Source organism: Arachis hypogaea, chromosome 20, assembly GCF_003086295.3.
Source record: "Arachis hypogaea cultivar Tifrunner chromosome 20, arahy.Tifrunner.gnm2.J5K5, whole genome shotgun sequence".
In the NCBI taxonomy this organism is placed as follows: Eukaryota; Viridiplantae; Streptophyta; class Magnoliopsida; order Fabales; family Fabaceae; genus Arachis; species Arachis hypogaea.
Window position 1 is genome coordinate 45,315,426 of NC_092055.1, and position 72,089 is coordinate 45,387,514.

The 72,089-nt window shown below is 40.1% G+C and overlaps 1 protein-coding gene, 2 non-coding genes and 1 pseudogene across 3 annotated transcripts; 1 reads left to right on the top strand and 3 right to left on the bottom strand.

The window, feature by feature from the left end:
• Nucleotides 1–7,084: 7,084 nt before the first annotated feature.
• LOC112785833 (uncharacterized) lies at nt 7,085–8,778 on the bottom strand. The gene is made up of 5 exons (XM_025829253.1): nt 8,180–8,778; nt 7,853–8,019; nt 7,573–7,748; nt 7,336–7,453; nt 7,085–7,239 (listed from the first exon to the last, which is right to left on the bottom strand). Exons 1-5 carry the CDS (start codon nt 8,776–8,778, stop codon nt 7,085–7,087), a joined length of 1,215 nt encoding a protein of 404 aa, XP_025685038.1.
• Nucleotides 8,779–22,802: 14,024 nt separating this feature from the next.
• LOC112787251 (small nucleolar RNA R71) lies at nt 22,803–22,910 on the bottom strand. The gene has a single exon (XR_003194673.1). It is a non-coding gene; the product is annotated as a small nucleolar RNA R71 (small nucleolar RNA).
• Nucleotides 22,911–26,031: 3,121 nt separating this feature from the next.
• LOC140183060 (uncharacterized) lies at nt 26,032–27,195 on the top strand (annotated as a pseudogene).
• A 14,844-nt stretch (nt 27,196–42,039) lies between these two features.
• On the bottom strand, nt 42,040–42,147 carry LOC112787360 (small nucleolar RNA R71). Its single transcript, XR_003194778.1, has one exon. It is a non-coding gene; the product is annotated as a small nucleolar RNA R71 (small nucleolar RNA).
• Nucleotides 42,148–72,089: the final 29,942 nt, after the last annotated feature.

Below are 72,089 nucleotides of genomic sequence, written 5' to 3' on the forward strand. Positions count from 1 at the left end.
GTGGGGGTGGTCTAAGGATCTGCCTGCCGTAGAGGGGGTGCTGACTGAATAGGGATCTCTGGGTCTGCAGCCTGAATCTGAGGCAGGGCCTCCTGCTGTGATGCAGCCTGCTCTGTGCTTGCCTGCGCAGCCTCTTTCTGTGGATGGGTCTTCGCCTCGTGATCAGCCGCCTCCTCCTCAGATGGCTCTGATGGTGTGTCAGGCTCGGAGGGGATGTCGCTGCCAGAACGGATCATCAGCTTCAGGTGCTCATAGCGTCGCTTGCTGCGATGCTCAGATCTCTCATATCGGCGCCGGTTGCGGCGCTCCATCTGGTCTAGCTGCTGAAACAGGCAGTGTACTAGGTGATAAACTGGCTCTGAGATAGGTGGAGGTGCAGTGGTGGTAGCAGGGGTAGCTGTAGAAGAAGAGGGGCCAGCAGATAGTGTGGCTGTCTCACCAGGAGATGTGAGGAATGGAGGTCTGTAGCCCAAAGCCAGAAAGTTCCTACTGTGAGGGGTAATCTTCTTGCATTCTGCAGCAGGTGGCTTCTCATCAGCATCCTCCCAAGGCACGTCAGCTCGACGGCCTAGCTGTGTAATCAGATATGAAAAGGGGAGAGTGCCTCGGACGTGGACCCTGGCCATGTAGTACCGGATGAAGCGTGGTAGGTACAGGTCCTTACCCTCCATCACACACCAAAGGAGGGTGATCATAGCGGCAGGTAGCTCCGTTTCATGGGTACTCGACATAACAAAGTTGCTCAGGATCTGATGCCATAGCCGAGCCTCATCATTTAAGTAAATCTGCTTGATTCCCTTAGGCATGGTGGTGTTCTGACCCATGACCCATGGAACAGTCGGGTCAAGGGCTATCCTTGTCTTGACGGCATCCCAGTCAAATCTCATGAAGCGCATGTCCTCCTCAGCCTTTTGATAACCATCTGGCTGATTAGATTTAGGCAGAAGCTTCAAAATATCCTCAATGGCCTCTTCAGTGACCAGTATCTGCTTTCCTCTTAGGTTCACTGCATCTAGGGAAGTTTTGAAGTAATTGCAGTAAAACTCTCTTACCCAAGAAGCATTGACCTCAGTCAGGTTTCTCTCCAAGAAGAACCAGCCTCTTTGTTTGATCTGATCAGAGGTGTATTGCTGGAGTTCTTCCGGAATTTTCAGAGTCCGCTCCAGCTACAGGTTCCAGGAGGTTGCAAACACCGGATTCTTTAATTCGCAGTATTTGTTTGCAAACTTGATGGGATTAGTAGCAAGGAGTAGCTGGTCAGCCTTCTCCTGCGGGGTAAAGTGTTTCTCCCGCCAGGAGTCATCATGCATGATGTCCAGGATGGACATAGAGGATTCTCCTCTTTTATGTTTGCCATTTGTTGCCTTACCTTTTCCTTTTCTTTAGGTGTTAGACATCCTGAAAAATAGAAATCAAGGATATAATAAAAACAGAAAAACAAGGAGGCAAATAACAAAAGAAGCATGAATGAAAGTGGGGCAGAGAGATGGTAGGGGGTGGCTGCGGTGGTGGCTGACGCAGCGGTTGAGGGTGGTTGGCACGACGGTGGTGGCTGTTCGGAGGCAGGGGGTTTCGGGTAGGGTAATGGGGGTAGGGTTTAAGGGGAAAGGAAGGGAAGGGGGGCGTGGGTGGTGGGTGGAGGCGCGGCGGTGACGGCGCGGTGGGCGATGGTTGTCGCGGAGGGGGTAGCGGTGGTGGAGGGAAGAAGAGGAAAGAAGAAGAAGAAAGAGAGGGAAGGAAGAAGGGGGTGGTATTGCGGTGGGATCTGGGTGGTCGACGGTGGGGCGGTGGTCGGTGGTGGTGGCTGGAAGTTGGTGGTGGTTGGTTCCAAAGAAGAGAGGAAGGAGAAGGGGGTTAGGGGGGGCGCGAATGGGTAGGGTTTCGCGTGGCTGGGTGTTATCGAATTTGAATCCACGCGATCGCGTTGGGCACGCGGTCACGTGGCTGGGGTGGAATGGGGGTTGACACGATCGCGTGAGTGATGCGATCGCATGGAATGGGTAAAAGGATGAATGACGCGGTCGCGTGAGGCATGCGACCGCGTCGTTGGAAATTATTCTAAATACACAATTCCAGCGTCGTTTTAGCGCAACTCTCTGTCTCCTTTGGGGTGTTGTGCAATCCACGCGACGTGATCGCGTCGCTCACACTTTCGCGTGGGATGGGTGTTGTGCAAGTGACACGATCGCGTCAGGGACGCGACCGCGTGGGACGTTTTGTGCGAAACGCGCAACAGCCGCACGATTCCAGCCCAACTTTCTAGGCGTTGGATCCTTACGCCGATTTCCAGATCACGCGGTCGCGTGAATGACGCGGACGCGTGGGAAGTGTTTTTCGCAACTGACGCGATCGCATGAGTGATGCGGTCGCGTCGCGCGCCCTTTCTTTTTTTTTTTTTATGCAGGTATGCAATTATGCAGTATGCAATGCGAGTGAATAATATTCAGGTTCAATTGAAAAGGAAATAAAAATAAATAACACGAAATAAAACTGAAAAAGGAACGACCATACCAAGGTGGGTTGTCTCCCACCTAGCACTTTTAGTTAAAGTCCTTAAGTTGGATATTGGATGAGCTTCCTGTTATGGCGGCTTATGCTTAAATTCATTTGGAAATCTCCACCAATGTTTGGAATGCCAATGGCCTCCGGGGTCCCAAACTAGGCATGTAAAGCTTCTGAGCAGCTTCAAACAGATTCTCAGGTTCCTGGAGTGGCGAATGTCAGAATAGATTCCAGGATCCCAAACTTTGCTTTTAAATCCGCCTCCGTCTTGATCTATATTTTTCCATCCGGGCGGTTTAGAAAGTAGATTCTCACCATGGTGACCAAACATTTTCCGAGATCCATTCGATTGATCATGATGCCAATCCATGCACTTCGAGTTGAAGCTTGGAACCTTATTGAACCTTGTGCACCAGCTCTGAGTACGAGCCATTTCCTTCTTACTCTTAAAGCCGCAGAGAGCTCTAAGCTGGCCATCTGTTTCAAGCAACCCATATTCAAGTGGAAAAATAAAGCTAAAGGTTAAGGATTATACCCACTTGAAGCTTGTATTGGGTGGTAATGGCCTTGGGATAGGTGTTTCCAGTGGTTCTGTAAGTTCTACTCCCTTGTGCTCTTCTGTGAATTTCTTCACTTCCTTGCGGACTCCTTCAAATGCATCCATGTCCTGATCAAAGCCTTCTACGTCTTCCTCGTCACTTAAGTCATAAACGGGAGGTTGAGAGAAATCTACCTCCACATCATCTTCGTATTCACTTGGGGAAGATTTTTCGATCTCAGAGAATTCACTTGCGGATGCAAGTTCATTACTAGGAGAACTTGACTTGAGATTATCATCATCAAGGAAACTTGCTTCTTGGATTATTCCGTCTAGTTCTTCATAAAAGACTTGCTTTGGGAGTTGTGCACTATCCTCCTTAGCATCAATTATAATGTGCTTGACAGAATTTTCCACAATTCTAGATTCCCATGGAAGTTCAGCTTCTCCTAAGTCTTCAACCAACTCTTCTTCTTTTACAATGATAGCTTCCTCTACTTGTTCCAGTATGAAGTCATGCCCTGTTCTATCTACTGGAGTTTCTAGTATCTCCTTCATACTACACTCTTCATTAGATTGTCCACATGGGGCTGCGGGAGGTCCTTGAATGTTCGAACGTCTAGAAGATAATTGACTTACTACTTGCTCCAGTTGATGAAGGGTTGTTTGAAGTTGATCTACTGTTTCCTTGAGGCGAACCTCTGATTCTCGGGGTGATGGATTTGGACGTGGTACATGGGAAAATGGTGGTGTTTGGGAGTAATTGGATTGGAATTGGGGTAAATGAGGATCATATGGTGGTGAATGGTGAAAAGGAGCTTGTGAGTGTGGTGGTTCGAAGTTATGTTGAGAGGATGGCCTATAAGCACAGGGTGGGGCTTGTGGGTAACTACAAGGTTATCCACCATGTCTATTGGCTTGATATGCATTGTAGAATGGTCTTTGTCCATGATATCTTGGAGGGTGTTGTTGCCTAAAGGGTTGATCAGATCCACTTGGCTCCATCCATCTTTGATTGCTCTGACCTTGATGCATGTTCTTGTTATAACTTTCACTCCTTTCAACAATATTAGAACCAAACTCAAAGCGAGAGGGGTGAGAGTTCATAGTAGCTAATAAAAATTAAAAAAAGGGAAAATAAAGACAAATAAACAAGCAAAAGAAAAGTATTTACAATAACCAATAATAAGGCACACGATTGCAGTTCCCCGGTAACGGCGTCATTTTTGACGTTAGGATTTTTGCTAGTAAAGAATGTTATAAAAATAGTCGCGTTGTAGATATAGTTGCTAAACCAACAGAAATCCCTTCGTACAAATGTTTTGGTTGTCACAAGTAACAAACCCCTTAAAAATTGATAACCGAAGTATTTAAACCTCGGGTCGTCTTCTCAAGGAACTGCAGGGAGGTATGTTCTTATTATTGGTTATGAAGATTGTAAATTGGGGTTTTGAAGATGAGGAACAAGTAATTTAAATGACAAGTAAAATAAATAAATAACTGTAAAATAAACTTTTGGCAAGGTATGAGAAATTGGAAGTCCTATCCTAGTTATCCTTATCAATGATGATGAAAATTGAATCTTAATTCCACTTAGTTAACCTTTACTTAAAGCAAAGGAAGGTCAAGCGACTAATTAGTTTGATCTTCAGATCCTAGTTACTTCCTAAGAAAAGATTGGGATTATTGAAGTTCAATTCAATTAGCAAAGGTAACAATTATCAATCATGTTGAGTTTGATAACTCCTGAGTTACTGATTTCTTAACCAAGACCAAAAGGGAAAAAAGTAGATCTATTCGAATAAAAATGTCTTCAGATTGGAGGCAACAGTAACATAAATAAAAGAGAGCAATAATAGACTGAAATACCTCAAATAACATTAATTAAAAGAATCATCTGTAACACAGAAGAATTCATAAATTAAATTGAGAAAATAAGTAATTAAAAAGGAATATTGAACCTGATAAAAAGGGGCAATCATGAAAGCAAGAAAAATCCTAAATCCTAATCCTAAGAGAGAGAGAGGAGAGAACCTCTCCCTAAAAACTACATCTAAATCATGAATAGTGAATAATTGGAGACTCTCCTCGAATGGATGCATTCCCCCACTTCATAACCTCTGATCTGTGCCTTCTGGACTTGGATTTGGGCCAAAAAGGGCTTCAGAAATCGCTAGGAGTATTTTCTGTAATTTCTGGTGCGTGGCCTCTGTCATGCGTTCGCGTGGGTCACGCGGTCGCGTCATCTGAAGTTTTCCTTATCACGCGGTCGCTTCTGTCATGCGTCCGCGTCATATGCGTTTCGCTTAAGGCACGCGATCGCGTCAATCACACGGTCGCATCACTGCCATTTCGTGCTGGCATGCGGCCGCGTCGTCCATGCGATCGCGTCACTGCTAGTTTCTCCAAAAACTCTGTTTTGTGCTTTCCTTCCATTTTTGTATGTTTCCTTTCCATCCTTTAAGTCATTCCTGCTTTAGAAGATTTGAAACTACTCAACACACGAATCACGATATCGAATGGAAATAAAGGGTAATTAAAATAATTATTTTTAAAGAATAGGAAACATGTTTTTTCACATACATCACATAATAAGGAAGGGAAAGTAAAACCATGCAATTTTCATGAATAAGTGAGTGAAGGATTGAATAAATCACCTAAATTGAGCACAAAATATATCATAAAATATGGGTTTATCAGTGGGGTTACAGCAGCGGCGGCGACGGGTTTCACGGGGAAGAGCGACCGCGGCAACACAAGCCCCATGAAGACGGCGGCGGATGCGAGGCTACTTCACGGCGGCAACTGCACGATGGTGACGGCAAATTGGAGCCTGAACGGCGGCGAGTTGGATGCAGTTTTGGGCAGCGTAGCAGCTTCTCCTTCCCCGGCGTTCTCCCTGAACGACTGTGGCGGCACAACCCTCTCCCTCTCTTGTCTGTTCCTCGCTCTCTCACCCTGTGTAACACGGCGGCGCAGTGACAGTGACGCCCGCCAGTGCTGTCATTCATCATCCCCCTTCTTCTCCGTTTGGCGATCCCTTTCCCAGTCTCCCCCTTCCTTTCTTCTTTTCTTTCTTTCATAAAAGGGAAATCTTGTGTGCGTTGCTGCTGGCGGTAAGGAAGAAGGGTTAGGGTGTGGCTGCTGAGGGTTAGGGAGAAAGGGTAAGAGTGTTGTGTGAAAATTAGGGTTAGGTTTAGTTTAGTAATTTCAAATCAAAATAGGGATAATATAGTAATTAGAAATAAATTTTAATCCAACAATAATAGTGTATAAAAATACTATTTGTTCATCGATTTTACAAATTATTTTCAATAAAATGCTCAAATCCAAAAATTGGAAATAATACAATTAATTTCTTTATTTTCCAAAACAGTAGTATTAATATTTTAAAATATTAATTATTTAGTCCAAATCATATAAAATTCTTATTATTTCCTGACTACCAACTTTATAATTTAAATATAAAAAATAATTCAATAATTGTAAAATTGGATATTAACCTTAATTTATTTGAAATTCAATTAATCAAAACTTGCTTTAATTATCTTTAATAAGATAATTTCTGAAATTAAAATTGTACATAACTATATGATTTGAGACTTCGTTATAATAAAACTTTTCAAAAGTTCTGGGTCTTACAATCATCACCATTGTGAATCCACGCGAGAGTGGCATTCTTTGCACCCCTACGATATGTCGCTCACTTGTATATCCTGTTCATGTCATCACTTGTAGGCAAGGTTCTGAAAACCGAACCGGTCATTGAACCGCTCTAGCTACTAGTTCACTAGTTCATAGGTTCAACCGGTTCGACCGTGGTTGAACCAAAAAAACCGTTTTATAATAAAATAATAAATAAAATATAAATAAACACATGAAAATATAATTATAGTCTAATGTAAACTCTAAAATATCATTCAAATTAAAAGTACTACATAAACCAGAATGTTATAATCTCATTCAAATACAAATTCAAAAGTCAAAAAACAAAACAACCAATCAAACATAACATAGCAACATCAAAATGATCCAAGTTTGTCATCAATAATCAAAATCCTCCATAACTTGCTGCAGATTTACGTCATTGATATCATCACCTTCATTTCCACTACTTGGACCAGAAAAAGCAAGTGGTGCAGCATAAAATGTACTACTACTACCACCACCACCTTGATCTAAATCAGCATCAATCTCATCTAACAAAATATAACACATTATCAATAAATTAAAGATCAAAGCTATTGTAATTTATTGTCTAATTTAATATTCACCAAGCAAGTCTTCAATATTACTTGGAAGATCAGACTCTTTTTCAACAACCTCTTCCGTCAACCAAAAATCAACCATATCAATCTTTTCAATATCGATTGGATCATATTGCAACTTTAGCTTTCTTTTTTTCTTTCTTTCCTAACAAATTAAATACAATATATGATAAGTCTAGTATATTAACTATACAAAATCTAATGATATGGAATGAAAGGATGAAATATATATTACCTGGATTTAAGACGCAAATTATATGTAACATACACAATATCACTTAGCCTATCATGTTCCAATCTATTCCTTCTTGTTGTATAAATTTGATAAAAAAGACTCCAATTCCTTTCACACCCTGAAGAAGCAGATGCTTGGCTAAGAATGCGAATTGCCATGTTTTGTAAACATGGAGTAGAACTACCAAACAACCTCCACCATTCATCTACAAGTTACAACCCCATATCTCAAATATTAGTTATCAAATTAAGGAAACCAAAACAATAAATAATAAATAACTAAAGCTTATTATCAAATAGATATTATTACCAGGTTGAAGTTTTTTTGCAGCTGGAACAGCTTCAGGCCTATCAAAGCTTTCCTTTTGATCTTTATATAAGTATATTTCTTTTATTGCCTCAACTGAATCTAAATTATTAACCTTGCAATGCAATGTAACAAGATCAAGCAAAGCTCGCATGACATCAGGTGCTTCTCTATAATTTTCAGAAAAAAAGCAAGCAGGATTCAAGAAATAAGCTGCTGCGTGAAGACTTTTTTTTCAAATGTTTGTCCCATCTTGAGTTGATAATCTCTGTGTAAGGTTGATATGCAGTCTTCCTATGCTTGAACATTTCTTTGATTCCATTTTCTGACCTCAGCATACCTTCATAAACAATTCCCAATGATGGTTTATCATCAGCATCTACCAACCTCAGCAATTTAATCAACGGACTCACAATTTGGCATGCAGTAAAATAATCATCCCAAAATTTATTATCTAGGATAATTGTACCCACAGCTCTACCATTAGCACTCCTTCCTAATTTGTGTCCGGTAAAGTGTGTATCAACAACCAATGATTGTAAATCCGGTTTGCGCTCAAAGATACCCATCAATGTGATGAAGACAGTGGCAAAACGAGTTGCACTTGGATGAACAATCTCCTTCCAATCAGTTCTTTGTCTTAGCCAGGACAAGAACACCGTATGATTATACACAAACACGGTAATCTTTGAGGCACGTGTTGCAAGGCTAGAAATATGTGGCATGCTACTTATATCTTTTAGAATAAGATTCAAGCAATGAGCAGCACAAGGTGACCAGTGAATATTTTCAAATTTTTTATTAATAAGCCTACCAGCAGCAATATAGTTCGCAGCATTATTTGTCACTACATGAACAATATTATCAGGTCCAATCCATTCAATCACCTCTGAAAACAAGTCACACAAGCTTGAAGCATTTTTAACCATACTTGAGGCATCTACAGATTTCACAAAGCACATCCCTTTCGAACAATAAACCAAAAAATTAATCAACGTTCTTTACCTTTGATCTGTCCAACCATCAGCCATGAGAGTACATCCAGTTTCTTTCCAAGCAGACCTATAGCTATCAACAACCATTTGACACTCCCTTTTGAGATCGACTGATAAGTTAACCCTCAAAGAGTCATAAGAAGGACCTTTATAACCAGGCCCAATGCCAGCAACACCATCCAACATATCTTGAAAAAAGGGTGACATAACCGCATTGAAAGGAATCCTACAATCCAAAAGCCATCTAGCCACTCGCTTATCAACTTCATGAAGCGCCTCTTTGTTTTGAAACACGCTTTTCAGACTTGGTTGACTTCCCAGAGTTGTTCTTGGTGCAAACATAGGAGGAATAATGGTTTTTGATTTCTTTTTTGGATCACCTCCAATAACCTCCTTAGTTGGTAACTGACTCGGAGTTTGTTGTTCTTCTTGTGCTATTGCTTCATCAATTGCATCCTCACACTTATCAGTACCCTCTTCGTTGAAACTTACTTTCCTTTTACTAGTTTTACTTTTCTGAATCTCTTTCAATAAAACTTCCATTTGTTTTTCTACATCATACGAGACCTTAGAACACTTCTTAATGTTTCCACCTATCTTCGCCAAATGCTTTTTCATTCTATTAATTCCCCCACCCCCAAAAGTACTCAGACAAAATAAGCATTGGTAATACGGTTTTCCATTTATATTTTGTAAAGCAATGTATCTCCAAGCAGGATCAGTTTTCCCTCGAACACTAGAAGTTTGTGACTGACTTTCGTTAGTCACGGGAGGAAGAGAACGTTCATTCGAAGCAGAATTATTTTCAGCATTATTATTCCTAGGTAGTTCTTAGTTGATACTTTCATCCATACTTAAACATTACCAGCAACCCAACCCAATAATCTCATCTTTCAAGTTCACAACAAACAACATAAAAAATTATTCAAAATTATTCACAATTATTCAACAAACAACAAAATCTAGTTCAGTAAACAAAGCAAAATCAAAGAGCTACTCAATCAAAGAGTTCACAGTTTAGCAGTTCATCATGTCACAATTATGAAATATCAGAGTTACTCAATGAACAGAGTTTAGTTTACAGTATTAGAGTTCCAGAGCTACTCAACGAACAGAGTTCAGTTCACAGTATTAGAGTTCACAATATCAGAGTTCATCATGCAACAGTTATTCAATGATTCAATCAAACAATCATAAGTTCATAACTAAAAAAAAAGTACCTGGAACTCTTGAAGCTCGAAGGCACCTTCAAGGATTTAAGTACAGAATATGCAATAGGGAGAGTGGGACTTAGGAGACAGCGACGCCGGGTGAACCAAGCAGTGGTGAAGCACCTTCAAGGGACGACGGCTACTGCGTGATGGAGGTGGCTGTTCCGAGCAATGACGGCTGCTGCGCGACGGAGGTCACTGGTCGAAGGAGGTGACTGCGCGATGGAGCTTTTGTTCTGCGACGGAGGTGACTGCTCGACGGAGGTGACTGGGCGACGGAGGTGACTGGGCGACGCCGAACCCGTGTGGTCGTGTGAGAGACTGTGATGGCATTCTCAGAAGTCAGAACCTTGCTCGATGAGAATGGTGAATGGATGAAGCTAATTAGGGATTCACATCATTGATTTAGGGTTTCAGTGGCATAAACGGCAGCGTTTTGCTAGCCAGCCCAAAAACCGGCCGGGTCATGATTCGGTTCGACCGACCGGTTACTGGCCGGTTCAACTCCGATTTTCATTTTTCTCGGTTTTACTGATTGCCTAAACCGTCTTTGCGTCCGGTTCACGGTTTGACCGGTTTGATCGGCCGATTCAAACCGGTTTTCAGAACATTGCTTGTAGGCCTTGCAGCACCCCCAGATGGCATTAGTGTGTCCACCACATCTTTTGTTTTTCTTATGTTTTCTGGTGCTTCAGGTTCCAGAATTAAATTTCGTTCATTTGTTACCGGAGATCCCGGTGTTGAGTCCGGTATGTGCATCTGAGTGATGCCAAGCGAGAATGACGGGATTGAAAAGTCAACTTGAGCTGGGTCCTCTGGCTCAACATACACTACCATTGCAATTTCTCCGGATTCCCTGCACATTCATTAACAATTAAGTGCTCTTAACTGAGTGCTCTTAACAATTAAGTGCTCCTAACTGAGCGCGAACTAAAATAAAGAAAGTTGTGTAACCAGCATAAGATTAGATGGATAACATCTATTATTGATTAAACATTCTACCTCAAAAGCAGGAAAGAGTCAGAGATAAAAAGTCATGCACCTACTATAATTATCAATACGTCGTATTATTGTTAAATTCATCTAACTTGCCTTTTCTTTGAAGGTCCTTCATCAACATTATCATATGTTCTGTTTTCAACAGGTGTGTCAGGCATTGTCTCATCCCTTGTGAGCGTTTTAGCACATGTCTTCTTCATGCTCACAGTATTCTCCCTAATGGACCTGTTTTGGGACTCTTGACTATAGTTTCTGTTTAAATAAATTAGAAGTTATGCAGCTATAGATGATAATAACAAAAGACACCTGATACAAATCTGATCTGATCAAGTAAATTTAAATGTATAAATGATGTTAATTCGAAAGTTTACCCAAAACTTCTTCGTGCAGAATAAAGTAAAGAATGGATAGTAACATCCGCAGTGCCAACCAGTTAGCAACCATAATGGCACACAGATAACATCGGGTATAAGGCATGCATAACATCCAAATTTAAATGATAAATATTAGCTATTCGAACTCCTATTCAAGATAAATCTACAAGTTACAACCCCTAATGTTGCCATCCTTCTTAACTAAGCACAATATTATACGTAGGTAACGTATATTAAAATTACTTTATAGATGGTAAATCTTTATATACAAATAAATGTAATGATTAATTATGTCAACGCAGATGCCCAAATAAAAAAAAATTATGCTGGTATACTATTAAAATGAGGCAGGTTAGACCATTAAAATTTCATACTATAACTGAAAAATCAGTAACTTGCCTTTCCTCGGAAGGCCCTTCATCAACATTATCATCTGTTGCAGTTACCATTGGCGTGTCGGCCAATGTCTCCTCCCTTGTGGGCATTTCCATAAATGTCTTGTTCATACACACTTTATCCCCCCCAATGCATCCATTTTGTGAATCTTGGCTACAATTTCTGTTTAAATAAATTGGAGGATGAACAACTATAAGTGATAATAAAAAAGGCCACCTAGCACAAATATAATCTGATCAAGTAAATCTAGTACACCCAAATATATAAATGAGTTTAATTCAAAATTTTACCCAAGGCTGCTTCGTGCCGAGTATAGTACAGAATGGACAATAACATCCGTAATTCCAATCAGTTAACATCCATAAGGCTACATGGATAATATCAGGTGTCAGACATACATAACATCCAAACTAATAAGACAAAAATTAGCTATTCGAAATACTATTTAAAGTAACTAGTATTGGCATTACTTAAATCTTTATTTAATTGGAATAGTGCTTATCAAACTGTCATCCATGTTGCACATTAAAACCAAAGCAGCTTAGTAAAGGGTATTTAGCTATGCACATAAGGGAGAGGACACATAGTTTTAAAAGTTATTATGTTATGAAGTGAATGCTAAAACACAAAAAGATGTATTTACATATGTAAAGTCTATTGCCATGCTCAAGATAAGTAGTTCCAACAGTTTTTTAAAGATAGATCTACAAGTTACAGCATCAATATCACACTTCTAAAATTAGATAAATAATTAATTACTCTATACATGGTAAAACTTTATATACAATTAAAAAGATGCAAAATCTAAAAAATAATTATACTAGAATACTATTAAAAAGACGCGGGTTAGAGCAATAAAATTTTATAACAAAATTGAAAAATCATTGAATTGCCTTTTTTTGGAAGGATGTTCATCAAATTTAGCAGGTGATGCATGACCAGCCGGTATGTCGGTCTCATTTTCATCTACCGTGGGAGCTTTTTTACGAGTCTTTCTATTAGACTTTTTTTTTCTAATGCATCCTCTCTTTGATACACGATTGTACTTTTTTGGTAACCCAGACATCTTCCCAATTAAATTTAGAAGCCCCTACAGTGGACAAAGTATAAGTTTTATTTTCATTAGAGCTTAAAAGAAGTGATCTGATTAACATTTCTTTCACACTTATCACTATTAAAAGATTATATATCTATCATATGCCTTACCAAGTGAGATGTGCTTTCCTCTTCATCCATCTTCTTCAGATCAGCAAGTGACCAGTCTCTGATCCACGGTTCTCTCCCATTATATCTTCCTAAATCTCCATTCTTGTTAGCATGGAGATATATAATCTAAAAGTTATAGTAATTGCTATAAACAAGGTATACTATAGAATAACAAATAACAAATCAAAGGTTAGGGATATATGGCTCACTAGTAATGCAAACATACATCCATCTGATGAGATATTTTTATGCCGGTATAGAAATTGTCAATAATTTCAATCGTGAGTATAGTCTAAACCGACATGCAATTTCACATCAAACAAGTAAATTTTGTCACCACAATCCAAATTCAATAACCGAGAGTATTAGTCCCAAGTCGTTCTCCCTAGGAGTTGTTCTAAGGTGCATATCATTGATTAGAGGTGCTTTTGTTGTTTTGGAGTTTGGTACGAGTAATTAGGCTAACAAAATTGAATATCAATCAAGCAATGTAAAAGCCTTAGCTAGGGGTGGGAATTGGACTTCCTATCATCATAATTTCCATCGATTGTGACCACAATTAGTTGTTTCTTCACTTAGTTAACCTCTATTATGGAGGAAAGTCAAGTGAAAGTAATCAATTTGAGTTCACAAGTCCTTGTCTAACCCTATAGAAGTCTAGCTTTAGTGACATTCAAATCAATTAGCAATTTCCAATTGATAATCAACAAAGGACTTTGATAATTCAAGTGTCTCCAATATCTCAACCCCCAAGCCAAGAGTGAAAAGTCTACTCCATAGCTAAAGTTGGCATTTTCTCAAACACTTGGAGAACAAGAATGAAAGACATGGTAAAATTGAGAAGAAACTTAAAATCAAAGCAATTCACTACAAGAGATTAACAACAATCAAACAATGGACATGAAGTACCTCAATGCATTAATAGAAATCAAAGTAACAAAATTCAAATCTAAGATCCACAAGTAACTTGAACAACAAGAACTAAATTGAGAGTAGGAGAATTAGATCTACAACTTGAAGCAATGTAAAAGTGAATTGAAAATAGATCTCACCAATGGATCCAAGAGAATTCCAATTGAGAAAAGCAAAACCCTAGAGAGAAGCTAGAGTTTCTCTCTCTAAAAATGTAACTTCCAAAAACTAACTAAAAATATCTAGAATGAGTGAATGAATGAGAATGGATGTGGATCCCTTTAATCCTTGGTCTTCTTCTGTCTTTTACCGCCAGAATTCTGCTCCAAATAGTGTCTGTAACTACCCTGAAATCGCCAGTCACATTTTCTCTTTAAAAGTCACGTGCGGCATCAACGCGTACGCGTCCTTAGAGCTTTATGACCCACCTGCATGCGTAAAGCACACATGCGCATCCATGGGGTTCTGGCTTAGCCACACACATGCGTCGGCTTCTGGCTTCAGCTTCTTCGTGCTGATCTCAGTGGCTCGCATCCACGCGTACGCGCAAGGCACGCGTATGCGTCACTGCTCAAACTCCAAAGCTCCAATTTTCCATGCTCCTTCCATTTATGCATGCTTCCTTTCTCTCTTCTAAGCCATCCTTGCCCCATAACTTCTGAAATCACTTAACAAATGGATCACGGCATTGAATGGTAATAGAGGAGGATTAAAATGTATCAAATTTAATGTAAAAGAAGCATGTTTCCATCCATGAAGCAAAATCGGGAAGGGAACATAAAATCATGCATTTCATATGAATAAGTGTATAAGATCATTGATAAAACCCTAAAAATCTATACAAGATAAACCCTAAAAATAGGGTTTATCAACCTCCCCACACTTAGACCAAGCATGTCCTCATTCTTAAAAGAAGGCCAAAGATCAAAGAATCACAATAGAATGGGATTTATGAGATGCAATCTTCCTATATGGATGCAACTAAAAAGAATGCTACTACCTACTTGATCAAAAGGCAAATCAACCTTCCAAGAACACATGTAAGCACGTAGGGCAAAATAGTAAACAATATATGAACTCTACCAATTCCAATCATCAAAGTGAAGTGCGCACAACTTGCATGGAGAATGCTCGTGAGAGCCGAAAACACGGAATTGGGTCTCGAACCCTCACCGGAAGTGTTTGCACTCTATTCGCTCGGTGTATAGGGTTGATCACTCCATTCTTCTCTATTTCATGCTTTTTCAAAATTTGTTCTTCCTCTAACAATCAATAATTATTCTACGCATGCATACACATATCATGAGGTCTTTTCTTAAGTTGTAATGGAGCTAGGGTCAAGGTAGGGTTATATACTTGGCCAAGTGGACTAGAAATTGAATCTTTTGATTAACCTCGGTTTCCCACCTAATCTATATAACATACTATACAATTATGTACTAACCTAACTACCCATTCCTCACTTTTCCACATACTCATGCATTCTCCTTTGGTCACTACACATATGCATTGATTGTTGTTGCCTTACTTTGGGGCATTTTGTCCCATTTTCCTTCCGTTCTTTTCCTTTTTCTTTTCTTTTCTACTTCTTTTTTTTTCATTATTCATTTTTTTCTTTTCTTTTTGTTTTTCTTATTAACGCATACGGTCTACATATTTAGTCAACACATGAGTATGTACTCACTTCCCAATATTTTTAACAAAAACAACATGCTCTTACCTTAACCAATGTCCCTCGTTTCCCCACACTTGAATGACACACACACACACACACACACACACACACACACACACACACACACAAACACACACACACACACACACACACACACACACACACACACACACACACACACACACACACACACACACACACACACCAGCCTAAGCTAATCAAAGATTCAAATAAGGGCATTCATGGTTTTCCACTTTTGGCTTGTAATGTGCTAAAATTAAGAACAAGTGGGTTAATCGTAGGCTCAAAGTTGGTTACAAAGGTTGTTATAAGGTAAGGCCATTTGGGTGAGTGGTTAAGTGAAATGATAGCCTCAATCACATACATGCATTCATACATACAATAATTGACATATAGAGTCAAACAAACCAAGGATCACAATCATAGAGGGAGAACAATGCACACAAGAAGGAAGATAAGTGGCTATAAGATGTAGCCACGCAATTAGGCTAAAGACTCACTTGCTTGTGTTCTCAACTCAAGATCCATGTTCCAAAATACATTCCTCAAGCAAGCTTATCATCAAAATTTTCAAAATTGGTAGGGTTGCTCTAAAGTTCTAGTTTCTCGGGAAAGAAATCATTACCTTAACCAAATAGGCCTAACTAAGAGACAACTATCATGCAAAAGGTGTTCAAAAGCAAAACCTACTTATGCAATCTATCCTAATTAACTAAAAGGAAATCAAAGTTTATTTGGGTGTTACCTACGGAGGCCAGTCGAACGACCTCCCAACACTTAAGACTTAGCACGGTCCTCCGTGCTATTGGTGAGGCGCAAGGGGCGAACGGTCTTGGAGCTTCTAGTATCCCTTCCATCCACGCTATCTTTGCTCAAGTCTGAGGTGGAAGTGAAAATCTCCGGATCCTCCATAGGTGGGGTCATAAAACCCAAAAGCTTCTTGACATAAGTAAACTGGCATTGGTTCCACTGTTTATATCGGTCCATCTTCTTATGGAGATCTTCTAGCCGTTGGTGGAATGATCTTGGTGGTACGGATGAAGTAGTAGGAATGCCTATGGGAATAGCTATATCAAGGTCTCCATTGCTTGTTGGGGGCTTGAGATATTTTCCGGTTGGGACAACATTACCATCCACCGGGATCATGGCCTTCCGATCCTTAGTCTCCTGGAGAACACCGGCTGCGGCAACTAACTCGGTCACCAAAGCGGGGAAGGGTAGGTTTTCCTTAGCATGGATACGCCCCATGGCTTGTCGGATGATAGATGGGATGTTGATCGGTTTCTCTGTAAGTATGCACCAAACCAATAAGGCTAGCTCGGCGGTGATGGATGACCCGTGGGTGCTTGGGAGCACATAATGGGCTAAGATTTGGGCCCATACCTGAGCCTCTACAGTGAGAAAACGCGCGTCAATGCCCTTGGGCCGGGGTCTCATTCCCCCTCGAGTCCAAAACGACTCGGGTATGGCAATGACCCGGAGGATGGCATCCCAATCGAAACCATATTCACAACGCTGCAACAAGACCTCTTGGTAAGCGTCAATCCCATCCACCATTGGACCGGTCCTAAGCACTCCTTGAATCACTTCCTCCATGATGGGGACTTGCTTTTGATGCACAAAAATCGATGCAAGAGAAGGTGAGTGGTAGTTAGAGTAAAACTCCACCACCCAAGATAGGTTGGCCTCCTGCGGTTGTCTCATGAGAAACCCCAATTGCCGTCGCTCGATGTAGGGCATCACAAATGGAACAACATGAGCCGGAGGGGCAAGAAGAGGCTCAGCGTGATAGTTCCTTTCAATTATCATGGGATATACGAGCTCACAGTATCGGTTGGGGAACTTAGTTGGATCCCTCACAGGGTTATCCTTTTCTAGTGCATTAACATTAATGATGCTCCTTGCGTTCTTGAGGAGGGGCTTAGCCTTAGGTGCTTGGTGCACCTTGTTGGTAGATCTTTGAGGTGTTGTTTTAGTGGGCGCCTTCTTGGGTGCCTTTTTCTTATCCTTTTTGATGGCCATCCTATGAAAGGGGGAAAGGAGGAGACATTAAACTCAAAGAAACACTCATAAATGGTAATCATGCAAGTAGGAAAGAAGCCATAAAAGAATAAGTGTCTTAAATATACGACAGCTGCGACATGTGACTAAGACAACAATGGAAACAATGGCAAGTCACTAGCATGTGATGCAAAAGTGGTATAAGCATGCAAGTAGAAGGCATGAAAGGCATACACTCAAACATCAATAACAAGAAGCAAGTTATACGGGATGAGCATGCGAACATGAAAAATTGAAGAGTAATAGGCTCAATGCACATAGGAGGAAGCAGGTGAGTGAGAAAGAACACCAAGTGGAGAGTATTAAATCAAATTTGAAACCAAAACTCATATGTGCCTTTCATCAAACACTAGGTGTGCAACCCTTAAGTAATGAACAAATGGAGGAAATGTAACAATGTAGCATCCCACAAAGTATTGTCAATCATCATAGAGCACCACATATTGCAAGAAAATCAAATATAACAATTTAACCCACTAATGCAAGAGATATCTTTACCCTTAACACCCATGAAAAAAAATGAAAAAGAAAGAAAAAAGCAAACAAACAAGTAAGCATGAATAATGAGCTAACTAAGAAGGAAAGCAAAGAAACGCAACTAATGAAAGAAAAAAAAATAAAGAAGCAAAAAAAAGAAAAGGGAAAAGTGGGAATACCTTGAGAGGGAGAAGAAGGTAACGGAGAATGTAGGTGAAAAGAGAGGAGAAGAGAAAAAAATGGGAAAAGAGAGGAGAGAGAAGAGTGTGGGACCACCGGAAGTGGTGGTCACCGGTGATTAATACCGCCGGTGAGAGGGACTGAGGAAGGGTGGTAGAAGGGGTTGAAGAAGGGGGTTCGGAATAGAGAAGTAATGATGGAAGTGGAGAGAAGAAGGGAAGGATTTGAAAAAAAAAGGGCGCCCTGCAGTGTTTCTACGTCGTGGGATTGACGCGCACGCGCCATCCACGCGTACGCGTGGATGGGCAGAAGATAGCAGGGACGCAGAAGTGTCGCCCACGCGTACGTGTAAGCAGCAGAAGAGGATTGGACGCGGACGCTAATAAGCGGATAATTTATACGCTTTTTGGCATTATTTTTACATAGTTTTTAGTATGATTTAATTAGTTTTTAGTATATTTTTATTAGTTTTTAAATAAAAATCACATTTCTGGACTTTATTACGAGTTTGTGTATTTTTCTGTGATTTCAGGTATTTTCTGGCTGAAATTGAGGGACTTGAGCAAAAATCAGATTCAGAGGTTGAAGAAGGACTGTAGATGCTGTTAGATTCTGACCTCCCTGCACTCAAAGTAGATTTTCTGGAGCTACAGAAGTCCAAATGGTGCGATCTTAATTGCGTTGGAAATTAGACGTCCAGGGCTTTCCAGAAATATATAATAGTCCATACTTTGTCCGAGTTTAGATGATGCAAACTGGCGTTCAACGCCAGCTCTCTGCCCTATTCTGGAGTTAAATGCCAGAAACAGGTTGCAAAGCAGAGTTAAATGCCAGAAACAGGTTACAAACTGGCGTTTAACTCCAAGGAAGACCTCTACACATGAAAGTTTCAATACTCAGCCCAAGCACACACCAAGTGGGCCCGGAAGTGGATTTCTGCATCATTTACTCATTTCTGTAAACCCTAGTAACTAGTTTAGTATAAATAGGACTTTTTACTACTGTATTTACATCTTTGGATTATATTTTGATCCTTTGATCACGTTTAAGGGGCTGGCCATTCGGCCATTCCTGGACCTTGTTCTTATGTATTTTTAACGGTAGAGTTTCTACACACCATAGATTAAGGTGTGGAGCTCTGCTGTTCCTCATGAATTAATGCAAAGTACTACTATTTTTCTATTCAATTCAAGCCTATTTCTTCTCTAAGATATCCATTCACACACAAGAACATGATGAATGTGATGATTATGTGACGCTCATCACCATTCTCACTTATGAACGCGTGCCTGACAAACACTTCCGTTCTATATGCAAACAAGCTTGAATGCATATCTCTTAGCCTCCTGATTTACGATCAGAGTCTTTGTGGTATAGGATAGAATTATTGGCGGCCATTCTTGAGATCCGAAAAGTCTAAACCTTGTCTGTGGTATTCCGAGTAGGATCTGGGAAGGGATGGCTGTGACGAGCTTCAAACTCGCGAGTGCTGGGCGTAGTGATAGACGTAAAAGGATTACTAAATCCTATTCCAGTGTGATCGAGAATCGACAGATGATTAGCCGTGCGGTGACAGCGCATTTTGGACTATTTTCACTGAGAGGACGGGAAGTAGCCATTGACAACGGTGATGCCCTACATAAAGCTTGCCATGGAAAGGAGTATGAAGGATTAGATGAAGACAGTAGAAAAGCAGAGGTTCAGAAGGAACAAAAGCATCTCTATACGCTTATCTGAAATTCTCACCAATGAATCATAAGTAGCTCTATCTTTATTTTATATTTTAATTATATTTTAATTATCAAATCTCCATAACCAATTGAATCCGCCTGACTGAGATTTACAAGGTGACCATAGCTTGCTTCAAGCCGACAATCTCCGTGGGATCGACCTTTACTCACGTAAGGTTTATTACTTGGACGACCCAGTGCACTTGCTGGTTAGTTGTGCGAAGTTGAGACAAAGAACTAAGATTAAGAACGTGCGTATAAAGTTTTCAGCGCCGTTACCAAGGAATGAACGATCACGATTTCCCACACCAAGTTTTTGGCACCGTTGTCGGGGATTGTTCGAGTTTGGACAACTGACGGTTCATCTTGTTGCTCAAATTAGGTAATTTTATTTTAATTTTAAGCTTTTTATTTTTATTCTTTTATTTTCGAAAAAAATTTTCAAAAAAAAAATTTAATTTATGTTCTTCAGAATTTTTAAGAAGGAATTCTGGAATTTCATGGGATATGTTGAATCCTGGCTGACTGTAAAGCCATGTCTAAATTTTTTTGGACTGAGGCTTCTTCTTCACATGCTTGAACTATGTATGCTGAAGCTTGGCTGGCCATTGGCCATGTCTAGTGTTTTGGACCGGAGCTTTCACTGAAAGCTTGGCTGGCTAGTAAGCCATGTCTAATTCCTAGACCGGAGTTTTAGACTAACATTGCAAGATTCCTGGAATTCCTATAAAAAATTTTGAAATCCTTATTTTCCTTTTCAAAAGAATTTTCGAAAAATCCAAAAAAAAAAAAAATTATAAAATCATAAAATCAAAAATAATTTGATGTTTCTTGTTTGAGTCTAGTGTCTAATTGTAAGTTTAGTGTCAATTGCATGCTTTTAACTTTTCTTAAATTTTCGAAGAACACATGCATTGAGTTTCTTTCTTCTTCATAATCTTCAAGTTGTTCTTGATGATTTGCTTTGTTTGATCTTTGCATTTCTATGTTTTGTGTCTTTTCTTGTTTTTCATATGCATTCTTGCATTCATAGTGTCTAAAAATTAAAAATTTCTAAATTTAGTGTCTTGCATGTTTTTCTTTTCTTAAAAATTTTTAAAAATAAGTCTTGATGTTCATCTTGATCTTCAAAGTGTTCTTGGTGTTCATCTTGACATTCATAGTGTTCTTGCATGCATCATTTATTTTGATCCAAAATTTTCATGTATTGAGTCTTTTTGATGTTTTTCTCTTTCTTTATTAAAAATTTAAAAATAAAAAAAATCTTTCCCTTTCTCTTCTCATAAATTTTCGAAAATTTGATTTGATTTAATCAAAAGTTTTTAAATTTAATTGTTTCTTATGAGTCAAATCAAATTTTCAATTTAAAAATTCTATCTTTTCAAATCTTTTTCAAAAATCAAATCTTTTTCATTTTTTCTTTCATAATTTCGAAATTTTCAAAATTTATTTTCAAAATCTTTTTCTTATTTCTATTTCATATTTTCGAAATTAATGCTAACAATTAATGTGATTGATTCAAAAATTTTAAGTTTGTTACTTGCCTAGTAAGAAAGGTTCAATCTTTAAACTCTAGAATCATATCTTTTTAGTTTCTTGTTAGTCAAGTAATCAACTTTAATTTTCAAAATCAAATCTTTTTAAAATTCTTTTTCAAATCTTTTTTAAAATAAGTTTCAATTACATCTTTTTCAAAATCAATTTCAAAATCCTTTCTAACCTCTTATCTTTTCAAAATTTGATTTTCAAATCTTTTTATTATTAACTACTTAACTTTTTGTTTGATTTTAAAAGTTTACTATTTCAATCATATCTTTTTCAAAACTACCTAACTAATTCTCTATTTAAATTTTCGAAAATCACCTTCCTCTTTTTCAAAATTCCTTTTTAATCAACTATTTGTTTTAAATTTTAATTTTATTTTCCCTTCTTAATTTTCGAATTTTAACTTTAATTTTAAATTAAAAACAAAAATATTTTTCTTTTCTTTTCGATGATTTTCGAAAATTCTTCTCTCTCATCTCCTAATTATTTATTTATCTACTATTACTTCTCTTCTTCTTAAAAATTCGAAACCTCTCCCTCTTTCTGTGTTCGAATTTCTTTTCTTCTTCTACTCACATAAAGGAATCTCTATACTGTGACATAGAGGATTCCTCTTCTTTTCTGTTTTCTTCTTTTTAATATGAGCAAGAACAAGGATAAGAACATTTTTGTTGAAGCTGATCCTAAACCTGAAAGGAGTCTGAAGAGGAAGCTAAGGGAAGCTAAAGCACAACTCTCTGGAGAAAATCTGACAGAAATTTTCGAAAAAGAAGGAGACATGGCCGAAAATAATAACAATGCAAGGAAGATGCTTGGTGACTTTACTGCACCAAATTCCAATTTACATGGAAGAAGCATCTCAATCCCTGCCATTGGAGCAAACAATTTTGAGCTAAAGCCTCAATTAGTTTCTCTGATGCAACAGAACTGCAAGTTTCATGGACTTCCATCAGAAGATCCTTTTCAGTTCTTAACTAAATTCTTGCAGATCTGTGATACTGTTAAGACCAATAGGGTTGATTCCGAGGTCTACAAGCTTATGCTTTTCCCGTTTGCTGTGAGAGACAGAGCTAGAATATGGTTGGACTCTCAACCTAAAGATAGCCTGAACTCTTGGGATAAGCTGGTCACGACTTTCTTAGCCAAGTTCTTTCCTCCTCAAAAGCTTAGCAAGCTTAGAGTGGATGTTCAAACCTTCAAACAGAAAGAAGGTGAATCCCTCTATGAAGCTTGAGAGAGATACAATGAACTGACCAAGAAGTGTCCTTCTGACATGCTTTCAGAATGGACCATCCTGGATATATTCTATGATGGTCTGTCTGAATTGTCTAAGATGTCATTGGACCATTCTGCAGGTGGATCCATTCACCTAAAGAAAACACCTGCAGAAGCTCAGGAACTCATTGACATGGTTGCAAATAACCAGTTCATGTACACTTATGAAAGGAATCCTGTGAGTAATGGGACGCCTCGGAGGAAGGGAGTTCTTGAAATTGATACTCTGAATGTCATATTGGCTCAGAATAAAATATTAACTCAGCAAGTCAATATGATTTCTCAGAGTCTGAATGGATTGCAAGCTGCATCCAACAGTACTCAAGAGGCATCTTCTGAAGAAGAAGCTTATGATCCTGAGAACCCTGCAATAGCAGAGGTGAATTACATGGGTGAACCCTATGGAAACACCTATAATCCCTCATAGAGAAATCATCCAAATTTCTCATGGAAGGATCAACAAAAGCCTCAACAAGGCTTTAATAATGGTGGAAGAAACAGGTTCAGCAATAGAAAACCTTTTCCATCATTCACTCAGCAACAGACAGAGAATTCTGAGCAGAATCCATCTAGCTTAGCAAATATAGTCTCTGATCTATCTAAGGCCACTCTAAGTTTCATGAATGAAACAAGGTCCTCCATTAGAAATTTGGAAGCACAAGTGGGCCAGCTGAGTAAAAGAGTCACTGAAACTCCTCCTAGTACTCTCCCAAGTAATACAAAAGAGAATCCAAAAAGAGAGTGCAAGGCCATTACCTTACTTGGTGTGGCCGAACCCAGAAAGGAGGAGGAGGACGTGAATCCCAATGAGGAAGACCTCATGGGACATCCTCTGAACACTTAGGGATTCCTCAATGAGGACCTGAAGGAATCTGAGACTCATACAGAGACCATAGAGATTCTATTCAACTTGCTTCTGCCCTTCATGAGCTCTGATGAGTATTCTTCCTCTGAAGAGGATGAAGATATTTCTAAAGAGCAAGTTGCTAAGTACCTTGGTGGAATCATGAAGCTGAATGCCAAATTATTTGATAATGAGACTTGGGAAGATGAACCTCCCTTGCTCACCAATGAACTGAATGCATTGGATAGGCAGAAATTTCCTCAAAAGAAACAGGATCCTGGTAAATTCCTAATACCATGTAACATAGGCACCATGACCTTTGAGAAGGCTCTGTGTGACCTGGGGTCAGGAATAAACTTAATGCCACTCTCTGTAATGGAGAAACTTGGGATCATTGTGGTGCAAGCTGCCAGAATCTCATTAGAGATGGAAGACAACTCAAGAAAACAGGCTTACGGACTAGTACACGACGTGCTAGTAAAGGTTGAAGGCCTTTACATCTCTGCTGATTTCATAATCCTAGATACTGGGAAGGATGAGGATGAATCCATCATCCTTGGAAGACCCTTCCTAGCCACAGCAAGAGCTGTGATTGATGTAGACAGAGGAGAATTGGTCCTGCAACTAAATGAGGACAACCTTATGTTTAAAACTCAAGGATCTCCTTCTGTAACTATGGAGAGTAAGCATGAAAAGCTTCTCTCACTGCAGAGTCAACTAAAGCCCCCACAGTCAAACTTTAAGTTTGGTGTTAGGAGGCCACAACTAAACTCTAAGTTTGGTGTTGAACCCCCACATTCAAACTCTAAGTTTGGTGTTGGGAGGTCCCAACAATACTCTGAACATCTGTGAGGCTCCATGAGAGCTCACTGTCAAGCTATTGACATTAAAGAAGCGCTTGTTGGGAGGCAACCTAATGTTATTTAATTATATCTATTTATTTTCTATTATTATTTTATGTTTTTTTAGGTTGATGATCATGTGGAGTCACAAAAACTACTGAAAAATCAAAAACAGAATGAAAAACAGCTTTAAAAGTAGCTCACCCTGGAGGAAGAACTTACTGGCATTTAAACGCCGGTAAGAAGCATCAAACTGGCGTTTAACGCCAGAAAGAAGCATCAAGCTGGCGTTAAATGCCAGAAACAAGCACCAGACTGGCGTTTAACACCAGAACAGAGCATGGAAGTGGCGTTAAACGCCAGAAACAAGCAGCAAGCTGGCGTTTAATGCCAGACATGCACTCTAAGGGCATTTTACATACCTAATTGGAGCAGGGATGTTAAGTTCTTGACCCCACTAGGAATCTGGACAAGGCTGCCAATCTCCCGTTGAGTTGTTGTACCTCTTTGACACAAGTTGGGCTCTTCATGTTGAGTATGGCCTGGCATTTATCGGATTTGCCTCAATTCCTCTTTGTGTGAGCATAAAACCTAAGAACTTGCCAGCTTCTACTGCAAAGGTGCATTTTGCAAGATTGAGTCGCATGCCGTGTTTCCTTATAGTGCCGAACACTTGGACCATGTCGGACAATAATGTCTCTTCACTTTGTGTTTTTATCATAGTTCTGAAAACCGGGAACCGGTTACCTAGCCGATTCGGGTAACCTCAAAAACCGAATGGCAAAGAACCGGTTAAAAAACCGATCAAACCAGCGGTTAACCGGCAAACCAGAAGAACCGTCCGGTTTTTTAGCGGTTCAGTGGTTTGGAAATTCAAAAGCCAAACGACGTCGTTTTGGCTATTTTAAAAAAAAAAAAGAAACTGGCGGAGTCGTTAACCTAACCCTAATCACTAATCACTCAACCACCAAACACCCAAGCTCCCAGCCTCCCATTTCTTCCCCCTTCACCCACCATTCACCAAGGCCAGCAGCGCCACCGCCCACCAAGCTCCAGAGACCAGATTCCGGAGCGCTCCTCAGTCGCCACCCAGCAGCGCTCTTCATTCACCGCGTTGAAGCCGCCTCATCGTCGCCACCCACAACCATCCACAGCAGCCGCGACCACCACCGGCCGAGCCCGCCTCCTTGTCGCCACCCACAACCATCGACAGCAACAGCGACCACCACCGGCCGAGCCCGCCTCCTCGTCGCCACCCACAACCATCGACAGAAGCCGCGACCACCACCGGCCGAGCCCGCCTCCTCGTCGCCACCCACAACCATCGACAGCAACAGTGACCACCACCGGTTGAGCCCGCCTCCTTCTGAATTCGGTAAGACTCTGTTCTTTCTCGTATGCTTCTTGATTTTGATTTTCTGAGATTCTGATCTTGATTTATGAGCTCGCCTGTTCTATGCTGCCTCACAAGTTTTGGGGGCAAACTCTCAAGCTTGTTCCCTCACAGATTCCAGGTAATTGATGTTATTTTTGAAAGATAATATTCATAATTCGTTGTTGTGGTATTGTTGTTGCTATTGCAACTGCAAATTTTGTGACTTCTGTTACTAATACTACACCTTTTTATGCTGTCAATGTTCTTTGTGTGACTTTAGTTTTGTTGAACTTAAAAGTTATGGCCTGTTTCTTGTAGGATGTCAGTGACATTCGACAAGTCCCTGACCATCAGGTTTGTCATGCTTTCTCATTTGATTGTCCATTCTAGTATTCTATCTAATTCTTTACTAACTTGTTTATGCACCTTCATTTTAATAGGAGGTTTTTGCAGACGCTACTCGTGATGAGAGCTTGATCTTTGAGCTTTTAGAATATAAGCACGATGTTGCTGATAATGGAAGTGCTGTCTGGTTTCTTCAAGACCTTGCTAATGAGCAGGATGCTGAAGGAAGTGTGGTATGCCATTATTTCATTCTGCTTCTTATGGTATAGGGTTACTGAAGTGTAAAAGGTTTGTGGAAATTGGATTCTGTTATGTTTATCCTATGCATGTAAAGTGCATTATTCAAGTATGTGGATGGTGCTGGGAATTTTCCATACTATTGGAGTCATAAGAGAGTGCTTAGCTGGTTTAGTTGCTTAACTTAAACTCTATAAGAAAGTGCATTGAGTGTTATGATTTTTTATGCCATATGAACTTTTTCTTTGTGTATTGGGAGATTTAGCTGCCACTGATTAGCAGATTCTGTTACTTATTTCTGCTTACTAGTTACTATAACATTGGATTTGCTCTTTTTTATTCTTTCAATGTGTGATTGGTATGATTTAATGGAGCTATAACTCTGCCTCTCCTTCAATCACTGTGTGTGTCTGCAAGTATTATCTTCCAACACAATCAGAGAAAATGGCTTCCCTTTATCTTAGTTCATTAAATGTAATATTTGTTGCAGAAGTTTGTTGTATCTTTTGATCATACTTCTCCTGAAATTATTTCAGGTTATTGAACAGTCTGAAGTCCTTGAAGCGCCGGGTTTGATGTACAATAACACACCTGCTATTGAACAAGTGCAGTAGGGCAAATGGTAAAGTTTCTATCTTGTTTTTAATTTAACTTTGTGTTTACTCTAATCTTAAGTAATGGATAATTTATTATGTGAAACATTAAATTTTATTAAGTTAGAAATTATTGAATTTATATACTTAAGATTATTTTAAGTTTTTTAATAATTTTATTTAATATTTAATTAAACCGGTTGAACCTCGGTCGAAACAGTGAACCATTGAACCAGTGATCTCACCGGTTTATTAACCGGTCCGGTTCTCGCAACCTTGGTTTTTATCAACATGTCGTCCACATAGACTTCCATGACTTTTCTGATATGATCCGAAAAGACTTTATTCATTAGCCTTTGATAAGTAGCTCCCGCATTTTTGAGACCAAAAGGCATCACAATGTAGCAGTAGTTTGCTTTTGGTGTTAAGAACGAGGTTTTTTCTTGATCGGGTGGATACATTGGGATTTGATTGTATCCGGAATATGCATCCATAAACGAGAGGTATTTATATTCGGAGGAGGCATCTACCAGGGCATCGATACTTGGGAGTGGATAAGGGTCTTTTGGGAAGGCTTTGTTGAGATCAGTATAGTCAGTGCACATTCGCCACTTCCCGTTTGATTTTTTCACCAAGACGACGTTAGCTAACCATAGTGGGTACTTGATTTCTCTTATGAATCCTGCCTCCAATAGAGCTTGTACCTGCTCTTCCACAACTTAGGATCGTTCGGGTCCGAACTTTCTACGCCTCTGTTGTACTGGCCGAGATCCAGGGTAGACTGCTAGCTTATGACACATTAACTCGGGGTCTATGCCTGGCATGTCTGCAGCCTTCCACGCGAAGAGATTGGCATTTTCTCGTAAGAACTGTACGAGTGATTCTTTTATGTCTCCCTTTAGAATCGTGCCAATATTGGTTGTTTTGTTCGGGATGTGTCCGATCTGGACTTTCTCTACTTCACCTTCAAGTTATGGACGGAGTTCTTCTCGCCTCTGAACTCCACCAAGTTCGATTGTGTGGAATTCTTCTTCTCTGTCTCTGAGGTTTAGACTTTCGTTATAACAACGGCGCGCTATCTTCTGATCTGCTTTTATCGTAGCTATCCCTTCTACAGCTGGGAATTTCATGCATAGATGTGGAGTTGAAACTATTGCACCGAGTTGATTTAATGTTGTCTGTCCTATTAGAGCATTGAAGGCTGAACTGACGTCGACCACGATGTAGTCTATTTTGAGTGTTCTGGATTGGTTTCCTTTTCCGAAGGTTGTGTGTAGCGGGACGTATCCCAGTGGTTACACTGGAGTGTCTCCCAGTCCGAACAGGCTGTTTGGATATGCTTTGAGTTCTTTATCTTCCAGGCCGAGCTTGTCGAAGGCAGTTTTGAATAAGATGTCGGTGGAGCTCCCTTGGTCTATCAGTGTGCGGTGGAGATTTGCATTTGCCAGTATAATGGTGATGACCATGGGATCGTCGTGTCCTGAGATGATGCCGGATGCATCTTCCTTGGTAAACGTAATTGCGGGGATGTCAGGTGCTTCCTCCTTTCCTCCGATATGATATACTTCTTTGAGATATCTTTTTCGAGATGATTTGGAGGTTCCTTCTCCTGCGAACCCTCCGTGTATCATATGGACATGTCTTTCTGGTGTTCGAGGTGATCGCTCGGTTCGTCCAACCTCCTCGTCTCTTCTCCTTTTTCTTTGCTCATCGTCCCGGGTGGCCAGATACCGATCTAGTTTTCCTTCTCTCACTAATTTTTCTATGACAATTTTTAAGTCAAAGCATTCGTTGGTGGAGTGTCCATGGACTCGATGGAATATTCATTCCGGTTTCCTCCTCCTCTTTTGCCTTTGAGTGGTCGAGCTGGGGGTATTTTTTCTGTGTGGCAGACTTCTTTGTAAACATCCACCAGGGACACCCTAAGAGGGGTGTAATTATGATATTTTTTAATTTTTTCCCCATGTCAATCTTCCTTCTTTTTGGACTCTTTATCTTTGTCTCGGTAGGCGAATCCAGATTTTGAGATTTCTCCTAGTCGAGAATTTTCTTCCATGTTGATGTATTTTTCCGCTCATTCCTGCACTTTATCCAGAGATGAGGGGTACTTCTTTGATATAGATTGGCTAAAAGGTCCCTCTCTTAGGCCATTGATGAGGCCCATGATGGCGGCCTCTGTTGGTAGGCTTTGCATGTCTAGGCATGTTTTGTTGAATCTTTCCATGTAGTTGCGAAGGCTTTCCCGATCTCCTTGCTTGATTCCTAATAGGCTGGGGGGCGTGCTTAGCCTTATCTTTTTGGATGGAGAATCTGGCCAGGAACTTTTTGGCTAAGTCATCAAAGCTTGAGATGAACTTCGGAGGTAGGTTGTCGAACCATCTAATTGCTGTCTTTGTGAGAGTTATTGGAAAAGCTTTGTAGCGAACTGCATCTGAGGCATCGGTGAGGTACATTCTACTTCTGAAATTGCTAAGGTGATGGTTGGGATCTGTAGTGCCATCGTATAAAGTCATATTTGGAAGTTTGAAGTCCTTGGAGATTTTGGTCTTCATGATTTCCCTAGTGAATGGATCTTGATCTTTGCGAGAGTTATCCTCAGGGGTGGACCGAGTAACTTTGGCTTTGAGATCGGCTTCGAGTTTTAGAAGTTTATCTTCTAATTCTCGGCGTCGCCTTACCTCTCTTTGTAGATCCTTCCCAACTTCTCGTTGGTGCTGGGTTTCTTCTTCAAGTTGCTTTAAACGATCTTGAAGCGCTTCTATCACTCCTAGATTTGATGAATTTTTGTCCCCGTTAGATTCCGGGGTATCTTTCAGATTGCCGGCATTTTTGTGCAGTGTTCTATCCTCTAGATCTGAATCGTGGTCGTTGTCATGGTCATCCGCCATGGTGATGGGATGACTTCCAAGGTTTCCCGGCAACGGCGCCAATGTTCCGAGGGTTACCTGAAGCTGTAGGTCGATCTCAGATGAGATCTTCTATACTGGTCAGAGATGACATGTTCGGCTGGTGGGTGGCGGCCGGAGCTGTCGCCTCCGACTTGTTGGACTGGCTGCACTGCTGATCCTTCGTCACTGGAGGGTGGGGGGTACCTGCAAGGGACTCCGATGCTTAAGTTAGCAAGGGTATTAAGCAGGTTTTTAGTAGAATCAGAGTGTGAGTTATACTTGGGTTCTCCAGTGTATTTATAATAGCATTGAGTGACCTTTTTAGATAAGATAAGTTAGTTATCTTATCTTATCTTATCTTTGAGTGAGGTCAGCTTATCTTCAAGGGAACCGCCTTTATCTCTATAGGCTTGGACTGCCTTTGGATTTGGGTCGTGTTCCTCTATTTGGGCCCTTTACTGGGCTTTCCTGTCAGTTTGGCCGAGCTCTTTAAAAAGAGGTCGGATAGTCGGACCTGAGGAGGTCGGTCGCTTTATTACTGAACATCCCGGATCGGATAGCTCGACCCATGGTGTGAACACTAACCATAAAATGACACTTCTCAAAATTTAAGACAAGGTTTGATTTAGTATATCTATCCAACACTTTCGCAAAATTATCCAAGCAATGATCAAAAGAGTCCCTATAGACACTGAAGTCATTCATGAACACTTCCATGCATTGCTCTAGAAGATCGGCAAATTTGCTCATCATGCACCTTTGGAAAGTTGCCGGAGCATTGCATAAGCCAAATGGCATACGCTCATAGGCATAAGTTCCAAAGGGGCACCTAAATGTAGTTTTTTCTTGATCTTCTAAGGCAATGTGAATTTGGAAGTACCCCGAATAGCCGTCTAGAAAACAATAATGAGATTTACCCGATAACCGATCAAGCATTTGATCGATAAACGGTAGCGGAAAGTGATCTTTTCTAGTGGCCGTGTTCAACCGTCGGTAGTCAATGCACACCCGCCAAGAGTTTTGCACCCGCGTAGCTATAAGCTCCCCGCTCTCATTCTTGATTGTGGTTACCCCGAACTTCTTTGGCACAACTTGGATGGGACTCACCCATTTACTATCCGAAATGGGGTAGATGATGTCCGCTTCTAATAGCCGGGTGACCTCTTTTTCACAACCTCTTTGGCGAATGGGTCTAGCTCCTTCCTCTAAGAATATTCGGTGCTCGCATACTTGGGGGCTTATGCAGTTATGCCCACTAGATCTGCCAAGCTCCAACCTATGGTCCTTTTGTTCTTCCTCAAAACATGAAGAAATTTCTCTTCTTGTTGAGGAGTGAGTTCCCTTGCAACAATCACCGGGAACCTGTGGGTTTCATCAAGGTAGGAGTACTTTAGGTGGGACGGTAGTGGCTTCAATTCTACATCTTTCTCTTGACTTGACATTTGAACTTCCGGTGGATCCGGATGGGGTGCAGTGTTCTCTTCACTTGGTTCTTCAATCACACTCTTCTTATCTAGATTTTCATAATGCACTTCGACCACAATGTTATCAATTAAGTCACACCGGAATATGGAGTGATTCTCCGGTGGGTGTCTCATAGCTTCATCAAGGCTAAAAGTTACGACTCTCCCGTCGATCTCAAAGGAGTAAATTCCCGCATAGACATCCAATTTGAATCTTGAGTTCCTCAAAAATGGCCTCCTAAGTAAAATAGATGGTGTCTTTTCAGATTCAATAGGTGGCATCTCAAGGACATGAAAATCGATCGGAAAAACCAAACCCTTTATCTTTAGCAACACATCTTCCGCAATACCCGTCACAGTTATTATGCTCTTATCCGCCAAGATAAACCTAGCCGCCGACCGCTTCAACGGTGGGAGCTTTAATAAATGATAAACGGAAAGAGGCATAATACTAACGCATGCACCAAGATCACACATACAATTAATGAATTGAACTCCGTCTATGGTACAAGTGACTAAGCAAGGGCCCGGATCATCACACTTTTTCGGGATTGCTCCCATCAAAGCGGAAATAGAACTCCCCAATGGAATAGTCTCTAACTCATGGATTCTATCTTTGTTTATACATAAGTCCTTAAGAAACTTTGCATACTTAGGTACTTGATGGATGGCATCAAAGAGAGGGATAGTTACCTCAACTTTCTTAAACATCTCCACCATTTTGGGATCAAGTTCTACACGTTTTTTAGCCTTCCTTGCTAATGTAGGAAATGGAATTGGTTGAGCAACTTCTTCCAAAACATTTTCTTCTTTAGAGACTTCACTTCTTGGTTGAGAGGCTTCATCTTCAACTACATCTTGTGCCTCATTCTCCTCTTCAATTTCCTCTATCTCAACCATATCTTCCTCGTGAGTGATTATCATTGGCTAGGTGCCTTTGGACCCCTCTCTTGCAATTGAGTTCCGGACCTCAAGGTAATGGTATTGATGCCACCCTTGGGGTTGGGTAGAGGTTGAGAGGGTATGGCACTAGAACTCGAGGCTTGAGGGGTGGAGGTAGAAGTTGATTCTATGCGAGAAACAAGGGCTTGGATGGTCGATGCAAGACCATTGATGCTAGAGGTAATCGAGGGTTGAAAATCTTTTTGTACTTGGATAAGAGAGCGGATTTCATCTTGGTTGGAGGGAGAAGAAGAAGGGTAGGTGATTTGAGGTTGGTTGGGTTGGGGTGCTTGTCTTTGATGTGGCGGTTGATAAGTTTCGTATGGTTTGCCTTAGTTTTGTTGAGGGTATGGTTGATTTTGTTGGTACCTTTGTGGTTGATGGTTGTTGTTCCATCTTTGACTCCCTCCATTATCCCTTCCTCCTTGTTGATAATTATCTCACTACCCTTGGTTGGAAGTATCTCTCCAACCTTGATTATAATTGTTACCCCCTTGATTGTATTGATTGCCTTGGTTGAAATTGCCACCTTGTTGGTAGTAACTTTGATTTGGGCGGTCATAGAAATTATGGGTGGCCGCCAAGGTATTGTCTTCCTGTAGGCTTGGACATTCATCCGTGTAATAGGTGTAACAAGAGCAAATTCCGCATACACGTTGGGGAACCAATTGTTGACTTTGTTGTTGGGGAGGAGGTGGAGGTCGTTGTTGATTAAGTTGGAGTTGCTTTAGAATACTAGTCATCTCACCCAAGGCTTGAGTAAGAGCGGTGGTCTCACCACTAGAAGAAACTTAATTTATGGCTTTCGGAGGATGGTTTCTTTGTCTAGCGTGTTGGGTGGACTCGGCCAAATCAGTTATCAATTGCCATGCTTCCTCCGCCGTCCTATACTTTGTCAAGGAACCATTGCTTGAAGCATCCAAGAGGATCTTGTCTCGTGGTTTCATTCTTTGGCAAAAATAGCTAATTAACACTAGAGTGTCAATCATATGGTGAGGGCATGAATCAAGAAGCCTTCGAAACCGTTCCCAATACTCATATAGACTTTTCATTTTGCCTTGGACAATGCATAAAATCTCTTTCCTCAATCTATCCGGTAATTCTGGAGGAAAGAATTTGTCTAAGAATTCCCTTCTAAGCAAATCCCAATCACTAACAATCTCATTTGGCAAAGTGTAGAACCATTCCTTAGCTCTCTCCTCAATAGAGAAGGGAAAAGCATACAACCATATAGCAACTTCATCGAAACCTTCCCGCTTAGTAGTAGAACATGCACCTTGGAAGTCCCTTAGGTGTCTAATAGGATATTGGGCGGAGAGTCCATAGAACTTAGGTAAAAGATTAATCAAGGCGGTTTTGAGTTCAAAATTAGCATTTAGAGGACGTAATTATGGCGGTTGAAGAACAAAGTCCGGAGCACCAGCTTTCTTGAGAGTGACTCGCCTTGGAGGGCCATAGTGTCCGTACCTAGATTAATAGAAGAGTTATTAGTAGTGTCTATGGAAGAGTAAACAGTGCCTTCTTCGAATGACGATTCGGAATCAACTTTGGATTTGGTAGGTGAATTGGTAAAAACCTTTTCACAACCTCCAAAGGCCAACTGCCTCCAAGCTTGTCTAATGTGAAGCAAAGTTATTTCTATCTCAGGATCAAGTATAGCTAAGCTCGGATCCGGTAAGGACCGCGTCATTCAAGGAAAGAGGTATAGAGATCATGACAATAAAGTGAACTAAACAAAGATTAGTCCTAACTAACACACACAATCAAGCAAAAAATGCAAGTATGTACATATCCACATATCTACACTAACCAACAATATAGCACTCATGTGCAACTCCCCAGCAACGGCGCCATTTTGATGAGAGATTTTTATGCCGGTATAGAAATTGTCAATAATTTCAATCGTGAGTATAGTCTAAACCGACACGCAATTTCACATCAAACAAGTAAATTTTGTCTCCACAATCCAAATTCAATAACCGAGAGTATTAGTCTCGAGTCGTTCTTCCTAGGAGTTGTTCTAAGGTGCATATCATTGGTTAGAGGTGCTTTTGTTGTTTTGGAGTTTGGTACGAGTAATTAGGCTAACAAAATTGAATATCAATCAAGCAATGTAAATGCCTTGGCTAGGGGTGGAAATTGGACTTCCTATCATCATAATTTTCGTTGATTGTGACCACAATTAGTTGTTGCTTCACTTTGTTAACCTCTATTATGGAGAAAAGTCAAGTGAAAGTAATCACTTTGAGTTCACAAGTCCTAGTCTAACCCTAGGGAAGTCTAGCTTTAGTGACATTCAAATCAATTAGCAATTTTCAATCGATAATTAACAAAGGACTTTGATAATTCAAGTGTCTCTAATATCTCAACCCCTAAGCCAAGAGTGAAAAGTCTACTCCATAGCTAAAGTTGGCATTTTCTCAAACACTTGGAGAGCAAGAATGAAAGACATGGTAAAATTGAGAAGAAACTTGAAATCAAAGCAATTCACTACAAGAGATTAACAACAATCAAACAATGGACATGAAGTACCTCAATTCATTAATGGAAATCAAAGTAACAAAATCCAAATCTAAGATCCACAAGTAACTTGAACAACATGAGCTGAATTGAGAGTAGGAGAATTAGATCTACAACTTGAAGCAATGTAAAAGTGAATTGAAAATAGATCTCACCGATGGATCCAAGAGAATTCCAATCGAGAAAAGCAAAACCCTAGAGAGAAGCTAGAGTTTCTTTCTTTACAAAATGTAACTTCCAAAAACTAACTAAAAATATCTAGAATGTGTGAATGAATGAGAATGGATGTGGATCCCTTCAATCCTTGGTCTTCTTTTGTCTTTTACCGCCAGAATTCTGCTCCAAATAGAGTCTGTAACTGCCCTAAAATTGCCAGTCACATTTTCTCTTTAAAAGTCACGTGCGGCATCGACACGCACGCGCACAGCACGCGTACGCGTCCCTGGAGCTTTACGATCCACGCGCATGCGTAAAGCATGCGTGCGCGTCCATGGGGTTTTGGCTTAGCCACGCACATGCGCCGACTTCTGGCTTCAACTTCTTCGCGCTGATCTCAGTGGCTCGCATCCACGCGTACGCGCAAGGCACGGGTACACGTCGCTGCTCAAACTCCAAAGCTCCATTTTTCCATGCTCCTTCCATTTATGCATGCTTCCTTTCTCTCTTCTAAGTCATCCTTGCCCTATAACTTCTGAAATCACTGAACAAACCGATTACAGCATCGAATGGTAATAGAAGAGGATTAAAATATATCAAATTTAATGTAAAAGAAGCATGTTTCCATTCATGAAGCAAAATTGGGAAGGGAACACAAAATCATGCATTTAATATGAATAAGTGTGTAAGATTATTGATAAAACCCTGAAAATCTATACAAGATAAACCCTAAAAATGGGGTTTATCACCATCGAATGTCTTCTTCCCTACATCCTGAAACCTCAGAACTCCCTCAATTAGAAAATCATAAATGTACCTCGCCTAATATATCTTTCTTTGGTTCGATACATCAATGGCAGCCCGTATATGTATGTCTGAAATGGTGGCCTTCGACGAGGGAAAGAACAAACACTTGGCTATCAACATGATGAACTGTCTTCGGAAGTTGATTGGCTTGATTCTATCGGCATCGGACTTCATCGAGCATGTGATAACATCTCTTTTCAAATCTGCTTGTGTCTTTCCTGTGAAGCTGTTAACAAGTCGGTGCTCTGCTGGTGTTTCTGGAATTTCGAAACTATTCCCTGCCAAACACAAAATGAGTCAATGCAGTCAATATCTTTAATGGCTAATTTTACCGAAAACATATACTCAACAAGATTATTGTGGATAATTTTTTGTCTTTTTCTCCCTATTTTATTTGGGGGATTGCTTACCATGGTTAGGTAGTCTAAAACACCGCGCAATGGATTGAACCGATATGAGAATTTTTCTTGTTCCGATGATCAAAGACTTCTCATCCCGACTATATGATGATGCTAATGCCACCATCATCTCTTGGTTAACAACCCATTCAGGCACATATTGCAGCTAGCCGAATCCCATGTTCTGCACCTCCATTATTTTCTCTCTGCTCGTGTCTGGACCTAATTGCTTCATAATTGAAGCCACGCAATATGGCGAGCACCTAGATACCAGTGTTTTCTACACAAATATTTATAATCAGCACAAAGTGACAACGAAAGAGAATGTCAGTTTTAACATTTACTATTAAAACACAATATCCCGAGTTTATAGTTAATTCACCGCTAACCATTCAACGTACCTTTTTTGGTCCATCAATTTTTTTTGCAGTCCTCTTTCGGGAGTGTTATTCTTATGTGTCTCTTTTTTGTTCCTAGTATGAGCCATGCCTACTTCTTGTTTTCTGAACACTTGTTCACAAGCAACTGCTATATATACTCAAATAACCCATTTAAATTAATCATAACATACCAACATGTTTATCAATAATATAGATACGCTAACAATTTTGCTTGTTATAACATCTATGATTGAAACATATCTTGCTCTATCATTATACTATCATAATGGCCCTTCAAAATACCATTTACATGTCCAACTTTTTGAGAGTTTACTATTAATCTCTATAAAATTTTAAATTCGATACCCACCTGAACTAACAACTTTGCTTGCAAATAACTTTGAACAAAAGTATGATATCAAGAGATTGCATATGAAATTATGATCCTCCCTCATATCCCATTCTCTATTTCTATGTATCCACACTAATCATATCCCATTCTCATATCCCATTAGTGATTGTTGTGATAACCATACTAATTAGATTAGTTCAATACAAAAATCATGATTATTTATTATGTATCTGTCATTCTTATAATCATATCACTAAAGTAACTAATCAAAATTGAGTGAATTAATTTATAGTCATATATGTATGTGTTCAGTTCTTAGCAGACACCAATAAAGATAAAGCAATTCACACTAAAAAAGTTTTATGCAAAATTCCAATGCAATCTTTTATAAAGATAAAGCAATTCACTCTAAAAAAATATCAAGGCATAACATCTCTATTGCGTCCGTATCTAGAAGGATTTTTTCTTTACATGAATAAAAACAGAAATCTGAAAAAAAATAATTTGCCACTAACCTTAAGTACTCCTAATGTACTCCCACTATAGTTAACTATCATAATCAGTCAACTATTAAAAAATACATAATCTAAGTGACAGACATGAAAAAATACTTTATTCATATTTTTTTTCTGTGTCATAGTAGAATTGATAAAGAGAAAAAAAATGAAAGGTATCTGCTATAGCTAGAATGAAAGCGATTTCATTCTTGCTCTACTCCTTTGCCTCAACTTTATCATCTAGAGACACAATCGCGGCTTTTTCAGTGGAGACCTTCAAAGTATGGAGGTAACCTGAATGAAATGGCTACTTGATGAGCGGATAATTTATACGCTTTTTGACATTGTTTTTAGTATGTTTTTAGTAGGATCTAGTTACTTTTAGGGATGTTTTCATTAATTTTTATGTTAAATTCACATTTTTGGACTTTACTATGAGTTTGTGTGTTTTTCTATGATTTCAGGTATTTTCTGGTTGAAATTGAGGGACTTGAGCAGAAATCAGATTCAGAGGTTGAAAAAGGACTGCTGATGCTGTTGGATTCTGACCTCCCTTCACTCAAAGTGGATTTTCTGGAGCTACAGAGCTCGAAATGGCGCGCTTCCAATTGCGTTGGAAAGTAGACATCCAGGGATTTCCAGCAATATATAATAGTCCATACTTTGGCCAAGAATAGATGACGTAAACTGGCGTTCAACGCCAGCTTTCTACCCAAATCTGGCGTCCAGCGCCAGAAAAGGAGCCAAAACCAGAGTTGAACGCCCAAACTGGCACAAAAGCTGGCGTTCAACTCCAAGGAGGACCTCTACACGTGTAACAATCAAAGCCCAGCCCAAGCACACACCAAGTGGGCCCCGGAAGTGGATTTATGCATCAATTACTTACTCATGTAAACCCTAGTGACTAGTTTATTATAAATAGGACCTTTTACTATTGTATTAGGCATCTTTGGTCTCAGTTTTAATCCATTATTCATCTTAGGAGACTATTGATCACGCTTTAGGGGGGCTGGCCGTCTCGGCCATGCCTGGACCTTCACTTATGTATTTTTAACGGTAGAGTTTCTACATTCCATAGATTAAGGTGTGGAGCTCTGCTGTTCCTCAAAGATTAATGTAAGTACTACTATTTTCTATTCAATTCTTCTTATTTCGCTTCTAAGATATCCATTCGTACCCAAGAACGTGATGAAGGTGATGATTATGTGTGACGCTCATCACCATTCTCCCCTATGAACACGTGCCTGACAAACACTTCCGTTCTACATGAAATAAGCTAGAATGAATATCTCTTAGATCTCCTAACCAGAATCTTCGTGGCGTAAGCTAGAATGATGGCGGCATTCAAGAGAATCCGGAAAGTCTAAACCTTGTCTGTGGTATTCCGAGTAGGATTCAATGATTGAATGACTGTGACGAGCTCCTAACTCGCGATTGCAGGGCGTTAGTGACAGACGCAAAAGGATAGTAAATCCTATTCCAGCATGATCGAGAACCGACAGATGAATAGCCGTGCCGTGACAGGGTGCGTGAGCATATTATTCACTGAGAGGATAAGATGAAGCCATTGGCAAGGGTGATGCCTCCAGACGATTAGCCGTGCCGTGACAGGGCATTGGATCATTTTCCCGAGAGATGACCGAAAGTAGCCATTGACAGTGGTGATGTATCACATAAAGCCAGCCATAGAAAGGAGTAAGACTGACTGGATGAAGATAGCAGGAAAGCAGAGGTTCAGAGGAACGAAAGCATCTCCATTCGCTTATCTGAAATTCCTACCAATGAATTACATAAGTATCTCTATCCCTATTTTATTATATAATATTCGAAAACACCATTATCACTTTATATCCGCCTGATTGAGATTTGCAAGGTGACCATAGCTTGCTTCATACCAACAATCTCCGTGGGATTCGACCCTTACTCACGTAAGGTATTACTTGGACGACCCAGTGCACTTGCTGGTTAGTTGTATCGAAGTTGTGACAATTATGAATTAAGATCAAAGCACCAAGCTTTGGAGCCATTACCAGGATTTGTTCGAGCCTGGAGATCACAATTTCGTGCACCAAGTTTTTGGCGCCGTTGCCGGGGATTGTTTGAGTGTGGACAACTGACGGTTCATCTTGTTGCTCAGATTAGGTAATTTTCTTTTTATTTTATTTTCAAAAATTTTTCAAAAATATTTCAAAAATTTTCTCATCTGTTTTCAAAAAAAAATAAAAATGTTTTCAAAAAAATTTTTATTCAAAATTTTTAAGAATGGATTCTAGTGTTTCATGAAGCATGTTGAAGCCTGGCTGGCTGTAAAGCCATGTCTATTCCTTTGGGAATGAGTATGTCAGGCATGTCATATCTGAATTACATGCTGAAGCTTGGCTGGCCATTGGCCATGTCTAGTGTTTTGGACCGGAACTTTCATTGAAAGCTTGGCTGGCTAGTGAGCCATGTCTAATTCCTGGACTGAAGCTTTAGACTAAGAATGCAAGATTCCTGAAATTCATGTTAAAAATTTTGGAATCCTTATTTTTTCTTTTTCATATAATTTTCGAAAAAATCCAAAAAAATTAGAAAATCATAAAAATCAAAAATATTTTTTGTGTTTCTTGTTTGAGTCTTGAGTCATGTCATAAGTTTGGTGTCACTTGCATATGCATCTTGCATTTTTCGAAAATATCATGCATTCATAGTGTTCTTCATGATCTTCAAGTTGTTCTTGGTAAGTCTTCTTGTTTGATCTTGATGTTTTCATGTTTTGTGTCTTTTCTTGTTTTACATGTGCATTTTTCGTTTCTTAGAGTCTAAACATGAAAGATTTCTAAGTTTGGTGTCTTACATGTTTTCTTTGCATAAAAAATTTTTCAAAAATATGTTCTTGATGTTCATCTTGACATTCAAAGTTTTCTTGGTGTTCATCTTGACATTCATATCATTCATACATGCATTCATTGTGTTGATTCAAAATTTTCATGCATTGAGTCTTTTTGTTGTTTTTCTCTCTCATCATAAAAATTCAAAAATCAAAAAAATATCTCTCCCTTTTTCTCTCATCAAATTCGAAAATTTGGATTGACTTTTTCAAAAATTTTTAAAATCAAATTGTTTCTCATGAGTCAAATCAAATTTTCAATTTGAAAATCTTATCTTTTTCAAAATCTTTTTCAAAAATCAAATCTTTTTCAAAATTCATAGTCATTTTTGAAAATTCCAAAAATATTTTTCAAAAATCTTTTTCTTATTTTTATACCAAATTTTTGAAAATAACATAATCAATTAATGTTTTGATTCAAAAATTTGAAGTTTGTTACTTGCTTGTTAAGAAAGATTCAAACTTTAAGTTCTAGAATCATATCTTGTGATTTCTTGTGAATCAAGTCATTGATTGAGATTTCAAAAATCAAATCTTTTAAAAAAAAAACTAATTTCTATCATATCTTTTCAAAATATCTTCTTATCTTATCTTTGTCAAAAATTTGATTTCAAAATATCTTTTCTAACTTCCTAACTTCTTATCTTTTCAAAATTTGTTTCAACTAACTAACTAACTTTTTGTTTCTTAAACTTTTTCAAAACTACCTAACTAACTCCCTCTCTCTAATTTTCGAAAATATCTTCCCTCTTTTTCAAAAATTTCTTTTAATTAACTAATTATTTTTATTTTTTATTTTTGATTTCAAAAATTTTCGAAAATTACTAACATTTTTCAAAAACCATCTTCGAAAATCACTAACTCTTTTTCAAAATAATTTTCGAAAATTATCCCTCCCCCATCTCATTCTATTTATTCATTCATATCCTAACATCTCATCTCACCTCTCTTCCATCCTCACAGTTGTGTTTCTTCCATTATATTACATTCTTTGTCTCCCCCTCTTCTTCCACTCACACAGGGATCCCTATACTGTGGTATAAAGGATCTCCATTATTATTATTATTTTTCTGTGACTTCTTCTTTGTCATATGAGCAGGAGCAAGGATAAGAACATTCTTGTGGAAGCAGATCCAGAACCTGAAAGGACTCTGAAAAGGAAACTAAGAGAAGCTAAAATACAACAATCCAGAGATAACCTTTCAGAAATTTTCGAACAGGAAAAGGAGATGGCAGCCGAAAATAATAATAATGTAAGGAAGATTCTTGGTGACTTTACTGCACCTAATTCCAATTTACATGGAAGAAGCATCTCCATTCCTGCCATTGGAGCAAACAATTTTGAGCTGAAACCTCAATTAGTTTCTCTGATGCAGCAGAACTGCAAGTTTCATGGACTTCCATCTGAAGATCCTTTTCAGTTCTTAACTGAATTCTTGCAGATATGTGATACTATTAAGACTAATGGAGTAGATCCTGAAGTCTACAGGCTCATGCTTTTCGCTTTTGCTGTAAGAGACAGAGCTAGATTATGGTTGGATTCTCAACCCAAAGACAGTCTGAACTCTTGGGATAAGCTGGTCACGGCTTTCTTAGCCAAGTACTTTCCTCCTCAAAAGCTGAGCAAGCTTAGAGCTGATGTTCAAACCTTCAGACAGAAAGAAGGTGAATCCCTCTATGAAGCTTGGGAAAGATACAAACAGTTGACCAAAAAGTGTCCTTCTGACATGCTTTCAGAATGGACCATCCTGGATATATTCTATGATGGTTTATCTGAGCTATCAAAGATGTCACTGGACACTTCTGCAGGTGGATCCATTCACCTAAAGAAAACGCCTGCAGAAGCTCAAGAACTCATTGACATGGTTGCTAATAACCAGTTCATGTACACTTCTGAAAGGAATCCTGTGAGCAATGGGACGCCTATGAAGAAGGGAGTTCTTGAGGTTGATACTCTGAATGCCATATTGGCTCAGAATAAAATATTGACTCAGCAAGTCAATATGATCTCTCAGATTCTGAATGGAATGCAAGCTGCATCCAACAGTACTCAAGAGGCATCTTCTGCAGAAGAAGCCTATGATCCTGAGAACCCTGCAATAGCAGAGGTAAATTACTTAGGTGAACCTTATGGAAACACCTACAACTCAACATGGAGAAATCATCCAAATTTCTCATGGAATGATCAAAAGCCCCAACAAGGCTTTAATAATGGTGGAAGAAACAGGTTTAGCAATAGCAAGCCTTTCCCATCATCAACTCAGCAACAGACAGAGAACTCTGAACAAAATGCTTCTAATTTAGCAAATCTAGTCTCTGATCTATCTAAGGCCACTGTAAGTTTCATGAATGAAACAAGGTCTTCCATTAGAAATCTGGAAGCACAAGTGGGCCAGCTGAGTAAAAGGATCACTGAAATCCCTCCTAGTACTCTCCCAAGCAATACAGAAGAGAACCCAAAAGGAGAGTGCAAGGCCATTGACATAAGCACCATGGCCGAACCTGTAAGGGAACGAGAGGACGTGAACCCCAAGGAGGAAGACCTCCTGGGACGTCCAGTGGTCAATAAGGAGCTTCCCTCTGAGGAACCAAAGGACTCTGAGGCTCATCTAGAGACCACAGAGATCCCATTGAACCTCCTTATGCCCTTCATGAGCTCTGATGAGTATTCCTCTTCTGAAGAGAATGAGGATGTTACTGAAGAGCAAACTGCCAAGTTTCTTGGTGCAATCATGAAGCTGAATGCCAAATTATTTGGCATTGATACTTGGGAAGTTGAACCTCCCTTGTTCATCAATGAACTAAGTGATCTGGATCAACTGACATTGCCTCAGAAGAGACAGGATCCTGGAAAGTTCATAATACCCTGCACCATAGGCACCATGATCTTTAAGGCTCTATGTGACCTTGGTTCAGGGATAAACCTCATGCCCCTCTCTGTAATAGAGAAACTGGGAATCTATGGGGTGCAAGCTGCTAAAATCTCATTAGAGATGGCAGACAGTTCAAGAAAACAGGCTTATGGACAAGTAGAGGATGTGTTAGTAAAGGTTGAAGGCCTTTACATCCCTGCTGATTTCATAGTCCTGGATACTGGAAAGGAAGAGGATGAATCCATCATCCTAGGAAGACCTTTCCTGGCCACAGCAAAAGCTGTGATTGATGTTGACAGAGGTGAAATATTCCTTCAATGGAATGAGAACTCCCTTGTGTTTAAAACTCAAGGATCTCCCTCTGCAACCATGGAGAGGAAGCAGAAAAAGCTTCTCTCCAAGCAGAGTCAACCAGAGCCCCCACAGTCAAACTCTAAGTTTGGTGTTGGAGAGTCTCAACAAAGCTCTGCACATCTGTGAGGCTCCATGAGAGCCCACTGTCAAGCTATTGACATTAAAGAAGCGATTGTTGGGAGGCAACCCAATGTCTATCTAATTCTTATTTTTATTGTTTTTCATGTTTTCTTAGGTTCATGATCATGTGGAGTCACAAAATAAATATAAAAATTGAAAACAGAATCAAAAATAGCAGAAGAAAAATCACACCCTGGAGGAGCATCTGTCTGGCGTTCAGCGCCAGAACAGAGCATGGTTCTGGCGCTGAACGCCCAAAATGGGCAGCTTCTGGGCGCTGAACGCCAGAACAGGCATGGTTCTGGCGTTCAACGCCAGAAATGGCACACAAATGGGCGTTGAACGCCCAAAATGGCCACCAACCTGGCGCTGAACGCCCAGAGTTGGGTACAAAGGCATTTTTACATGCCTAATGGGTGCAGGGATGTAAAATCCTTGAACACCTCAGGATCTGTGGACCCCACAGGATCCACTCAGGATCTGTGGACCCCACAGGATCCCCACCTACCTCCACTCACTTCTTCTCACCACTCTCTTTCACACAACCCCATAAACACTCTTCCCCAAAAACCCTTCACCAATCACCTCAAACTCTCTTCCCCATCACCTCTTCACCACTCACATCCATCCACTCTTCCCCATAAACCTACCTCATAAACTCCACCTACCTTCAAAATTCAAAACCAATTTCCCACCCAAACCCACCCAAAGGCCGAACCTTAAACCCCCCTACCTTCCCTATATAAAGACCTCCATTCTTCATCAAATTCACACAACACACCCCTCTACACTCCTCTTGGCCGAAACCACATCTCCCTCTCCCTCTCCATATTTCTTCTTCTTCTTCTTCTATTCTTTTGTTTATTGCTCGAGGGTGAGCAATATTCTAAGTTTGGTGTGGTAAAAGCATAGCTTTTTTTGTTTTTCCATTACCATTGATGGCACCCAAGACCGGAGAATCCTCTAGAAGAGGGAAAGGGAAGATAAAAGCTTCCACATCCGAGTCATGGGAGATGGAAAGGTTCATCTCCAAAGCCCATCAAGACCACTTCTATGATGTTGTGGCCAAGAAGAAGGTGATCCCTGAGGTCCCTTTCAAACTCAAAAGAAATGAGTATCCGGAGATCCGACATGAAATTCAAAGAAGAGGATGGGAAGTTCTAACAAATCCCATCCAACAAGTCGGCATCCTAATGGTTCAAGAGTTCTATGCCAATGCATAGATCACCAAGAACCATGATCAAAGTAAGAACCCGGATCCAAAGAACTATGTTACAATGGTTTGGGGGAAATACTTAGATTTTAGTCCGGAAAATGTGAGGTTGGCGTTTAACTTGCCCATGATGCAAGGAGATGAACGCCCCTACACTAGAAGGGTCAACTTTAATCAAAGGTTGGACCAAGTCCTTATGGACATATGCGTGGAAGGAGCTCAATGGAAGGTTGACTCCAAAGGCAAGCCGGTTCAACTAAGAAGATTGGACCTCAAGCCTGTGGCTAGAGGATGGTTGGAGTTCATTCAATGCTCAATCATTCCCACTAGCAACCGGTCTGAAGTTACTATAGACCGGGCCATCATGATCCATAGCATCATGATTGGAGAAGAGGTGGAAGTTCATGAGATTATACCTCAAGAACTCTACAAGGTGGCTGACAAGTCTTCCACCATGGAAAGGTTAGCCTTTCCTCACCTCATTTGTCACCTATGCAATTCGACTAGGATTGATATAGAGGGAGATATCCTCATTAAAGAGGACAAGCCCATCACTAAGAAAAAGATGGAGCAAGCAAGAGAGCCCATCCATGGAGCTCAAGAGGCGCAAGAAGCTCATTACCATGAGATTCCGGAGATGCCTCAAATGCACTTTCCTCCACAAAATTATTGGGAGCAAATTAACACCTCCCTAGGAGAATTGAGTTCCAATATGGGACAACTAAGGGTGGAACATCAAGAGCACTCCATCATGCTTCATGAAATAAGAGAAGATCAAAAAGCAATGAGGGAGGAGCAACAAAGACAAGGAAGAGACATAGAAGAGCTCAAGGACATCATTGGTTCCTCAAGAAGGAAACGCCACCATCACTAAGGTGGATTCATTCCTTGTTCTTATTTCTTCTGTTTTTCATATTATGTGCTTATCTATGTTTGTGTCTTCATTACATGATCATTAGTAGTTAGTAACTATGTCTTAAAGTTATGAATGTCCTATGAATCCATCACCTCTCTTAAATGAAAAATGTTTTAATTCAAAAGAACAAGAAGTACATGAGTTTTGAATTTATCCTTGAACTTAGTTTAATTATATTGATGTGGTGACAATGCTTCTCGTTTTCTGAATGTATGCTTGAACAGTGCATATGTCTTTTGAAGTTGTTGTTTAAGAATGTTAAATATGTTGGCTCTTGAAAGAATGATGACTAGGAGACATGTTATTTGATAATCTGAAAAATCATAAAAATGATTCTTGAAGCAAGAAAAAGCAGCAAAGAACAAAGCTTGCAGAAAAAAAAAGAAAAAAAGAAAAATATAGGCGAAAAAAATAGAAAAAAAAATAGAAAGAAAAAGCAAGCAGAAAAAGCCAAAAGCTCTTAAAACCAAGAGGCAAGAGCAAAAAGCCAATAACCCTTAAAACCAAAAGGCAAGGGCAAATAAAAAGGATCCCAAGGCTTTGAGCATCAGTGGATAGGAGGGCCTAAAGGAATAAAATCTTGGTCTAAGCGGCTAAACCAAGCTGTCCCTAACCATGTGCTTGTGGCGTGTAGGTGTCAAGTGAAAACTTGAGACTGAGCGGTTAAAGTCAAGGTCCAAAGCAAAAAAAAAAAAAAAAAAAAGAGTGTGCTTAAGAACCCTGGACACCTCTAATTGGGGACTTTAGCAAAGCTGAGTCACAATCTGAAAAGGTTCACCCAATTATGTGTCTGTGGCATTTATGTATCCGGTGGTAATACTGGAAAACAAAGTGCTTAGGGCCACGGCCAAGACTCATAAAGAAGCTGTGTTCAAGAATCATCATACTGAACTAGGAGAGTCAATAACACTATTCGAAATCTGAAGTTCCTATAGATGCCAATCATTCTGAACCTCAATGGATAAAGTGAGATGCCAAAACTATTCAAGAGGCAAAAAGCTATAAGTCCCGCTCATATGATTGAAGCTCTGTTTCATTGATAGTTTGGAATTTATAGTATATTCTCTTCTTTTTATCCTATTTGATTTTCAGTTGCTTGGGGACAAGCAACAATTTAAGTTTGGTGTTGTGATGAGCGGATAATTTATACGCTTTTTGACATTGTTTTTAGTATGTTTTTAGTAGGATCTAGTTACTTTTAGGGATGTTTTCATTAGTTTTTATGTAAAATTCACATTTCTGGACTTTACTATGAGTTTGTGTGTTTTTCTGTGATTTCAGGTATTTTCTGGCTGAAATTGAGGGACTTGAGCAGAAATCAGATTCAGAGGTTGAAAAAGGACTGCTGATGCTGTTGGATTCTGACCTCCCTGCACTCAAAGTGAATTTTCTGGAGCTACAGAACTCGAAATGGCACGCTTCTAATTGCGTTGGAAATTACACATCCAGGGCTTTCCAGAAATATATAATAGTTCATACTTTGGCCAATAATAGACGACGTAAACTGGCGTTCAACACCAGCTTTCTACCCACATCTGGCGTCCAGCGCCAAAAAAGGAGCCAAAACCAGAGTTGAACGCCCAAACTGGCACAAAAGCTAGCGTTCAACTCCAAGGAGGACCTCTACACGTGTAACAATCAAAGCCCAGCCCAAGCACACACCAAGTGGGCCCCGGAAGTGGATTTATGCATCAATTACTTACTCATGTAAACCCTAGTGACTAGTTTATTATAAATAGGACCTTTTACTATTGTATTAGGCATCTTTGGTCTCAGTTTTAATCCATTATTCATCTTAGGAGACTATTGATCACGCTTTAGGGGGGCTGGCCATCTCGGCCATGCCTGGACCTTCACTTATGTATTTTTAACGGTAGAGTTTCTACATTCCATAGATTAAGGTGTGGAGCTCTGCTGTTCCTCAAAGATTAATGCAAGTACTTCTGTTTTCTATTCAATTCTTCTTATTTCGCTTCTAAGATATCCATTCGTACCCAAGAACGTGATGAAGGTGATGATTATGTGTGACGCTCATCACCATTCTCCCCTATGAACACGTGCCTGACAAATACTTCCGTTCTACATGAAATAAGCTAGAATGAATATCTCTTAGATCTCCTAACCAGAATCTTCGTGGCGTAAGCTAGAATGATGGCGGCATTCAAGAGAATCCGGAAAGTCTAAACCTTGTCTGTGGTATTCCGAGTAGGATTCAATGATTGAATGACTGTGACGAGCTCCTAACTCGCGATTGCAGGGCGTTAGTGACAGACACAAAAGGATAGTAAATCCTATTCCAGCATGATCGAGAACCGACAGATGAATAGCCGTGCCGTGACAGGGTGCGTGAGCATATTATTCACTGAGAGGATAAGATGAAGCCATTGGCAAGGGTGATGCCTCCAGACGATTAGTCGTGCCGTGACAGGGCATTGGATCATTTTCCCGAGAGATGACCGAAAGTAGCCATTGACAGTGGTGATGTATCACATAAAGCCAGCCATAGAAAGGAGTAAGACTGACTGGATGAAGATAGCAGGAAAGCAGAGGTTCAGAGGAACGAAAGCATCTCCATTCGCTTATCTGAAATTCCTACCAATGAATTACATAAGTATCTCTATCCCTATTTTATTATATAATATTCGAAAACACCATTATCACTTTATATCCGCCTGACTGAGATTTGCAAGGTGACCATAGCTGGCTTCATACCAACAATCTCCGTGGGATTCGACCCTTACTCACGTAAGGTATTACTTGGACGACCCAGTGCACTTGCTGGTTAGTTGTATCGAAGTTGTGACAATTATGAATTAAGATCAGAGCACCAAGCTTTGGAGCCATTACCAGGATTTGTTCGAGCTTGGAGATCACAATTTCGTGCACCACTACTTTACACTTGTCACACAGTTAATAACTTGAAAGAAAGCACAACACCAAGCACGCAAAATAGCAAATCAATCCACGATTGAACAGATAAAAAATTAGGGGAACCGTAACACCCAGAAAAATCATGGATGCTTATCAAAATGAAAAAAAAAAACCTTTTTTGATGCCTTCCCTTCATCTCCACACCAAAATGCCATCTTTGCAAGTTTTTTCGTTTTTCCAAACTCATCAACATGAGATAAAGACCAAAATTTTCATCGTTAACATCGACTCCAGCCGCATACAACAACTGATAATGGAGCCCCAATATGCCAATTAACCGAAACATGAAACTATATAACATACCTATAGGAGTCGGAGACAAGGCTATGCGATGTTTGACTTTTCCAGTAGAGACCTTCGAAGTATGGAGGCAACTTGAACAAAATGGCTGCTTCATATTTGTCACATTATTAACTACTTGAAAGAAAGCACAATACCAAGCACTCAAAATAGCAATTCAAACCACGGTTGAATAAAAAATCAGAGAACCGTAACACCAGAAAAATCATGGCTGCTTATGAAAACAAAAAAAAAACCCTTTTTTTATGCCTTCCCTTCATCTCCACTCCCAAAATGCCATCTTTTTCAAGCTTTTCTCTTTTTCCTTTTCCCAAATCCATCAACGTGAGATAAAGACCAAAACTTTCATCGTTAACATCGACTCCAGCCACATGCAAAATAGATAATGGGGCCCCAATATGCCAATTAATCGAAACATAAAACTAGATAACATACCTATAGGAGTCAGAAACAAGGCTATGCAATGCTTCGATGACGAAGCTACTGGGTTTTCTCCTCTCTGCGTCTTTTTATTTTTCTCGATTGTGGGGTTATGGATCGAATGAAATGGGGAGAAAAGTCTTGATCTTTCACTCGGGTTAATTTCGTAGTGTTTTCGGATGTTAATCCACTGGACAAAAATTACATTTTAATTGATATAAATGTAGATGAGGGATTTTTAGGGATTTGATTAAGAGAAAACTGAAATTAATTTTAGGAATAAAATTAATTACTCCAGGCATGGGAAAGAAGGTAGAGTGATAAGTATGTTATTGATAAGCAAGTGTACTCCACTCGCTTATTATGAGACTGACATTTATTTTGTACTATATCTATATTATACGTTATTTTTTGGTTACCTAGCACTACTCTATAATAATAACCACCATCACACTATTTGTCTGTATCTTTGTCTTTCTTTCTAACAATAGCAATCACCACAAATCCACAATGTTTACAAGTTACAACTAACATTATTAAAAATATTATTACTAATTATTGTTTTTCCTTTTGATATTGTTAGGACATGGTTCCTTCGCTCCAATTCAATGCTCCACAATCATAGATTTCATAAACTGGTTTGGGATTAAAAACAGTAGTAAAAAGTAATAATTAGTTTCTATACAATTTTTAACAACAAACTGAAACTGATCTTTGATAACTGGGTTGTGCCTTGTTAAATGGTAACTAATATACAACTTAAATGCCTTGCCAGTTGCCACTTCACATATCCAATATATTGTGTTCTAGACTAAACCTCAATAAACAATGAATTCACTTGGTCAAAAGTGCTATGAATGCTTTATACCCATGATAAGTAGGTGATGTGTGTTGTTTTTTATAGGAGCTTCTATTTTTGCTTCAAAAGCTCACATTAATTAGAGAAAAATATTCATAGTCAAATCTCATTTTTTATCAGAAGAGAAAGATAACAAAGTGGATAATAGGATAAAGAGAGAATAAGTTGAAAAAAAAAGTAAAATCAAAATTTACAAAAGTTGAATAATTAATTTATATTATTATAATTTTTAATATATAATAATCATTTAATCTAAACCATTCATGATTATTTTTTAATGGTTAAGATGAAAGATTATACTTGGACCATCAAAATTCAAATACACTTTCACCACTATAGAACCAGCCTTGATTCTATTTACTGTCATAAGTTTATAGAAGAAAAGAGGAAGGTTCCCTCATTGATTGTCTAAGGTTGGAAGTTGATAAACCACTATTTTATGGTTTATCTTGTGCTAAATTGAGTGGAATTTATCAATCTTTCATACACTTATTCATACAAAACGCACGGGTTTTACATTTTCCTTCCCAAATTGGTGCTATGAATGAAAGCATGCTTCTTTGACCTTAAATTCGTTATTTTTAATCTTCTCTTATTTCTATTCGATGTCGTGATCTGTGTGTTACGTGTTTTCAGGATTTATAGGGCAGGAATGGCTTAGAGGATACAAAAGAAGCATGCAAATGAGGAAGGAACACAAGGAATCAAAGATTTTATGGGCGAGCATCGACGCGCACGCGTGGAGCGACGCGTATGCGTGGACGAGAGGAAAATGCAGTGACGCGTACGCGTAGACGAAGCGTACGCCTGACATGCCGTCACGTGCTGAACGTAGCAGAACTCGCTGGGGGCGATTTCTGGGCCAATTTGGACCCAGTTTCAAGCCCAAAAATATAGACTAGAGGAAGGGTAAAGCTGAGACACAAGACACATTCACTCATACTTTTAGTTTTATTTTAGTTTTTTTGAATTCTAGAGAAAAACACCACTTCTCCTAGGGTTCTTAGTTTTCTTTAGTTTTGCTTTTGGATTGGAATTGGAGAGAGTTGCTACTACCTTTGATTGAAGTTCTCACCACTATAGTTTGCTTTTCTACCACTTGACTCTTTTACTTTCTATTTAGTTGTTCCAATTCATGTTCGGATTTTTTTGAATTTTGAGTTTATTAATGCAATGAATCATTTTATGTTTAATCCCTTTACTTGTTTGATTTCTTTCAATTAATTATCAGCTTCAAATTTGTTTTTCTTAATTTAATTTTAATTATCATGTCTCCTATTTATTCTTATACCATGTCGTGGGAAAATGGCATTCATATTATGATTTAAAGCTCTCAACTTGGCTTGGGAGTGGATTAATTAGAACCCCTTGAGTTAAAATACTCAAGCATTAATTTGTAATTGGGCATTCCTGGCTAACTCATTTTTTATTAACTTTAATCCTTTTCTCGAAGGGATTAGGACTTGTGAATCAGAGTTAGTGATATCCATTTGACCTTCCTCTGCAACTGCAAGAGAATAATTGAGTGGAAGCAATAACTTTTACTATTGTGCTTGGGAAAAACCAACAAGGATAGAAACTTCAATTAATCTTCTCCCAGTCAAGGCCTTTAAATTCAAATACATAACATCTCCTGTTATTTGCTCCCTGCTTTAACTCCCAGTTATTTGATTTTCTATTTTTCAAACTTCAATAATTTCTCAAAAAATTTCTGACCGATAAATTACACCCTATGTCAACTCGTTGGAAAATGACCTAGGAATTCTACTCCCAATTATTTTAAAATTAATTGTGACACACTCTTTTTAAATTGACAGTGAAATTTTCGTCAGTTAAAAGCTGTACTTACAATGTTATTTTACTAGAAATTCTTAACTGGCAATTTTCCACTCGTCAGAAGTCCTGAGGCGTGCAACGGATAGTCAAAGCAAAAAGGAAATTTCTCCTACCGACATGGAAGAAAAATTCCCGACTTGGGGAAGCCTCAAAATCCGGTTTTACCTACCGAGATAAAGATAAAGAATCCAAGAAGAAGGAAGATCGAACGGAGAAAAAAAATAAAAAAAGTATCATAATTACACCCCTCTTCGGGTGTCCCTGGTGGATATTTACAAAGAAGTCTGTAACACAGAAAAGATACCCCCAGCTCGACCACTCAAAGGCAAAAGAGGATGAGGAAATCAGAACGAATACTGTGAATATCATCGGGTCCGAGGACATTCCACCAACGAATATTTCGATTTAAAAAACATCATAGAAAAATTAGTAAGAGAAGGAAAACTAAATCGGTACCTGGCCACCCGAGATGATGAGCAAAGAAAAAGACGAAGGGATGAAGATTTCGGACGAGCTGAGCGATCACCTCGTACGCCAGAAAGACATGTCCACATGATACACGGAGGATTTGCAGGAGGAGGAATCTCCAAGTCATCCCGCAAAAGATATCTCAAAGAAGTATATCATGTCGAAGGGAAGGAGGAAGCACCCGACATCCCTGCAATCACATTCACCAAAGAAGACGCATCCGGTGTCATCTCAGGACACGACGATCCCTTGGTCATCACCATCATACTGGCGAACGCCAATCTCCACCGCACATTAATAGACCAAGTGAGTTCCGCCGACATCTTATTCAAAACCGCCTTCGACAAGCTCGGCTTAGAAGAAAAGGAGCTTAGAGCATACCCGAACAGCCTGTTCGGACTGGGCGATACCCCAGTACAACCACTGGGATACCTGTCACTACATACAACCTTCGGAAAAGGGAACCAATCCAGAACACTCAAGATAGACTACATCGTGGTCGACGTGAGTTCAGCATACAATGCCTTAATAGGACGAACAATATTAAATCAACTCGGCGCAATAGTCTCGACTCCACATCTATACATGAAATTCCCAACTACAGAAGGGATAGATACAATAAAAGCAGACCAAAAGATGGCACGCCGCTGTTATAACGAAGCCTAAACCTCAGAAGTAGAGGAGAAGAGTTCCATACAATTGAGCTTGGTGGAATTCAGAGACGAGAAGAACTCCGTCCACAGCCCGAAGGTGAAGTAGAGAAAGTTCAGATCGGAAACACCCCGGACAAAACAACTAATATTGGCACGATCCTGAAAGGAAACGCAAAAGAATCACTAGTGCTGTTCTTACGAGATAATGTCGATCTCTTCGCATGGAAAGCTGCCGACATGCCAGGCATAGACCCCAAGCTAATGTGTCACAAGTTGGCGGTTTATCCAGGATCTTGGCCGGTACAGCAGAAACGAAGAAAACTTGGACCAGAACGATCCAAAGCTGTGGAAGAACAGTTACAAGCACTACTGGAGGCAGGATTCATAAGAGAAGTTAAGTACCCACTATGGCTAGCTAACGTCGTCTTGGTGAAAAAATCAAATGGGAAATGGCAAATGTGCACCGACTACACCGATCTCAACAAAGCCTGCCCAAAAGATCCTTACCCACTCCCAAGTATCGACGCTCTGCTAGATGCTTCATCCGGATATAGATACCTCTCGTTTATGGACGCATACTCCAGATACAACCAAATCCCCATGTATCCACCAGATCAAGAAAAGACCTCGTTTTTAACACCAAAGGCAAATTACTGCTACATTGTGATGCCTTTCGGTCTCAAGAATGCGGGAGCTACTTATCAAAGGCTAATGAATAAAGTCTTTTCAGATCATATCGGAAAAATCATGCAGGTCTACGTGGACGACATGTTAATAAAGACACAAAGCGAAGAGACACTATTGTCCGACCTGGCCCAAGTGTTCAACACTATAAGGAAGCATAACATGCGACTCAATCCCGCAAAATGCACCTTTGCGGTAGAAGCAGGTAAATTCTTAGGTTTCATGCTCACACAAAGAGGAATTGAAGCAAATCCAGATAAATGCCATGCTATACTCAACATGAAGAGTCCAACTTGTGTCAAAGAGGTACAACAACTCAACGGGAGGTTAGCAGCCTTATCCAGATTCTTAGCGGGATCAGCGATAAGATCTCTCCCCTTCTATGCCACTTTAAGGAAAGGAAAGAAGTTTGAATGGACAAAGGAATACGAGCAAGCCTTCCAGGATTTCAAAAGTTTCTTGGGACGACCACCTATCCTAACTCGACCACGAGAGGAAGAACCACTCGTATTGTACCTTGCAGTAGGAAGTCGGGCAGTTGCCTCAGCACTGGTTAGAGAGGAGGACAAAGGGCAACAACCTGTATACTTCATTAGTAAATCACTGCAAGGATCCGAGCTGAACTACCAAAAAATAGAAAAATTTGCCTATACTCTCATACTGACATCTCGACGGCTTCGCCCATACTTCCAGGCTCACACCATTAAGGTTCGAACCGACCAGCCTATAAAAGGGATATTATAGAAAACATATCTAGCAGGCAGAATTCTACAATGGACAGTCGAGTTATCCGAGTTCGACCTCCACTATGAAGCTGGGACAACCATCAAATCACAGTACTTGGCCGACTTCGTTGCAGAATTCACAGATACCCTGGAAACCCCCACAGAATGGAATCTCATCGTAGACGGGTCCTCGAATAAGACTGGAAGCGGCGCGGGTGTGATAATAGAAAGCAACCAAGGTACCCAAGTTGAGCTTTCCCTCAAATTTGGGTTCCCGGCCTCAAATAACCAGGCGGAATATGAAGCGTTACTAGCTGGTTTGAAGCTGGCTAAGGAGGTTGGAGCTCAAAAACTCAACATCTTCAGTGATTCACAAGTAGTCACCTCACAAATAATAGGGAGCTACCAAGCCAAAGATCCCACCATGAAAAAGTATTTGGATAAAACCAAGGAACAGCTCGGACAACTCGGGGAATACAATATCTGCCACATACCCCGCGAACAAAATGCCCGAGCTGACGCACTCTCAAAACTAGCCAGCACCAAACCAGGGGGCAACAATAGAAGCCTCATCCAGGAAATGCTACAGAACCCGTCAATCTCAGAAGAGGAAAAAGTCCTAGCCAAAACAAGTTAGAATCAAGATTGGATGACCCCCATAATTAATTACCTCAAAACAGAAACACTCCCCACAGATGAAAAGGAGGAAAAGAGGTTAAAACGAGAGGCTCAGTACTACACTATTATAAACAACACCCTATATAAAAGAGGGATTTCAATACCACTATTAAAATGTGTGCCGACCTCCAACACAAGGGAAGTTTTAGAGGAAGTACACAGTGGCATTTGTGGTAATCATCTCGGAGCACAAGCTCTCACCAAAAAAGTACTCCGGGCGGGATTTTATTGGCCAACTCTACAAAAAGAAGCTATAGAGTATGTAAGGACATGCCCACCATGCCAGAAACATGCCAACTTTCACATCGCTCCGCCAGAAGAGCTCATCAGCGTAACCTCACCTTGGCCATTTGCAAAATGGGGAATTGATCTCCTCGGACCTTTCCCCCAGGGATCAGGACAAGTCAAATTCCTCATAGTAGGGGTAGACTATTTCACAAAGTGGATCGAGGCAGAGCCCCTAGCTAACGCCACTGCTCAAAGAAGCCGAAAATTCCTATATAGGAACATTGTCACAAGGTTCGGGATTCCATATTCCATCACCACGGACAATGGCACCCAATTCACAGATGCAAGCTTCAGAAAGTTAGTAGCCGATCTGAACATAAAACACCAGTTCACCTCCGTCGAACATCCTCAATCCAATGGACAGGTCGAAGCTGCCAACAAAGTCATATTGGCTGGGTTGAAACGGAGACTGCAAGCTGCAAAGGGAGCTTGGGCCGAAGAACTTCCACAAGTCCTATGCGCATATCGAACAATGCCACATTCCACCACAAACGAATCACCATTTCGACTAGCATACGGAGTGGAGGCAATGATCCCAGTAGAGGTCGAGGAAGGGTCGCCTAGAGTAGTCCACTACAATGAAAAAGCCAATTTTCAACTTCAAAGAGAAGAGCTCGACCTACTGCCGGAAATCCAAGAAAGTGCCCGGATCAGGGAAGAAGCGCTAAAGCGACAAATGGCTTTGAGATACAATCAAAGGGTAGTGCCAAGAGGTTTTGCTGAGAATGATCTCATCCTAATTCGAAATGATATTGGAACAACTCGACCCGGAGAAGGAAAGCTAGCAGCAAACTGGAAAGGACCCTACTGAGTCATAGAAGTACTTGGAAAGGGCTACTACAGACTATCCGAATTCGATGGACGAGAGCTTCCCAGATCATGGCACGCCTGCAACCTAAGAAGGTACTATAGCTAGAGAAGATAAAAGATCTCGGATGCACTCTTTTTCCTGAAAAGGTTTTTTAATGAGGCACCAAGTCGAGATCCAGAAATTATCCGATTTAAAGGGATGAAAAACTCCCGTATGTATATATTTGCACTTGCTTTTGAATAAAATATATTTTTAGATATTCTATAAATTCTCAAGACGCATTAATCTGAAGCATTCATCCTCCGATTATAAAGCAATAGATCGGCAGAAAGTGAAAAACAGATTCACTGCACGATAACGATAAAGACCAATAGAGATGAAAACGCGATTCATCTAAAGGTCGAACAAACAAAGATAGAAACCACCTTCTACAAATCGGCAAAGATGAACACAGAATAATGCAAGAAGTTATCGAAAGTGATCCGAAAAAAGAACCTGACGAGGTCTTATAGATTGCTAAATAATAACTTAAAGACTGGCCGACGTTAAGAAGTCGGACCGAGTCAACCCAAGTTATCAGCAAATCCCTGGAAAGAGGTCTGGCCAACCCTATAAAAGAGGAATTGCTATAACTTAGAAGAGATCGACCTAACGAAGTCAGTCTCCTACAAAAATAAGTTATATAAGTAATCCCTGAAAGAGACCTGACAAAGGTCCAAGAAAGAGGATTACAAAATAACTTAGAAGAGATCGACATAAAGAAGTCGGTCTCTTACAACGGACAAGTTATAAAAGTAATCCCTGAAAGAGACCTGACAAAGGTCCAAGAAAGAGGATTACAAAAATAACTTAGAAGAGGACGACATGAAGAAGTCGACCTTCTACAAACAAGTTATATAAGTAATCCCTGAAAGAGATCTGACAAAGGTCCAAGAAAGAGGATTACAAAAATAACTTAGAAAAGATCGACATAAAGAAGTCGGTCTCCTACAACGAACAAGTTATATGAGTAATCCCTGAAAGAGACCTGACAAAGGTCCAAGAAAGAGGATTACAAAAATAACTTAGAAGAGGACGACATGAAGAAGTCGACCTCCTACAAACAAGTTATATAAGTAATCCCTGAAAGAGACCCAACAAAGGTCCAAGAAAGAGGATTACAAAAATAACTTAGAAGAGGACGACATGAATAAGTCGACCTCCTACAAACAAGTTATATAAGTAAATCCCTGAAAGAGACCCAACAAAGGTCCAAGAAAGAGGATTACAAAAATAACTTGGAAAAAGACGACGCAAAGAAGTCGATCTCCTACAACCAACAAGTTATAAAAGTAGTCCCTGAAAGAGACCTGGCAAAGGTCCAAAAAGGAGGACTACAAAAACAACGGGAAAAAGACCAACGTAAAGAAATCGGTTATGGATTGCTAGAAATAAACACAAGAGCCAGAAAACCGAAATACAAGTGGGGTCCACACATCCACAACCTCAAAGGATCTAAGCTACAAGCAATAAACACAAAGCAATTCAAAGAGGCCAAGCAGCAAGGCTTCAGCATTCTCAAAACCCAGTAAGATACCGAGACAAGTGCAAACAAGCATGATATAAAATACAATATTATAACAAGCTTCAGGGTCAGGCCCAAAAGCTTGAAAGCTACTTGTTGTTTTTTCAAAATCAAAAGTTGCTGAACAAGCAACCAGAAGGAGTATCAACAGTCAAGCAAAATATTTAAACTACAAATTAAAGAGTTTAAAAGCCCACAAGCCGGGCTATCTACACAAATATCCAAGAAAATTCAGCTAAGATTAGAAGACTGCTCGGCAGCATCAGTCCGAGGTGAAGGAGGGCGAGCTTGGAGAGGCACTGCATCTATTGTACCGTCGTCCCTATTCAAAATTTAACAATCAGGATCTAACTCTGGACGAACGATCCCAGCGGGAGGAGCTATAGAAGCCGACACCTTGGCAGAAGGCACAGGGGGAGGATCGACATCGTCATCATCCTGGTCATCAGGGACAATCTTACCATCCCTCACAACATTATCTAGGCTAAAAAGAGTAAGATCGGCCTCAGGCACAATAATTCGAACCTGCTCCTTCAGGCTCTCATAAGCAGCATTCACACTGCCAACAAGATGACCCTGGAGCTCAGAGTAATCAGCTCGAGCGTTCTCCAACTCCTCCTTCAAACGCATCCCCTCCCGATAAGCTGTGACGTAGCTGTCTTTATGCCTCAATGCCGTGTCCTCGGCCAACCGCACAGAAGCCGCCAGAGCAAAGGAACTCGCCTTCTCATTCTTCAGATCCTTCTCCAGTTTGGCCACCTTCACCTCAAGCTCCTCCTTCAAGCCCTTCATCCTATCAAACTCTTGTTTAGGCTCCTCCATAAAGGCTTTGGTGGCATGGAGAGGAAGATTTTGAGCAGTCCGATACAGGGCAGCCCCCATATGGGCCATCTTGATGCTGCTTCGAGTTATAAAATCTAAATGGCGAAGGAGCGAAACATCATCCATGGGGAGGGCACCATAAGGACTGATCGGTTGGTCAACAAACTCCACCGCATCAAAGTCAGGAGCGTCAAGGTTGAAAGGCTCAATTGTTTTTTGTTTTTTGCTGGGAGGAGCACCAGAAGTGGCGGCAGAAGTTTGTGGAGGGTCAGTCGGACGAACTCGAGGAGTAGGGATCACCTTCCTCGGCCCAGGAGAACTCGGCACGGGCAGCTTCACCGAAACTTGAGAAGACCCCTCTCCCGCCACCTTGGCCGAAATGTTTTGAGCAGCTGCAGCCTTCTTTGCCTTCTTGAAGGCCTTCATGGAATCGTTATTTTTCGACATCTCTGAAAATACAGAATCAAACATAGTGATAAGTTACTATCTAGAAGAAGCAAAACTAAGAAACAAGTACAGAAACAAGTCAGACAGTACCCAAAGCAGTTCGAGCCAAAGATGGATCACTCAAAAACCTTTTTGTATCCAGATGGGGTGGTTCCTCCCACAAATCTTCAAGAGCAACTACAAAAGCCCGCTCAACCTCATCAAGCATCTCTCATGTATAGCGAGACTGGTGCACGAATTGTGAATCACACTTTTCACACTCATACCACTAACCAGCAAGTGCACTGGGTCGTCCAAGTAATACCTTACGTGAGTAAGGGTCGAATCTCACGGAGATTGTTGGTTTGAAGCAATCTATGGTTATCTTGCAATTCTTAGTCAGGAAGTCAATTATATTTATCAGTTGAATTGCGAATAAACAAGAGAGCATGGATTAAAGGTTACTTGTTATGCAGTAATGGATAATATGTTGGAGTTTTGGAGATGCTTTGTCTTCAGAATCTCTGCTTTTCTCTGTCCTCTAATTCAAGCACGCACGTCCTCCTATGGCAAGCTGTGTGTAGGTGGATCACCGTTGTCAATGGCTACCATCCATCCTTCCAGTGAAAAGGGTCCAGGTGCGTTGTCACCACACGGCTAATCATCTGCAGGTTCTCAGTCGTACCGGAATAGGATTTACTATCCTTTTGCATCTATCACTACGCCCAGCACTCACAAGTTTGAAGTTCGTCACAGCCATCCAATCCCAGAATCCTACTCGGAATACCACAGACAAGGTTTAGACTTTTCGGATTCTCATGAATGCCACCATCAATCTAGCTTATACCACGGAGATTCTGATTAGGGAATCTAAGAGATATTCATTCAATCTGATGTAGAACGGAAGTGATTGTCAGACACACGTTCATGGATTGAGAAAGGTGATGAGTGTCACTGATCATCACCTTCTCCATAGTTAGGCGCGAATGGATATCTTAGATAGGAACACGCATGTTTGAATGGAAAACAGAAATACTTGCATTAATTCATTGAGACACAGCAGAGCTCCTCACCCCCAACAATGGAGTTTAGAGACTCATGCCGTCAAAGGGTACAAAGTTCAGATCTAAAATGTCATGAGATACAAAATAAATCTCTAAAAGTTGTTTAAATACTAAACTAGTAACCTAGGTTTATAGAAAATGAGTAAACTATAAAAGATAGTGCAGAAATTCACTTCTGGGGCCCACTTGGTGTGTGTTGGGGCTGAGACTAAAGCTTTCACGTGCCTGGGGCTGTTTTGGGCGTTCAACGCCATCTTTGGATCCTTTTCTGGCGTTGAACTCCAACTTGCAACTTGTTTCTGGCGTTGGACGCCAGAATTGGGCAGAGAACTGGCGTTGAACGCCAGTTTACGTCGTCTATCCTTGAGCAAAGTATGGACTATTATATATTGCTGGAAAGCCCTGGATATCTACTTTCCAACGAAATTGGAAGCACGCCATTTGGAGTTCTGTAGCTCCCGAAAATCCATTTTGAGTGCAGGAAGGTCAGAATCCAACAGCATCAGCAGTCCTTTTTCAGCCTGAATCAGATTTTTGCTCAGCTCCCTCAATTTCAGCTAGAAAATATCTGAAATTACAAAAAAACACACAAACTCATAGTAATGTCCAGAAATATGAATTTTGCCTAGAAACTAATGAAAATAAACTAAAAACCAACTAAAACATACTAAAATCTATATGAAATTAACCCCAAAAAGCGTATAAAATATCCGCTCATCAGAGACACTCTCATATTCTTTTGCCACTCTAGAGGGAAAGCAGGCTTGTCATTCTCATCAAGAAAAAAGGGGCGGACCCCCTCAACAGCACGAACTCGGAAGAAATAATTCTTAAAATCTTTAAAAGACTCATCATACATGGCAAAAACTTTATGCCCCTGGGCCGACCTGAAAGAAACCCAGGAAGCTTTCTTTTTGGAGGAACTTCCATGCTTGGCAGATACAAAAAGATATAGGAAAAGAGTCTGGGAAGGTGTTATGCCTAACTCTTGGCAAAGCAGCTGAAAAATCTTGATAAAACCCCAGGAATTTGGATGAAGTTGGGATGGGGCAATATTACAAGACCACAACAAATCGGTTTCGAAAGCAGTAAAAGGAAAGGTAATGTCCAACTGGCTGAAGAAATATTTATAGACATAGAAAAAGGGACCCTCCCCCCTCGACCGAAGTAGGAAAACAAACCCTCTCATCAGAATCAGGCACCACAAGCTCATAATCCCTCTCCCGGGCGCTGCTACATCAAATCCTATGACGTTTCCTCAGCTCTACACAAAAATCAGCATCCACCACAGAGACACACATCAAGATAAGGGAGTCCAGCCAATCAGACATCCCCTCGGGAACTTTAGAAGACATCTCTACAATGTTATTGCGAGAAGACATGAGGCTAACTAATCCTACAATAAGAAAAGAAGATGGGATTACCAAAAAACATCTCGGACGAGGGGAAAAATAACTTGACTAGTATACAGAAGAACAAACAAAAAAGGAAAACCCCAAGACTCAAACCAAAGTCCTGGGGCATCCTTTGGAGGCGGTAACAAAGCAAGGTTTCAGGAAAAATCTATAGCTTATGTCTCGGCATCCCCCAAACAAGAAAAGAAGATTTTGCATAGCAAGCATTTTCATAGGAGAAAGACAAAACACAAAAAAGTACAAAAGTCATCAAAACCACTATCTTTTTACAGTCTATCAGCAAAAAGCTTCGACAACACCAAACATGCCAAGCAGAGGATTGTCAAAGACACAGCCTTTTCTCTAGAATCAAACAAATTATCATCAAAAGCACAAACGAAAACAGTGATAACATGCAAAAGCCCTAAGAGCGTCAAAGCAATAGGAAAGATGAAAAGATTCATACAAAAGGGCGAAGAAACTTCAGAGCACGCATTACGACAGTAACCAGACACAGCAAAAGCAGAAAGATCCAAACTTTCTCAAAGCAAAATCGAAACTTTCTCACCATCAGGCAGAAAAAATGACGTAGAAGGAAAGGAAGAAAGAACCAACCTAAAATGAAGAAAGAAGATTCAAAAACAGAATCGCCCAGAAAATCGCCGAATGATGCCGCAAAGTAAAAACAAAGTGCAGGCAAAAAAGTGATAAAGTAAAAGAAGAAGTTACGAAGAAGAACGAAGAAGAAAAACCGTTTTCTGAGGAAGCAAAATTCAAAATAAAGCCAAGGGAAACAGGCAATTAATACCAATTAATGAAGGTATTAAACCCTCGCACGTTCCCTAGAACAAAGTGCTAATACAGAAGCGCGCGCTTTTAAAGGAAAAAACGTTCTACATTCAAAAAGGCTCTATAAAGAAAGGAATCGACAAAATGCTTGAGTTCGGCTTCGCCAGAGAAGGACCGAAGTTAAGGACCCGACCTCAACAAAAAAGACCGAGCTCAAGCAGGGGCACTGTTCACACCCTGGGTCGAGCTATCCGACCTGGGATGATTGGCGACAACGCAACCAACCTCTTCAGGTTAGGCTACCCGACCTCTTTTGGACCTTGACTTTAACCGCTCAGTCTCAAGTTTTCACTTGACACCTTCACGCCACAAGCACATGGCTAGGGACAGCTTGGTTTAGCCGCTTAGGCTAGGATTTTATTCCCTTAGGCCCTCCTATCCACTGATGCTCAAAGCCTTGGGATCCTTTCTATTACCCTTGCCTTTTGGTTTTAAGAGCTTTGGCTTTTTCTGCTTGCTTTCTCTTTCTTTCTCTCCTTTTTTTTTGCAAGCTTTGTTCTTTGCTGCTTTTTCTTGCTTCAGGAATCATTTTTATGATTTTTCAAATTATCAATAACATGTCTCATGTTCATCATTCTTTCAAGAGCCAACATATTTAACAGTCTTAAACAACAAATTCAAAAGACATATGCACTGTTCAAGCATTCATTCAGAAGACAGAAAGCATTGTCACCACATGTTACTAATTAGAATTTTTCTTATTAAAAACTCGAATTTTATTGCCTCTTTTTCAAAAGATCTACTATTTTATTCATGTTTGCTGATGATGAGAGAAATAGACTATAACTTAATTGGACGTAAAATCAAAATAGACACTAATTACTACTGTATGACTCCTAAGGTAAACTCTTATAACGACAACTATCACAGAGTTAAAGCAGATATTGGAATTTAACAACCTTTGTTCTGGGAAGTGGATGTTCCTCGGATCTGTGGGGTACTTGGTCCTTCAAGAAATAACTTCTGGCGCTTCAATTCCCTCAAGTCACGCCCTTGCTCTTCCTGTTCTTTAATCAAATAGCAAAGAATTTGACTTTGTTCCTTCTGTTCCTTTATTATTTGTTCCATAGCTTCTTGCATCTTGGTAACTGATGTTTCAAGATACTCCCAATATTCAGATTGAGGGATTTCTGGGAGAAATTCCTGTGTTTTCTTCTTGATGGGGTCATCCTGTGCTTGTTGTTTTTCCATTGATGCTTTGGTGATTGGTTTCTCAATTGAGATATACTCAGTTATTCCCATCCTTACTCCAGCGTCCTTGCAGAGCAGAGAAATCAAGCTTGGGTAAGCCAACCTGGCCTCTTTAGAATTTTTATTAGCAATTTTGTAGAATTCAGTTGAAATCAGTTGATGAACTTCCACTTCTTTTCCCATCATGATGCAATGGATCATCACTGCTCTTTTAACAGTGACTTCAGAACGGTTGTTGGTGGGCAGCAGAGAATGCCCAATGAAGTCCAGCCATCCTCTGGCGACTGGTTTGAGATCTTCTCTTTTGAGTTGATTTGGGACACCCTTTGTGCTGGTGGTCCACCTGGCTCCAGGGATACATATATCCTCTAAAATCTTATCCAGGCCCTTGTCTATTCTCATCATTCTCCTGTTGAAAGAGTCTGGATCATCTTTCAGCTGAGGTAGCTTTAAGATCTCCCTGATCTTGTCAGGGTTGGTATGAACAATCTTTCCTCTGACCACGGTCCGATATTCATAGAAAGCAGTTCCAGATAGTTTTTGCTTGTCTGTCTGCCACAAATTAGCATAGAACTCCTGGACCATATTCCTTCCCACTTTCGTTTCAGGATTAGCTAGGACCTCCCAGCTCCTTATTCGAATTTGCTCCTAGATCTCCGGATATTCGTCTTCTTTCAGATCGAATCTAACTTCCGGGATCACTGATCTTAGACCCATTATTTTGTAATAATGGTCTGAATGTTCTTTAGATAAGAACTTCCCTTGATTCCAAAGTGGTTTTGGAACGCTCTCTTTCTTGCCTCTTGAAGTGGGTTGTTTTCCCTTAGGAGCCATGGTCTTAGTGATCACGGAGAAACACACCAAACTTAGAGGTTTGCTTGTCCTCAAGCAAAAGAAAAGAAAGGAGAGGGATAGAAGGAGAGCTAGGTGCAATTGTTGATGGAAGGGGAGGGAGGCCGAACCCATATTTAAAGGGAGGGGGTGGGTTCGAAAATTTAGAAAAGATATGATAAAAAAAAGATTGATTTGGAAAAGATAAGATATAAGATATAATAAAAGAGGATGTAGTTTAAAATTGAAAAGATATGAAAGATTTTTGAAAAAGATAAATCTAGATTTTGAAAAAGATAATGTGGAGATTTGAAAAAGATATTAGTTGAAAAGATAGATTTGTTTTGAAAATTTGAAAAAGAGTTGAATTGAATTGAAAAAGAGGGTTTGTGCTTATGGATTAAGATACATTTGATATTTTTAAGGTAGGATTTTTAGAAATTAGGGATTTTAGAAATCAGGGTTCTTAACATGTTTATGCAAGAAATCATGAATTGAAACATGAAAATTAAGATTAAAATGAAAAATATGAAGAAAAAACGAATGTACCTCCTTCCCACCATCCTGGCGTTTGAACGCCCAAACACTGCATGTTTTGGGCGTTCAACGCCCAAATGCGGCTTCTCCTGGGCGTTCAACGCCCAGTTGCTGCTTATTTCTGGCGTTGAACGCCAGGAAGTGCTTTGTTACTGGGCATTTTTTTGAACGCCCAGAACGCTGTAAATCTGGCGTTAAACGCCCAGAAAGAGCTTCTTTCTGGCGTTCAATGCCCAGATGGCTATCCTTACTGGCATTCAACGCCCAGTGGATGCTTCTGTTGGGCGTTGAACGCCCAAAACAGACTTTTACTGGCGTTTTCTTGCCAGTGAGCTCCTTTTCTCTATTTTGCGTGCAGAATCCTTTTGTAACCCTGTGAACTTATAAAATTGACTCTTTACCTTAGGGTCAATGAACTTTATATAAACAAATAAAAATAAAAATAGGGCAGAATGCTTAGAGGATCGATGCCCCATGGCTGGGTTGCCTCCCAGCAACCGCTTCTTTATTGTCTTTAGCTGGACCTTGCTGAGCTTTTAATCTAGCTTCAGCCTTGAGCACTCTTGGTCAACATTGCCTTCAAGATAGTGCTTGATTCTCTGTCCATTAACAATGAACTTCTTATCAGAATCAATATCTTGAAGCTCCACATAACCATATGGTGATACACTTGTAATCACATATGGTCCCCTCCACCGGGACTTCAGTTTCCCGGGGAATAGCCTGAGTCTAGAGTTAAACAGCAGAACCTTCTGTCCTGGTTCAAAGATTCTAGATGACAGCTTTCTATCATGCCACTTTTTTTATTTCTCTTTTTAAAGCTTGGCATTTTCGAAAGCAGTGAATCTGAATTCCTCTAGCTCATTTAGCTGGAGCAATCTTTTTTCTCCTCCTAATTTGGCATCAAAGTTTAGGAATCTGGTTGCCCAGTAGGCTTTATGTTCCAGTTCCACGGGCAGGTGACATGCCTTACCATACACAAGTTGGTATGGAGAGGTCCCTATAGGGGTCTTGAATGCTGTTCTGTAAGCCCACAGAGCATCATCCAAGCTCCGTGCCCATTCCTTTCTACGGGTATTTACTGTCCGTTCTAGAATTCTCTTTAATTCTCTGTTAGAGACTTCAGCTTGCCCATTAGTTTGTGGATGATATGGAGTAGCTACCTTGTGGTGAATCCCATACCGAACCATGGCAGAGTAAAGCTGTTTGTTGCAGAAGTGAGTACCCCCATCACTGATCAGTACTCTAGGGACACCAAACCTGCTAAAAATATGTTTCTGGAGGAACTTCAGCACTGTTTTAGTATCATTGGTGGGTGTGGCAACGGCCTCTACCCATTTTTATACGTAGTCAACTGCCACCAGAATGTAAGTGTTTGAGTATGATGGTGGGAAAGGTCCCATGAAGTCAATTCCCCATACGTCAAACAACTCAATCTCCAAGATTCCTTGTTGAGGCATGGCGTAACCATGAGGCAGACTATCAGCTCTTTGGCAACTGTCACAGTTACGTACAAACTCTCGGGAATCTTTATAGAGTGTGGGCCAATAAAAGCCACATTGGAGGACCTTGGTGGCTGTTCGCTCACCTCCGAAACGGCCTCCATATTGTGATCCATGGCAATGCCATAGGATCCTCTGTGCTTCTTCTCTAGGCACACATCTCCGGATTATTCCGTCTGCACATCTCTTAAAGAGATAGGGTTCATCCCACAAGTAGTACTTTGCATCAGTGATTAATTTTTTCTTTTGTTTCCTGTTGTACTCTTTGGGTATGAACCTTGCAGCTTTATAGTTTGCAATATCGGCAAACCATGGTGTTTCCTGAATGGCAAATAAATGCTCATTCGGAAAAGTCTCAGAGATCTCAAGAGAGGGGAGGGACGTCCCTTCTACTGGCTCTATCTGGGACAGATGATCAGCCACTTGGTTCTCTGTCCCTTTTCTGTCTCTTATTTCTATATCAAACTCTTGCAGAAGCAACACCCATCTGATGAGCCTGGTTTTTGAATCCTGCTTTGTGAGTAGATATTTAAGAGCAGCATGGTCAATATACACAATCACTTTTGATCCTACTAAGTATGATCTGAACTTGTCAATGGCATAAACCACTGCAAGTAATTCTTTTTCTGTGGTTGTGTAATTTTTCTGGGCATCATTTAAAATGCGACTAGCATAATAAATGACATGCAGAAGCTTGTCATGCCTCTGTCCCAATATTGCACCAATGGCGTGATCACTGGCATCACACATTAGCTCAAATGGTAATGTCCAGTCTGGTGCAGAAATAACTGGTGCTGTGACCAGCTTAGCTTTCAGCATTTCAAACGCCTGCAGACACTCTGTGTTAAACACAAATGGCGTGTCAGCAGCTAGCAGATTGCTTAGAGGTTTTGCGATTTTTAAAAAATCCTTTATAAACCTCCTATAGAATCCTGCATGCCCCAGAAAGCTTCTGATTGCCTTAACATTGGCAGGTGGTGGTAATTTTTCAATTACCTCTATTTTTGCTTGATCCACCTCTATTCCCTTGTTTGAGATTTTATGCCCAAGGACAATCCCTTCAGTCACCATGAAGTGACATTTTTCCCAGTTTAAGACTAGGTTGGTTTCTTGGCATCTCTTCAGAACAAGTTTCAGGTGATCAAGACAGGAGCTGAATGAATCTCCATATACTGAGAAGTCATCCATGAAGACTTCCAAAAATTTTTCTACCATATCAGAGAAAATAGAGAGCATGCATCTCTGGAAGGTTGCAGGCGTATTACACAGCCCAAATGGCATCCTTCTATAAGCAAACACTCCAGATGGACATGTGAATGCTGTTTTCTCTTGATCCTGGGGATCTACTGCAATCTGGTTATAGCCTGAGTAGCCATCCAAAATGCAGTAGTAATCATGACCTGCCAGTCTTTCTAGCATCTGGTCTATGAATGGTAAAGGAAAATGATCCTTTCTGGTGGCTGTATTGAGCCTTCTGTAGTCAATGCACATGCGCCACCCTGTAACTGTTCTTGTAGGAACCAGTTCATTTTTTTCATTATGAATCACTGTCATGCCTCCCTTCTTTGGGACGACTTGGACAGGGCTCACCCAGGGGCTATCAAAAATAGGATAAATAATCCCAGCCTCTAGTAATTTGGTGACCTCTTTCTGCACCACTTTCTTCATGGCTGGATTTAGCCGCCTCTGTGGTTGAACTACTGGTTTAGCATTATCCTCCAATAAGATTTTGTGCATGCATCTAGCTGAGCTTATGCCCTTAAGGTCACCTATGGACCACCCAAGAGCTGTCTTGTGTGTCCTTAGCACTTGAATAAGTGCTTCCTCTTCCTATGGATTTAAAGCAGAGCTTATGATCACTGGAAAAGTGTCACCTTCTCCCAGAAATACATATTTCAGGGATGATGGTAATGGTTTGAGCTCGGGTTTAGGAGGCGTTTCCTCTTCCAGAGGAAATTTCAGAGTCTCTTTCATTTCCTCTGAATCCTCCAAATCAGGCTGAACATCTTTAAAGATGTCTTCCAACTCTGATTCAAGACTCTCAGCCATGTTGATCTCTTCTACCAAAGAGTCAATAAGATCAACTTTGATGCAGTCTTTTGATGTGTCTGGGTGCTGCATGGCTTTGACAGCATTCAACTTAAACTCATCCTCATTGACTCTCAGGGTTATTTCCTCCTGTTGGACGTCAATGAGAGTTCGTCCAGTTGCTAGGAAGGGTCTTCCTAGAATGAGAGTAGCACTCTTGTGCTCCTCCATTTCCAGCACTACAAAGTCAGTGGGAAAGGCGAATGGCCTAACTCTGACAATCATGTCTTCAATCACGCCTGATGGGTATTTAATGGAGCCATCAGCAAGTTGGAGATATATCCGGGTTGGTTTAACTTCCTCAGTTAAACCAAGCTTTCTGATAGTGGATGCAGGTATCAGGTTGATGCTTGCCCCAAGATCACATAAAGCTGTCTTGGTGCAATTACCTTCTAATGTGCATGGTATCAGAAAACTCCCAGGGTCTTTAAGCTTTTCAGGGAAGCTTTTTAGAATGACTACACTGCATTCTTCAGTGAGGAGAACTCTTTCTGTTTCTCTCCAATCCTTTTTATGACTCAAGATCTCTTTCATGAACTTGGCATAAGAAGGTATTTGCTCCAGTGCCTCTGCAAATGGGATCTTTATTTCAAGAGTCCTGAGATAATCTGCAAAGCGAGCAAATTGCTTATCCTGCTCCTCTTTCCGGAGTTTTTGAGGATAAGGTATATTGGCTTTATATTCCTCAACCTTAGTTGCTGTAGGTTTATTGCCTACAAAAGTGGTTGAAGAAGCCTTTTTAGAGGGGTTGTCATCAGCACTTGTGTGTGTCTGATCCCTCACTGGCAATTGAGTGCCAGAGTTAGAAGCTGGAGTGACGTGAGACGCCAACTCCTTGTCTGTTCCTGGCGTCTGAACGCCAGAATTGTGCCCATTTTGGGCGTTCAGCGCCAGATCTTGCCCATTTTGGGCGTTGAACGCCAGATCCTTGCTTGTTTCTGGCGTTGAACGCCAGTCCTTGCTTGTTACTGGCGTTTTAACGCCAGAATTACTTTTCTCTGGGCTCTTACTATCCTCAGGTGAATTTTGGGTGGTTTGCTCATTCCTTAGCTCTTTGCTGCCTTGAGGTAGGGTATTTAATGTTTTCCCACTTCTTAATTGAATTGCTTGACATTCTTCTGTTATTTGTCTTGATAGCTGCTGCTTTGTTTGCTTCAATTGTTCTTCCATATTTATATTAGCCATCCTTGTCTCTTGTAGTTTATCCTTGAATTCGGCTAACTGCTTTGTTAGAACCAATTGCTGATTGAATTCAGCAGCTTATTTTACAGGGCTGAGTTCAGCAGTTACTGTTTTAACCTCTTCTTTCATGGAAGGGTCACTGCTTAGGTACAGATGCTGATTCCTAGAAACTGTATCAATGAGCTCTTGAGCCTCTTCAATTGTCTTTCTCATGTGGATAGATCCACCAGCTGAGTAATCTAGAGACATCTGAGCTCCTTCTGCAAGCCCATAATAGAAGATGTCTAACTGAACCCACTCTGAAAACATTTCAGAGGGGCATTTTCGTAGCATCTCTCTGTATCTCTCCCAGGCATCATAAAGAGATTCATTATCTCCTTGTTTAAAGCCTTGGATGTCCAGCCTTAGCTGTGTCATCCGTTTTGGGGGAAAGTATTGATTCAGAAATTTTTCTGTCAGCTGTTTCCATGTCCTTATGCTGGCCTTAGGTTGGTTATTTAACCACCTCTTAGCTTGATCTTTTACAGCTAACGGAAATAATAATAGTCTGTAGACATCCTGATCTATTTCTTTATCATGTACTGTGTTAGCAATTTGTAAAAATTGTGCCAGAAACTCTGTAGGTTCTTCCTGTGGAAGACCGGAATACTGGCAACTTTGCTGCACCATGATAATGAGCTGAGGATTCAACTCAAAGCTACTGACTCCAATGGAGGGTATGCAGATACTACTCCCATATGAAGCAGTAGAGGGGTTAGCATACGACCCCAGAGTCCTCCTGGACTGTTCATTTCCTCTTAGGTCCATGATGGAGAAAGGAAGATGATGTCAAATAAATAATTTATTTTTATTTATTTATTTCTTTATTTATTTCGAAAATGAGATAAATTAAAATAAAATAAACAAAAATGGTTGAAAATTTTCGAAAAAAATGAGGAGAGAGAAAGTGGTTAGGAAGTTTTGAAAAGGATATGATGATTTTTTTTTGAAAAAGGTTTTAAATTTTTTTTTAATCTGAATTTTAAAGGTAAATTTCGAAAATTTGCTTTAAAATAGAGAGAAAAGATATTTTTGAACTTAAAGAGGAGAGAGAAAAACAATAAGATAGCACAAGATTTAAGATTTTTAGATCTAATGCTCCTTGTTTTTTTTGAAAATTTTGGAGGGAAAACACCAAGGAACACCAAACTTAAAAATTTTAAGATCAAGACACAAGGAAAACTCAAGAACACTTTGAAGACTCACAAGAACACAAGAACATGAAGAAAGAACACAAAACTTAAAATTTTTAGAAAACCAAACTAAAATTTTTGAAAACCAAAAGGGAAATCAACAAGAAAACACCAAACTTAAAGTTTGGCACAAAATTTAATAGAGAAATTATTATTTTTGAAAAAGATTTTTAAAAAGAGTATACCAAACTGCCACGGACTTAGACCAACGCTCTAGCCAATTGGGCAGTAAATGTAACACTTGTTTTGAAGAAGTATAAAATTTTAACCAAGAACAATAATAAGAGACTCTAAACCAAAAAGAAAAATTTTTCCTAATCTAAGCAACAAAATAAACCGTCAGTTGTTCAAACACGAACAATCCCGGGTAACGGCGCCAAAAACTTGGTGCACGAATTGTGAATCACACTTTTCACACTCGTACCACTAACCAGCAAGTGCACTGGGTCGTCCAAGTAATACCTTACGTGAGTAAGGGTCGAATCCCACGGAGATTGTTGGTTTGAAGCAATCTATGGTTATCTTGCAATTCTTAGTCAGGAAGTCAATTATATTTATCAGTTGAGTTGCGAATAAACAAGAGAGCATGGATTAAAGGTTACTTGTTATGCAGTAATGGATAATATGTTGGATTTTTGGAGATGCTTTGTCTTCAGAATCTCTGCTTTCCTCTGTCCTCTAATTCAAGCACGCACGTCCTCCTATGGCAAGCTGTGTGTAGGTGGATCACCGTTATCAATGGCTACCATCCATCCTTCAAGTGAAAAGGGTCCAGGTGCACTGTCACCGCACGGCTAATCATCTGCAGGTTCTCAGTCGTAACGGAATAGGATTTACTATCCTTTTGCGTCTGTCACCATGCCC

What these genes read in the sequence shown, in the direction of transcription:
- LOC112785833 (XM_025829253.1), bottom strand. Translation starts at nt 8,778, where the DNA reads ATGGTTAAAAATGCTTCAAGCTTGTGTGACTTGTTTTCAGAGGTGATT. An exon ending in GTTTATGAAGGTATGCTGAG is followed by an intron (nt 8,020 to 8,179) that starts GTCAGAAAATGG and finishes TGAAAATTATAG; the next exon opens with AGAAGCACCTGATGTCATGC. An exon ending in GGCTAAGTGATATTGTGTAT is followed by an intron (nt 7,454 to 7,572) that starts GTTACATATAAT and finishes TTAATTTGTTAG; the next exon opens with GAAAGAAAGAAAAAAAGAAA.